Here is a 60,948-nt window from a genome sequence, read left to right as displayed (position 1 = left end):
TTTAAATTTAAATTTTAAATTGCATGTTTGGGTAGTTTAGGGTTTAGTTTTCTAGAAAATATTTTGAAAGGAATTGAAAAGTTATGTATAAAAAATAATAGTCATACATTTATTAAAAGCATGAATGTAATTTCTTTGAGGCGTGCGATTGTAAACGCAATCGGTAATAGATTCGATTCCCACTCGAGGAAATAAAGTTTTTAATATTTATATTTCCTCGCTTGGGTGACTCCCCTCAGAATTCAGCAGAAAGTGAGGAACGGAGTGTTTTAACACTATGACCCCAGGTTCCCATTACCTACCCTGCTATGTGCGAGATACAGCGTGTAGCTAAAATATAAGAAAAAATCTTATTAATTAATTTAATTGGCTGTAAGATTTCTTTAGGATGTCTATTGCTAATCCGTTGTACTTGAATATAATATACTATTTTCGGTGAAAGTACAAAACAAATATATGCGAAGATGAAATATTAGAAAATCTCCAACATAATTAATTTAAAAATAAACACTTCTCTATTATACAACACTAATTTAGTTACACGAACTGTCTCTTTTTCTGCTGTAATAATGTAATAGTTTTGCCATGGAACAACGGACAAGTTCCCATCTTTGTTTTTAGTTAAGGCATGTACATATTTTTCACCTCTTGTATCGATATAGCAGAAATATCTTAATGTGAAGATAATTTGTTTACGGCTTCCCGTTTATCCATAATCTCATGGACCTTTAATTAAAAGTTGAAAATCTTTTTTACCGCTTCACGCTGTATCCCGCATGCAGAATATCTACCATTCTACATTCTAAAGGGAGCGTAGTGTTAAGACACTTCGCTTTCCCACTTTTCACTGAATTTAGGAGGCGTGTTGAGTAAGAGCTGAACTCAATAAATATTTATTATACTCATTTTGAAAAATATAGATTAAATTTCAAGTATTTTATAGGTAATTCAGGTAACTCATAAGTTTTGTTAAATTAAGTTATAAAAAAATATTTTTTTATTATATTAGATTGTGCTATCCCTTAATATTTATTCAACTTATGCCGTCATCCGAAAGTAAATTTTTAATGACTTCAGTATTTGTCGGTATGTTTCATGCAAATTCGTTTTATGCAAATTAAATTAATTACTAACTTAAAATAAAAAAAATAGCGTATACGCTAGCCCTAATGTTAAGTTGGGACGCCTGAATAGCGGGACTTTTTACGTGACGTGACGTAGATTGACTGATTGAAACGCATTTCTACCATTTGTGGACCTTTGATCTGGTTTGCACCAGAATTATATAGCAAAAATACGTTTTTGAGCATTTTCTTTCAAATTATAACAATATTTGATAAGAATATATAATTTTTCTGTACTCAATGATTGTATGTTAAAAATTCAAAGAGGTCAGTTTCGAATCTGTGACCTTCATGCCAGGTTACATTTACTTTGTTATTGAGCAAAACACATAAGGTTACTTACACATATTTTACAGCATTTGTACAGCATATTTAATTTAGTCCATGTGTTAAGTATTTTCACAAATTACCTCATTGAAATTCACTTCAAATTGATATTTTTCAGTTTCCCGCTGTTTCCCGCATGAAGCAGGGTTGGTAGAGGTAGTTTAGTGATAAGACCGCTTTTCGCCGAATTCTGGAGCTCGACAACGGAGCGAAGAAATGAAAGTATTAAATATTTCATTTCCTCGAGTTTCAATCGAACCCACTACCTGTCGCGCTTACACGCTTGAGCCGCTGCGCCACGAGTGCCCTCAAATTAACTTCACATGGTTTCATGTAATATTTGTTACATAAAGGAAAAATGGATGATAAACCTGTTATATGGGATAATGTTGCGAAAATTTAAGACATTATTTTCACATTACGCCGTCTCGATAAATCGGGGATTACCCAACAAGTGTCAAAGTAATGCTTTTTATTATACTAACAGTAGATATGTTTTCACAGCTGTATTTTTTTATAATTTTTGTAGGTACATGGAGAGAATTGTGTTAAAAGTTTCATTCTTTCATTCTTATGACCATCAGGTAATTGATATCGGTAGAGTACTATAGTTATTTGGATTTGTTCGGTTTTTTTTTAATGTTTATTCATTTTTTTTTAAACTGCAAAGTTGAACGCCGTTGTTAAACCAGATGGAAGAAAGAAAAATAATATGAATATAGACATTTTCTTGATTGAAAGGCGTATCTGGTTCTGCAACCATTTAATGAATCAATAAATAAAAAAATGCATAGATATTAATAACAACTTGTAGTTTAGTTTTGTGTCGATTATTACATTTAAAAGAATTAAGTATAATGTATATCAACATTGGGGGCCTTACGCCATTATGGCGCAGGGGCACAAGCGTGTGACTGTAACGCGATGGTTGTGGGTTCAATTCCCACTCGGGGGGATGAATTATTATTTACTGATATTTTCATTTCTTACCAAGCCAAACAACTCGACGTGGACTTCTTCCGCTACTCTTGAAAATTCGGCAGAAAGTGTCTTAACACTAGGTTTCCTCTGCCTACCCTGCTATATGCGGAATATACAGCGTGATATAAAAAAAAAACATATATGCAATATGTGTGTTACTCATGACTAAACACCAATTTTTTTTTCATAATATTATGTTACATTTAGTTACGTGCATGTTCAATACACCTACTTTGTTGATTAAGGAAGATAATGTAACTTTAATTCATTTATGCGTTAACCGAGGGCACTGAATGCGGGTAATTGCGACCCTAATTATTGCTCGTACATAACCATATTATATATAAAATCAACTTCACGCTGTATCCCGCACATAGCAGGGTAGGCAGAGGGAACCTAGTGTTAAAACACTTCCGTTCTCCACATATCTTCTTATGTATTTAAGGGGGGTAACTAGACTTTTTATATTTCTCAGGATTTTTTAAAAAGCAATACGCGTCGTTCGTTCGTTATTTATGTTTATACAATTATATGTTATTAAAAAACCGGTTAAGGACGAGGCTTCCGTATTAATCTCAGGATTGTAGGTCAACGGGAAGTGCAACTTATAGAAATAGACAAAATTAACATATGCACTCATTATGTATGAAGTAGAAATAGTTTTAAGTTTGCAATGATTTTTTTATGAAATATCTATAAATTTGCCCATTTTACATTTTTTCGTTTATGTGTATTGTAAGTTGTCACTTCTTGCCAAATTTCATAACTGTAGGTCCACGTGAAGTACCCTAAAGGTTTCGAAAGCGTGGCGAATTTCGTACAAAATATGGCAAAATCGATCCATAAATGCTCGTATCTTTTGATAGCGTTGACTTAGAGCTTGATTTTTCCTATACTTCAATAGGCTATAGACTTTAATATTTGGAAATTATTTCAGCTTAATAACTCCATGTGATGTCGTGGCCACGGTCTTGACAGACCTACAAATGGACAACAGGAAAAGTGATCCTATAAGGATACCGTTTTTCACTTTGAGATACGGAACCCTAAAAACATTGATAATTTTGCAGGTAATTAGAATATGAAATGTGATGAAAATTTTAGAATACTTATTTGTCTTGTATTCAAACAAGTACAGACAACAGTTGGTCCAACTCTACTTATATGCAAATAACTCGAAAGCGCCACTGGCCGTCTTCTAAAGTTCATTCAATAAATATAGGTGCGAGTTTTCTTATTTTAATTTATTTTAACATATGTTTTTGTTTAAGAGTTTTTTTTGGCCAATCTGTATCAAATTCATGATCGTCGAAGGTATATCCAAATTTATTATAATAAAATTAATTACTAAAACATATAAGAACATTTCTATATAAAATAAGTATAATAATTAAAACCTACGTGTCTTTAATAACTAATATAATAATTATAAGCTTATAACAGCGTCATTTGTCCACATTTACCATGGTCACAGGATGTTCAAGTGAAAGTACGCAAGCTAGTCTACCGTACGTACCATAACGCCGCGTGCTTTCGGACAGAGCCTGAGCGCATCTCGAACTCTTCCGAGGTATAAAAGAACGTAACATAGTGATTCACAGACCCATTGCTTTGCACGTACTCGACCACTGGAACACAAGAACAGGTACAGTCCACCAAATGTATAGAAAAACATATTATATTTATATATGCTGTACAATTTTTGCGTTTATATCGAGAAGGTTAAGTAATATATTCGTTTGTCTATTTTTTTTTAAGATATGTGGAGTAGTTAGTGTTTTCATTTTAGTGAAGTGTTAGTGTTGTGATGTGATTGATATGGGATTTTTTTTTCTTTTGACAGAAAGTGATTTGGCGATATCAACGGAAAACACTACAATGCGGTGGCTAGCTTTGGTAAATATTATTAATATTACAGTTATTTTTTAAGTTACTTCTTAAAGTATATTATAAGCTTATTTTATTTATACATCAGTCTTATATTGTTTTTTTTTTATCAGCAATTATAAGTTTTTGTCAATTATTATTAATCAAGTGATAATTATATTTTTATAATACGATAGTGACAGATTAAATAATTTATACGTACATATATAAATTAATTGATTAAGGCCTATAGTGGCGCAGTGTTTCGTAGTAAACGCGATGGGCTTGGGTTCAATTCCCACTCGGAAGAATTGAGGAAATTTTCTTTTCCCCCACTTTGACAGATAAAGATAGTTGCTAATGAAGTGTCTTAGCACTAAGTTCCCTTCGCCTACCCTAAGAGATATTTAAGAGGACTCCCAAATAACAAACACAATCTCTTGTCGATAACGGTATGGAACCTTTCGAGTTCGTGTCCGACTCGCACTTGGTCGATTTTTTGTATAAATCCAACGTGAGCTAAATATACGTGACCACTATTTTCAAATCATATTCTGTAAAAGTTTAATATTTGTATTATGTAAGATGAGACAAATGTCTCTAATGCAATTTTGAATTATCTATAGTGTATAAGATATTTTTTCAACAAGGTATCTATAACTTACATACCTGTACGGTACTGTATTGAAATATTCCTGGACTGTCTTGAAATATTCTTAAAAAATCATGAGACCACTTTTACTGCTTTCAAGATCTCTTGTTTACTTGGAATTATTTAATTTGAACGAAGTATCGTCACTCTAGGTTCCCAGATTCCCTCTGCTTACCCTGCTATGTGCGGAATACACGTTAAAGCAAAGAAAATAACTTGAATATTGCAGATATGATTACATATACTTATTTTTGTTGCTAAAAGTATATAGTTATATATTAGATGCGCACTTGTAGAGACTTACAGGCATTACACACTTTTAAGCGACATTCTAATGAATTGCATTATTTGCTCGAGATCTTTGAACTTTTAAGTTATATACAGACTTAGACTTGAGTCTAACATATTAAATGACGTAACTGTTTTCACTGTATATCTTATTTTGAAACTTATCAGCCCGTCTTGGCGCAGTGGCACAAGGGTGTGACTGTAACGCGACGGTTGTGGGTTCGATCCCCACTCGAGGAAGTTAAATATTTGTTTACGTTTATATTTCTATTTCTTCGCTCTGGTGTCGAGACAAAGCGCGGCGTTGAGTTCTGCCACTCAACACGCAATGCCTCCAGATTTCGGTAGAAAATGGGGAATGGAGTGTCTTAACACCAGGTTCCTAGGTAAAGCTGATAAAAAAAGATAATTCAGGGTACAAAACATATTAAATATATTAACTAAGTATTCGAATTATAATAATAACAAAGAAAATATCACTCGATACTTGATATTTGATACTTTACTAGTTAACATCGAACATCGGTTTCAGCATTGAAAATATTTTATTACTTACTAGTGGACCCGAACGCGGCTACGCCCGCTTGAACTATACGAATATTTATTAAATATATTTATGAAATTATTTTCAGTTTTCAATAGAGAGATGCGTTAAGCAAGCTCATTTTGGGTGACGTTTTCTAACAACAAACTTTGCAAATCGTTGCTTAGCAACGGTCGCTTAGCGACGGCTGTTATTAACATGGCAGAATAAATTGCATGTCAAATTAATAAGTATTTTAATACATTGGTATATATCGATAATATTACAAATATGAGAAAAAAAGTATCCTATGTTCATCCCGGTACCCTCAAGTATCTCTATATCAGTATTTTATCACAATTAAATTAGCGGTTTGGCCCTGATTGCGTAAAAGACAGACAGACAGACAGACAGACAGACAGAGTTACTTTCGAATTTATAATATAGGTATGGATTACAACATAAGCAGATTATAGACGTTGTCTGCTGCCGGGAAATGAACCTGTTATCGAAAGTATCCCAACCACGGAATCAACTTGGATCTTTTTAAAATATATCCAACGTTAATTCACTGTTTATTATGATTTTGAAGTTAAAATTATTATTCGGCATATTTTGTTTGAATAAAACATAAGCAACATGACTACATATTACTTTCTATTTACAAAGGTTACACAACTAAATGGCGAAATTGAAAAAAACACACGATTTCCAGTGAAATTTTATTCGGAAATTTAATTTACAATAGAAGGCAATAAATATTTGTTACGTTAAACACTGTATGAATAATTAAATTTATCTCAGACTAGAAAATAGTAAAGCTTAGTTAATGCTAGTTTTATAATTGCATTTTTTTATGAAGAAAGACATTGTAGACATGTGATATTTTTATCAATGTGAAAAAATCTAATAAAATATCAGCTTCACGCTGTATCCCGCTCGCAGCAGGGTAAGCAGAGGGAACTTAGTGTTAACACACTCCGTTCCCCACTTTATTAATGTGCTTAGGTTATTTTATATACATGATACGTTTTTTATGTTTTTTATTCTCGTAGTTCCAATTGAGATAGAGTGTAATAATACTAAGTTATTGTAAGTGGATAGTGCTGAACGCCGTGTCTTGCCTCGACACCAGAGCGAAGAAATAAAAATATTGAATATTTCATTTCCTCGAGTGGGAATCGAACACATAACCTGTCGCGTCCACCTGGCTGGTATAACTAGCCTAGCCTCTAATATAATAATGTTAATGAATGTAAATAAACACGCATATGTATATTTTCACCACTAATGCGAGAAGTATTTATTGATTTTTTTCGTAACTACAACCGAAATTTGCAGCCATAGAAACGACCTCAACCTAGAATATAAAAATTAGCATAATATCGTCTGTGCGTAAAATTTCTAATTATGTAATATATTTTTTATTTTATTAATACATGAATATTAATTATTTCTAAATAGGCATATTAATAACTGACTGCATGAATACAAATAGTAGAAGATATTGTGAATTAAATAAGTATTGTGACCATATTTTTACATGTGGATTAAATTTATGGATTTTTCTGTCATATATATGGAAATGAATAAAAGGAGTATTTATTATATGATTTTTAAAACAAAGAAATAATATGAAAAAAATTGTTTAGTATAACCTATAAAATTTTCTCGTGACGAGACCTAATTTCTTTTTGTTAAGTGAAGATATAATTATAGCCATAACCGTAATTCATTGGTTAATCTCACAAAATATGTAAATAATGTTTAGTATTGTCATGATGAAGAAATTAGTCAAAAACACGAAAGGAATAAATAATAGTCTCAATCCATGACGAGTTACTGACATGACAAGCTTGAGATAGTTACGCTTTTAATGATTTATTAATATTGAAACGTTGTCATTAATTATAATTTAATGATTAGTTAACATTTATTAATGAATAGTATGATAATATGACTAGCTTTCCTGTAATTTCGAATGATTATATTTTTTAATATTATGTTTTTATATATATATATATATATATATTAATTTTAATAATTTCAAAGAGAAGACGAGAAATAAACGATATTTAAAACAAAATTAGCATTTAGATGTCGATATTTAAACAATACGTGGAGAGCAAATAGAATGACAATGCCCGAGAGAATTGGCCATATAACGCATACTAAAATGTAGGTAACTCACGGTCACAATCAATTGCAAAGCACCGTTACCATTCCGTTACGTCCTTATTATAGATAAAATTATTGAAACACTAATAAATAAATCTTATTTAAGATAACACCACGGCGGTGGCTATAACAACACACTGATAGTGGTTATAGGTTCTATTTACAATCAGAAGTAATTTAATATACAAAAGTATGTTTTTTATTTGAAAGTGGAGAAGTATCTATTACGAAATATACATATTATGTTTTTTTTTCAAAAAAAGATGTGTACACTTTTAAAATATGCAATATAAATTCATAAACATAAATGTAAATTAAAATTATAATGATTCTCATTAATTATACAATTATATTTAATGACATATGAATAGATGTAATCATCTACGGGCGTAAAAGCATGGTAGCTAAAAGTCAAATTAAATTTTAACTTTTAATTTTTAATAATTGTGTTTGGACTAAGTATTCATTTTATATAACAGTCTTAATAAGGCATTTAACGAGCGACCTGTAAAATCTTAGATAGCATGACGGTTACATCTGTCTTTATTAAAATTTATGAACGTTGCGTAATACAAATTTCACTGATGATTATAATCATAATTAACTTTAGATAAAACAACGAAACTCAACCTTATGGCCACCCTTCTTATGTCAAACTATTTCAAGCGTATAATTTTATCTTGGCATATTTCTAATTTGTGTATGAAAATCCACGTCATTATTATATTTATTTTGTTTTTGGCAATTTATGTAAATATTAGGTACCTTATTAAATTTTCTTAACTATTTGTTAATTATATAACTAACGTAATTTATTTATTTATGAAAAATTACAACGAAATTTGTTTATCGACTTAACGAAAAAAAACAATATATCTATGCAGATACATTCTTTCGTTACCGAGTGACTGAGAGACAAGAAGACTGAGTGAATAAGAAATAGGGCTTAGTCGAAATGACCGGGTCTATAAAATTGGGCATGTAGGTTCTTTAGGGCGATGCTTTCTTTAGGATGATTTCCGGAAATTTCTATGGAAAAAAGATAAAGCAGGATTTCAGATTTATAGTATTTTCAATTAAAATTGTGGCCCACATACTCTTTGTAACTCTTAAAATAAGTATATAAAATATGTCTTTAAAAAAAAAAATCGTTCGTTTTCTTAAGAAAATATAGATTTTTTTAAGAAAAATTTTGCCCTAGTCTGCATTTCACAATAAAAGATTTAACAAACTGAGTACTATTTTGTTGGAATATGATATAAATGAATTAAATAATATTTTACAAATTTTATTTTAATTTTGCAGTAACACAGCAGTATAGGTAAAAACTTAATGTTCTAAGACATTCTGTTAACGTTTTTTAAATTTTATTTTTTCTAGTTTGTATATTAGTACGTTCACTTCTTTTGGCTGTGGAGCAGAAAAAAAAAATATAATATTGAAATTAACTTTGGGTCTTATCTGTGTAAGTAGAACCCACAATTATAGCGAGTACGGCCTAATACTGTTCTACTAAGATGGTTTAGGTTTAGGTTTTTCAACCGTACAGATATTGAAGATTTCTTATAAATATTATTTATAAAGGTTTTATACATATCAATCAGTTAATTTATTACACCATAAAAATGACAGCATCTTCTATTTAATATTAGTCAATTTCCTAATTTCGTAACTCTTAAAAGTTCTCGTAGAAGTGCGAAATAATCTTTAATATCGATGTTAGTATGCAGTAATATCATTATTTGACCTAGATACGTATACTTCTTTGCGAGTCATCGTGATTGCGCACATTCGTTTAATAACAGGTCATTTGATATTCACTGCGTTTTGACTTGTAATTGTTAAATATAATGGAGTATTGTTTTTGAAGTCATTTTATTATAGCATTTAGCCTTTTACTTGTGAAATGTAAATTATTAATATTAGTGGTCAAAGGTGTAAACTGTAGATTATGTAGAAATTGCGATCTTTGACTTGTGTCAAAGGGTGGAGAGTAGACAAACTTATGTACTTGTAAAGCAAGATATTTTATGCGCTCTTCCTATTCCTATGTATTATATAGATTTGACTTTGAATATCGTGTGAACCTAGTGTTAAGACACTCCGTTCCCCACTTTCCGCTAAAATCTGGAGGGATTGCGTGTTGAAATGCGGAGCTCAACGCCGCGCTTTGCCTCGACACCAAGTAAATATAAATAAATATTTAATTTCCTCAACTGGGGATCGAACTCACAACCAGTCGTTACAGTCACACTTTGTGCTCTGCCTGGCCTCTACCTTACAATTGTATTGACAATTGAATAATTGAAATATTATATCTGGGCACTATAGTTTCTCAGGATGGTGGAATAGGAAGTTTTAACATATTTGCAATGTGTTGAAACTCCCGCTGGATGCTGTTTGACTTTCTCTTTATATTATGTCGATTTAAATCGTTGAATTTCGCTTTCTTCTCGCATTACTACAGCGACACGTAATGTGCTTCATCTTTGCATGCGTGCAGTCTTATTATAACAAATTGTTCTCATTGTGGCGAAAGCTTGTTAGTGATATTGTGTCATGTATTCTATTTGGATATTAAATCATTTTATAATTAATTATATGTTTTTAGATTGCTATGAAATTGTAAATTATGAAAGAAAAAATAATAGTTAAAAACAATGTATTTATAGTAAGTTAGTAATATTTATTCATATATATTTTTTAAATTTTTCAGATATTTTTGCTTGGAGTGTTGTCAACAGCTATAGCAGAACCAGATCCAAAGAAATATAAGAACGAATCTTTAAAGAAAAACAAGAAGTCCGAAGCTCTAACAGTGGATGAAAAGAAATTTCTAAGGGAAGTTGAGGAAAAATTTGGCGTTAAATCGGAAGTATCAACTGATATCAAGCAGGAAGAAAGTAAAGCCAACTCGGAAAACGATAGTCAAGATGTCTCAAAAAGACAAAAACCTGCATTTCCAGCTGTTATTGCAATAGAAATTGTCAATGATACAGATACAAAGGGAAAAGGCAAGCGAACGATAGATGCTAATCTTGGTTATGGATATAGAACAAATAATGGATACTCATATACATACTTTGGAAAATCTAATCAGGATAAAGGAAAGTTTATGATCTATCCTTATTCACAAGAAGATATTCCAGCAAGAAATAACCATCATGGGTCACAGTACAGTTCCTTATCAAATAATAAATATTCAAATTCTCATGCTTCTAGCGTTGAAATACAACCATCACAGGCCTATGAGCTAGTGCCTGTAAAGAATGAACAGCCTTCATATACTTACGATAAACCTTCAGTTGAGTTTAAAACAGGTTACGATAAAGCCATCGAGACATCTAATCCCTCATATTCCAGTGAAAAAGCTGCACAAACATTATATACTACATATAATGGTCAAGAGTTTTCAGGCTTAAGTGGACAATTTCCTTCAGTGATGCCTAATTATTTTGTAGATGCATCGCAACTTCTTAAAAATCCTCAATATCAAAACGCAGGCCTGACACAAGATCATTTGCGCGCCCAAAACTCTTATCTGAACCAAAATCAAAGAATAGTACCGGTATTAGTTCTTAGAGTGCCAAGTTCTTATTTGAAAAATCCCACAGCTGAACTCTATCCTGATTTACCGAAAAATTATCCACTATCTCAACATTTGAACAGTGTTAATCTTCAAGAATTAGTTAACCAATATTTTAAGAAGAATGGATATCCTTATGCTCCCAAAATAATGTCATATCAGAACTCTAATGTCCAATCTGAATCAGTGTCTCACCAATACTCCAATCCATACGTAAAACCTACCTATGCCCATGCTGATCATTCTGGAGTACATTATTCCGCTGTTAAGCCCGTTATGGCCAGATACCCAGTAACCTACAATCAACAAAAATATTTGGTACCTCAGCCCCAGTCTTTGTATCAACGTCCTGCAGAGCAACAGTACGAGTACGAATACAAATATGTTCCACAAACTGAGGTGAACATGCAAGCGTATTATATTCAACCACAATATCAACATGACGCTCAAGTAAGTTCAGTAGCGAGTGCATACCCAAGTGAACAATCTGTGGTGGAACATCAGTTGAGTTCTGAAGATGCATCATCAAATTCAGAGTACGCAGCACCCCAATATTCCAGCGGGCAACAATCTCAAGAAGTAGAATACGAATCACAAAGTGCACCTCAAGCAACAGCCCAGCCAGATGTATCTCAATACGTCTCTGCTAACCCTGAAGCTTATGATGTGAACAAAGAAAATGCAGATTATTCAAAACAAGCGATCTCATCTCAATATGAATCAGCATCACCTACATATAATCCACAATCCTCTGAATACTATTCATCAAACAGTCAAAGCGCACCAGCCCAGGGTAACACAGTTTCTGTAGTCCCATCTAATTTAATACATAGCGAGCAATATCAAGAAACAATCGCTTCTAATGTACCTCAAAGCTATGTATACCAAAATAGAGGAAAGGAAGATTCAAGCAAATCGTATGTACTATCTGAAAATTATCCCAGTAAAGATCATACTATTGCTACTGTGTTGCCATATTCTTATAATTCTCCCAAAAAACAGCCACAATCTAGTGTACAAACTGTCAGCTACGTTACACCCGTGCCCTCCGCGAAATACCAGTCTCAATATAGAATAATGGTACCACAGACAGTACTAAGGCATCCATCAAGTGATAAAGTGTCTTACGTCAATTCTCAGCCGATGCACTATACTCAAGTTGGCCATTACGCCGCCTATAACTCTGAAGATGATTACGCAGCAAGTCAACGCGTAGTCCCAGTTGCTAGTAAGCCTTCTTATCCAAGAAACTATCATTCGCATCCAAAGAGGATGGTAAAACAGGATAGCAGGTCTGAAGCTTCTTCAATTAAAATTACAGCAAGAAAACAAAATGACAGAAGTGAAAAGAAGAAGTCAGCTTAATTATTTGTAGTATCTAGTTGTTAAAGAAAAATTTTCTTTAGTTTTAAAATGACGTAACAACTTGGAAGTGTAAATGTGTTGAATTGGTGAGATACATCAGTAATGCCATACATACAGAATGCAGTAAATAAATAAAAATTTGAGCATTTATTGTATGAACAGACGTGTTTATTTGCAATATTTGTTTATGATTACCATATTATAAAAAAAACTGAAAATTTTTAAAATTGATATTGCAATGGAAATTTTTAAACACTTATGAAAAATTAAGTTTAGTATTAAATTTTAATATATCTACTGTGGTATTTTGTGTTATCAGCTTATTAGCTGGTCAGCCAATTGGCTGTTATGAAGTGCAATATTTGTAAATAATTAAGAAAGTAAATTTAAATCCTTTTTTTGTTACCTATTTTTCTTGTTAATCTACGGAATTCTATTATAAGGACAAAATATTTAATTATGTTGTTAAATAAATTGTTTAATAAGGTGTATTGTTGTAATTTATCTCATCTTTATTTCTGTTTAAGATGTACCTATAGTTCTTACATATGTATGTAAATATATTACTCAGGCAGATCAGACATACGCCGTCATGGCACAGTGGCACAAGCGTGTAACTGTAAACAAGACGATTATGGGTTCAATTCCCACTTGAGGAAATTAATTAATAATGAAATTTATTAATATTTTCATTCTTTCGCTCTGGTAACGCGCGACGTTCAGTTCCGCTACTCAACCATGGAAAATGAGGAGCGGATTTCCTTAATACTAGCTTTATTCTAGCTTCTTACTGCAGCCTCGTACGCGTGGTCAAATGAAAATAACTTTAAATAAAATGTATATGATACCTACTAAATGCCCAAAGAACCTCAGACTTCACATCCAGTGGGGTACATGATTTTTAAATTTAATATGATAATATAGTAAAATAAGCTTTCTCTGTAAATAGACTATTCAAACAAAAAGATTTTCAAAGTAATCTGTTGTTCTTGGGATTTGCGCCCTCAACCATACAAACTCTTCGACTTTAAAATATTAGTATAGCAATATAGAATTGCATACGTCTTGTATAGTTAGTTTTTTGATAATTTAATTTTAATAATATAAAAGATAAATCATAATATAAATTATATTGAAAGTAAATATTTTGGCATGTCTAATGTGGTTAGAATATTTGTGCAAAATTGATATATTGACGCTTTGATGAAGATTTGATTGGATTGAAAAATAATGCTTAAACATAAATTATTTATTTATATCAGATAAGACGTATATATAAAAGAAAATAGGTGAATCTATTCTAGACAGGGAAAAATAAAATCAAATACAATTAATTAATAACCAGTCGTGGCGCAGGCGCACAAAGTGGGGCTGTAGACGCAATTGCTTGTGGGTTCGATCCCCACTCGAGGAAATGAAGCATGTCATTAAATTTATATTTTCATTTCTTCGCTCTGGTATCGACCGTTGAGCTCCGCCACTCAACACGCAATGCCTCTAGTATTCGGCAGAAAGTGGGGAACGGAGTGTCTTAACACTAGTTTCCCTCTGCCTCCCCTGCTGTGTGCGGGATACTACGTGAAATTGGTTTAATTTGATTTTATATAATACACCAAACAAAAAAAACTATACACAGGCCACCGTGGCGCAGTTGGACGGCGTTGTCTTCCGCCACTCTACACCCTAGAATTCGGCAAAAAATTGGGAACGAGAAGTGTTTTAATGAGAACAGAGTGTCCTAACACTAAGTTTCTACTGCTTACCCTGCCTTGTGCGAGATAAAACAAATAATAATATATATTTAATAAAAGTTAACTTCTTCCTTATAAAATTTCTAGATTTAGCAAATTTAAGTGCTTAATGAGCGAAGTATATTTATCTCCTGATATGCCTAATAAAGAAATTATGGGACCACATCACAGTTCCTGTAATGATGATGTAACAAATTGAGTTCTAACACTTCCGAGTTTAAGATACACACGTACAAAACGAATAGCGCCTACAACTTTATAGTTACATATTGAACTTTATACGTTAAAAATATTTTGTTATTTTATTTCCATAAGTTTTTTTATATTTAATATTTTATTTAGTATATTAAATATTTAAGTTATTTTTAAAGTTAATATGAATATATTGTTTTTAAGACTTATTTCCTCTGCCTCCAGAATTTGGGGGAAAGTAGGGAACGCAGTATCTCAACACTAGGTTCCCTACCCTACTTTGTGTGGCGTGAAGCTGATTTTCTCTTTATTATAAAATGTAATATAATTTTAGATTATTTTAACAAAAAATAGCTATTCTTTTATTTTAAATTTAATAATAAAAATTAATTGATTATCAGAACTGTGTATCTCAGGCCATCGCACAGGCGACCGGACAAGCAAGGGTCGCGCCTTTTCCTGATTCCTAATAGCTGATATGGAAGAAAATGCGGAAAACAACGAAAGTGAAATCTGCCCTACCTTAAGGCTTGCTGTTTTATGTATGTCAGCTTTAGCTCAATTAATGAGATGTTTTGTAACCATTATTATAAAGCTTATTATTTTTTTTCATTCTATTAAAATTTAATTTTTTATTACTTTTGTATGTTTCGAAAAAGGTATAATTATATATTTATTATTAAACCAGGAGAAGTAGGTTTCCCTTTTTTATTTTATGTAGGTATATATTTTTTTTGCTTATTAATCAATAAGCAAATATTATGTAAATTACTAAGTAGGCCTCATCCTAATTTCTACGATGACTTGACTTCTTCAACGCAATTTTTAAACAAATATTTTCGTACTAGATGTATTACGGCATATTTACATCATTTCAAAATTGTAATGTTTTCTTTTTTTTTAATTTACGCTGTATCCCGCACATAGCACAGTAGGCACAGGGAACCTGGGAACCTTGTATTAAGGACATAGTGTTATACATATAGCATTAATACACTTCCAGTTAACATGGTTGATAGTGTTTTAGATGGATATCTCCCACTCTACATACGAAGTACAGCCTTTTGGGCGAGTCAGTCAAGTTCGCCATAGTGTTCGCCATACTGAAATCTTTTCAAATAAAATACTATATAAAAAGTTTAAGAACAACTCCAATCATTCAAAACTTGTTGAAAATTTACATTATGTTCAAATATCTCCACGATATTATGACTGAACTGTCGCCATTAAGAATCCTAATCTCTCCCAATTAATCTAACACTAGTTGTTAGATATTTTGCTACAAGTTATCTTTATTGCAGCATATTTACAATATCATTTATTAAGGTCTATGGGAATGCCGATTTCCAATGCCATTCATCTCTCAGTATGACGCCCCAGGAGTATCTAAAACCGTCGAACTCATAAACAAAATGCAGGTGTTTCCTTCCTGAGGCGTTTAAAATTTATGTTCTAGTGCTGGTACAACGCTGTAATTTTTATTATATAAAATCGATATCGCTTGTTACCGTCTAACGGTAACGATATCTCGATTATGTCGATTTCTTGGATCGATATGGAACTAGGAAGTGGAGAGGTCGTCAATCAATTTTATCTCGATATAGCTTGTGATTTTGTTATAGCTTTAGGGAAATATTGAAAATAGTGCCTTTGTGGAATATATTTCTTAGATATCATTTTATTAAAATTAACAAATTTACAGTATTGATAGGGTGATTGTTTTCCTATTATGTGTCGACTAAGGTTGTATTCATAGTTATTAATTGAGTTTAAATACTAAATAATACGATAGGATTTTTCTAGTTTCTAGTGGGTTTAATTACAAATAATTATTCAAATTTTCAAAAAATAAGAATTGTTGTTATTTTTCTGTTTAGCTAAGATAAAGGTTTTGCCACTAGTTTAGTTTCATGCAATAAATTGAAGTTTACCGGCAGGCAGAGAATAGATTATACAATAGCTATATTCTTTTTGCCCCACCGGTTTATATGGAATAACGCGTTATACTTACGTAGATTATATTTATACAATTATACACATATAAACAATAACCTAAATATTAAACTATTTAAGAATAAATGAATTAGATGTTTAGTAATATTTCTTTAATAACGTTATTTTAAACACTTGGCAAACACACGAATTTTATAGTTATTGTCTAAATTAAGCAAAAAGAAACGCAATTTATCAACCTATATACAATAATCCTAAAAAAACCTATAAAATTTATCTAGGTTTTACAAAATCTGCCTTTCCAATACTAAGTTATATAACAGAGACTAAAACTACAGGTACTAAAAACAAATGTTTTCACAGTTAACATTAGAAGTGCCCGTTGCATATGTGTGCATAGAACTGCATTCGTGCATGCACCCACCGAGTCCCACACACACTACCACGGTCCGCTACCCCCCTATATAAACCTAACATTGGCTATCCTTGAACTTCATTTCACCATCATCCAAGTAAGAAAATACACCCTTAGGCCCACGAGGAATTATATTGGATTTTTGTGTTTGTGTAAAATGTTGTGATTTTAGCAGAAGTAGTGTTTTTTTAGTGTCGCTATTTTAAAACGTCATAATGACTAAACAAATGGTAAGTTCATCAACATGAAATATTACTGTAACTGAATATATTAAAAAGAAAGTGGGGAACGGAGTGTTAGGTTCCCTCTGCCTACCCTACTATTGAAAAGATCTTGAATACCCGACCGATATTGAAAAGATCTACACAGAAATTTTGATCGCAAATGAACAGACGCTTTTATTTTTAAAACATTCATTTATATTTAACCCATCAATTATTTTAATTCGCTATTTAGTCTATCTAAGACCTATATTTTTTCATTAAGTAGAAACCTGCCAAAATCTAGATTAATTTTTAATTAAAATTATGTCTTAATAAACATAGATTCGTGACATAAGTAAGCTATTATAATTAACAAAATATTTGCGTACGATATTTAATACGACAACTCATTCTAAGTCACGTTAAGAATATGGTTAGTATGTTAATAATGTATTAAATATTCAATTACTTTCTATTACTTTTATGTAATATTACAGATTGATTCGGAGAGAATTATTTACAGTGACATAATTATAGAGAGATTATTTATATTCGTCAGGCGAGTTCATTAATTGCATTAGTAGCCTACCTTGTGATGGTATGAAATTTTGTTTTAAATAAATCTTATCTTATGAATAAAATCAAAGATAAATCAACTGATTTAGCGTGAAACTTCACGCTGTATCCCGCACACAGCAGAGTAAGCAGAGTCCGTTCTCCACTAATTCCATTCCCCACTTTTCGCCGATTTTTTTGAGACGTTGTGGCGGAACTAAACGCCGGGCTTTTTGGCCTGGTGCCAAAAACAACAAATGAAAATATTAAGAAATCATAATTCATTTCTTCGCGTGGGGATTGAATCCACAAACGTCGCGACTGTAACACAGTACATATACTAGTGCCGCTCCGCCACGATGGCCTCTTTTCTTACCCCGTTATACCCAAAATTTTAATTGCACTACATGGTATAAGGTTAATGAAGGTAGCATCATTATTATATAGTGGATAAAGATATAGATATAGAAACGTTTTTTGAATTGTATTTAAATTGAAAAGATGGGAGGATGAAATAAAAACCACTATGGGTTCGTTATGGCTTTTATCTTAGAACCTTTCTGTAGAACCGTCAAGGACAGAAAAAAATGGGAAAAATTAGAAAAGGCACTTGTTAAAATAGGGCTAACTAACTAATATAGTAAATTAATTTGGATAAAAATAAAGGTGTTTATTTTAATTATTTATTAAAATTTCATTATATACTCGTACAAAAGAAGAAAATATTTTAATGATCGTTTCGTTTTCTATACGTTTTATATCTACAAAAAAACTCGAGATCGAAAGTTCTCACAGTTTTAAGACTGTATACATATATTCAAGCGGAACTAAATATTGATTGCAATATTCGTTTTTGCTAAGTCGTAAATTATAAACGTTTATTCTTCTAGTGTTCAATTCATTAACAATAAATACCATATAAAATTTATATTTATTTGTTTTGGATTTAGATAGGATTTAGTTCATAGAATAATAATTTATAATGCTCAATTTTTTAATGATAAAATTAAATACTTAGGTTATCGTGGCGTAGTGGACTAATGTGAGAATGATTGTTGTAACTTCAATTCTCACTCTGGGCAATGATCGGACCATATAAAAATAAAATATTTATTATTTAGAAGTAAGCGCATGTTTTTTTTAACGTCACCTGTATCTTCTATATAACAGGGTAAGCACAGGGAACCTGAGAACCTATTGTTAAGTCAGTCCGTTCCCGTACACATATAGATTGCTCACTTCCCGCCGCGTCGTTGGGATTGTGTATTCAATGGCGGAATTCAACGCCGTGTTTTGCCTCGTAGAACGAGGAAATGTAAATATAAAATATTTCATTCCCCCGATGGGGAATCGAACCCATAACTGTCGCGTTTACGGTCGGACGCTAGACAACCTCAATTTCTTTAAATTAGAGGGGGAAATATTTGTACAATGGACGGATGTTAACATTAGCTGTTTGTCTATCTATATAATTATAATTTGTGTTTTCCTTGTAATGCTTACTTTTTATTTCACTATAAATTATTATATTATTAAATGCTAAAAGCATTTCAGTTCTTAAAAATATAAAAATATCGATTTAAGTATTTAATCTTTAATGTCTAAAAACTGATTATTTTTTACGCAAAGTATGCTCGTACTTTTAATGAAATCTTAGAATAGGTACTTTAAGCAAAAAACATACTGTGTATTCTTATATTTGTTAAGTAATAAGTTAAGTAAGGCAAGAGATTTAGCATTAATAATGCCTTACTTGACTATTTTTCTTTTCCTGAAGTTCAAATGAACCTGTTTTTTGGTAAAGGTTTACGTTGGGACACAGGTCTAACATATAGAGGCCTCTTAAAGATGATGATGACGATCAAATGATGTTATGAACTGTACATAAGAATAATAATTTATTTCAAAAAAATAAATGTTTACATACCTAAGTCTCCGCTTGAGTGGGAATCGAACCTCAATCATGTGCCAAGTCAAATAATTACTAAACAACTGTACAAAGATAGTGGTGATTGAAAATTACAATTTTAGTCGGCTAATACTGCTTAGCGTATTATTTGGCATTTATGTTTGCATTCCGCAAAGATTTTGTATGAATCTCTAACCAGATATTAATACAATAAATAAATAAGAAATGAAAAACGTAATATTTTAATTTATACTACAATGGTTGCTGTGACTAGTTTCTAATTTACTAATTATGTTGATTAATTTATATAATAAGAAATAATATATCCTAAGTAGAAATCTAGATAGAGACGGCTTTCGAAAATAAAAATTATATAAAAACATTATTTTAGATACGTTATTTCATTTAGAAAAATATAATGTTTTATAAAAAAAATGCTTATATTTCTTGCATCATTTAGTATTTATAAAACCGGCAGCTAACCTAAATATATTAATATCAATTCATAAGGTTCTCTTTGACTACCGAGCTAAATTAGACGCGGTAGGATGAAAAATGGAAAACATGAATTACCTCTATACCAACATTTTTATGTCACATTTAAATTATTAATATAGTCATTTACTCTATAGTAAATAATACTACACTAAGCTATTTCTCTATAGACGAATGGCCATAAAAAGTTTTTTTTCTGTTTTACGATTTGTTCCTAGCCAGAAAGGACGAAGTGCTACGATCCCAGCCATACCACTCTCTCATATATCTTTTTTGTCATTGTTTTACGACTAAGGCCAGTCGTGGCGCAGGGGCACAATCTGTATAACCGACTGGTTGTGGGTTCGATCTTCACTCGAGATGATATATTTAAATTTATATTTCCATTTCTTCTCTCTGGTATCGAAGTACAACGCGGCGTCGAGTTCTGCCCGTCAGTGTATTCAGAATTTGACAGAAAGTGGGGAACGAAGTGTCTTAACACTCGGTTACCTCTGTCTACCCTGCTGCGTGCGGGATATAGCGTGATTACATTGAAAACGTGTTTCATGGTTTATTAGAATTCATCACATTCACTAAAAATAATTTCATAAATATTCGTCCAGCTCTAGCGAACGAAGCCGCAGGAAGTCAGCTAGTTGAAATTTAAAAAAAATTAAGATATTATTTATCACCATAAAAATTACGTTTGTACCGTCTTAGTTGCTCTATTTTCTATTTAGGTAACTCGAGTGTAAATATATAAAACTGGTTTATTATGTTGAAAACAAGATGTCAATAAATATTTGAACTTTGTGTCTTGAGTAGAAAAATAATGCAATAACTTTCTCTATGTTATATGACCATATTATATAAGACTTAAACCAGATTAACTATAAATTTGCGTCCCACTTAAGTACAAAAACCAGAAATCTTATTAGTTTGTGTTATACTGTAAAGTGTCCCTTTCTTCAGCTTCATCGCCTACCCTGTAGGTAGAGGGAACCTAGTGTTACAACACTCTGTTCCCTACATTCTGTCAATTTTTGAGGCATTACCTGTTGAGAGGAACTCGACGCCGCGCTTTGCCTTGTTTCCATAGTGAAGATATGAAAATATTATTTAAATATTTTTCATTTCTCTGAGTGGGATTGAACCCACTATCGTTTTCATGTAATAGAATCTACATCTATTATCCTCGAACATATTTGAGAAATTGGTGTTTTTCTAACTATAAAAGTTTTTTAGTATAAATATTTATATGATGATTTCATTGGTTTTAGATGCTATAAATCGATGCTATAAGTCGAAGTTTATATTGAAATCGATGTGAAAAGTATGCTAATAGGCATACTAAGAGATCCTTCATGATATTTAATGTTATTAACATATTCGAACCGTTGCGTTGTAGGCTTTCTATGGAATACTTACAAATTACAATAAATTATTTGCGAATGCCATTACAATAATAATATAAATTAAATAAATACCAACAATATATTTTTTTTGTTTTCAGTTAGTAGTTTATATTGGATAGTATAATAAAAGAAAATCTGTTTGTAACAAATTAGCTAAAACTCTTACGTAGTAGTATTTGTATGAAAAATCATATAAAATATATATTATTATTAATATTATATATGTCTATTGAATAAACAGCATATATGAAACAACGCAAGCCCCAACTCGTTAATAAACACTTTCCCCGCATCCTTGTCGTGACTCCTAAAGGGCAGAGAAATTGCATTGAAGATTCAGTTGTCGCGATGACCTCTGCCTTTAGCCTTTGTTGAATAGTGATCTGTCAAGTATAGCTTCTTAGATGAGAAATTATTGTCGTTTTAAATTGAATCACCTGTAAGTTTCGTTGTATTTGACAGTTATTTTTTTATATATTGTTGGCTTAGAGTGTAATAGCTAACAGCCTATCAAATAAATTAATTATCAGAAGAGAAAAATGTCTTTAAAAAATTATAAGTATAAAGTATCATCAGAAAAAATTTTACAATTTCTAAAATAAAGGTATTTTTTTACACTTTGGAATGGTACAAAAATGTACATAACGAAAAAACAAAACAAACTGATTTAGCGAGATTAACTTCTGAGCCGACGACATCTCTTTTTATTTGGTGGAGAGAATTTGTCGTCGGTCACTCTGTTTTCCCACTTTATATACATTAAAAACATGGCGTATTCAGTAAGGGAAGTCACTCACCAATTTGGGGAAATTTTCGAATCAATGAATATTATAGTTATAAAAATGTCCGCCTATTTGATATCTGTAACGACAATGACATGAGAGTGTCGTTTACTAAAGTTAATATTTCTAATTACTTATTGTATTTCAATATTTAATATACAAATACAATTAAATAAAGTGAAAGTTAATTCCTACCTACCTACATGCCTTTAAATTCCCACGGTGTCTAGACTCGTCGATTATAACTATTTATAGGCCGCACCGTCCGTTTTAGTCATGCTATCCTCTTAGGTTAAGGTTGCCTTTTGCCCTTCGCCCTTTCTAGATATACTGTAACTAATGTTGTTAAAGGAAACCGACAACGCCGTGTAGCATCCCATATAAATATACTGCCAGATAAATATATTAGAAATTGATTTAATCATTTAAATTTTACGCTGCTAACATAATATGGTATGGTGAAATGTAATGGATTATAGAGATTCATATTGTATTCTGCATACAGCGTGGTAGGCAGAGGGAACTTAAGACACTCCGTTTCCCACTTTCCGTCGAGTAGCGGAGCTCTACGCCGTGCTTTTGCCTTGGTGCCAGAGCGAAGCAATGAAAATATTAATAAATAATAATTAATTCCCTCAAGTGGGGATCGAACCCACAACCGTCGCGTTACAGTCACACCCTTGTGCCGCTGCACTACGATCACCTTATGTATTATAGATGTTGATAAAATTATAATAATATTTATTGTATTAATTTAAGTTTCAAAACTCAACAACCTCTCCAAAATTGGACGGAAAGCTATTAACGGGGTGGCTTAATTCTATATTGCCTCTGTCTACCCTGCTATATGGAAAATACACCGCGAGAAACTATAAAAAATAAACATAAATAAAATAAAAACTTAGCCATTTTCAATGTCAATGTTACCTGGCAAATAAAAACTTTTCTAAAGAGTTTTTAAATTGCAATACTTCTCAATCAATAGTAGTTTGCTGCTAATATATTTGCTTAGTTATTATGTTATTAAAATAAAAAAGTTACTTAAGATTTTACATTACTAATATTAAGATTCTTTTGATATTAATAAAATTTTACGTTGTTTCAGATACGGATATTAGTCGCCATTTTTATCATCAAAATAGCTGGCTGTCAAGATGGTTTTAGTAATGAAGATTTCCTCCGATTGCAGCAGTATTCCATTAACGATGGAGCAACTGAAACAAACCATGGTCCCTCAATGAGTTCAGTAAATGCTCAATACCATTTGGCTGACAACAATAATGGTGATTATATTCGAAGCAGAAGTAAAAAAGTTTATCGTATTAAAAATCCATTTCAACACCAGCAAGAAGATGACAAAATATCTCAAGAAAATTATGTTCCACTTGATAGTAGCACAGGAGCAAGTAATCAGTATGCAGCAATGCAATATTCTTTACCTCCTGAAGATTTTTTGCAAAAAATTAAATCTGAAAACCCATATTACCAGCAGCAACAACTATCGACCCAAATGACTGCGTTACCTTACACAGCTACTCCACAACCGCAGTATCAATACTCAACTGTACCAGCTTCTAATTATGATCAACAGTTGAATCAAATATCAACGACAGAACCAAAATCATATACTCCAACCTACCAAAGTAATTCGAATCCATATCAGTATAATCCCTATATGTACAATGTTGAAGCAACACAAAGTACACCGATTCCTCCTTACTTAACTTCGCCTATACCAAATCCTCAATATACAGGTACACCTGTTAATACATACGTTTCAAGCTCTTCTCCGATATATCTTTCTAGTCCACAAAATTTCCAGCAATATGTTTCCTCTCCAATCCCAAACAGTCAGTCTGGAAACGTTGAATATAATAACAGAATAAATACTATAGGAAATAACTATGAAAGATCCAACGACTTCAGTAAATCAATGCAAATAGATCATTATGACAACTCGGCAAGTGGAATAAGATATCCATTGCATATTCAAAACCAATATCAAACAGATTTTATTTCATCAACTATGTCACCTAATACATCTATATATCCTGAACATTTGCTTAACCATTGGCAAACTCCCGTAAGTGCTGCTCTAAATGCGTTGCCAAAATCTGAAATGTACGCCCAAAAGAATTATCAAATTTTTAAATATAACAACAATCAGCAAAGTAATCACCAAGATACAATTACAGATGTGTCTAACAGTGACACACATCGAAATGGAAATATCCCTGCTGCCAATAATTTATATTTTAACTACGTGCAACCAGATTACCAAGTATATACCAACGTAAGAAATCAAGGTAGAGATTTAGAACAAGACGCGAGTCAACCTGATGTTTATTCTAATGGTGATTATGGATGGAAATTGTCAGAAAAGAAGTCTTCACTTGAACCGGAAATATCAACAAAGAACAATTATTTTAAATATCAAATTCATAGCCTACAACCTGAGACTGGAGCAATTAGCCAAGTAAATTTCCAGATGGACTCTAGCAAGAGATATGGTTATGACCAAAATATAAAACCAGTAACAGAAAAATTAGAGCCAGAGGAATTTGTGAAAGCTGCTGCAAAGGCGCATGAAAATTATAAACATCAATTAGAAGCTAATAAATATTTTTCAACGAATTATAATAGTAATTCATTTTATAATAATGACATTGATAAACAACAGAATAAACAATACAGTGATATAACTGAGGCAGTTACGGCTAACCCTCTTATATACAGTCAAAGAGAAATTTTAGATAATAGGCAAAAACTGCCATTTGACCATGAGAAGGCACTAAAAAATATAGTACCAATAGACGTTTCTAACGTCTTACAAAGTTCTGAATCGTCAAGTAAACTGTCTTCTGATGTTGATTCAAGTAATAAATATAGTAATTATGCATACTATAAGGAACTTGCTGAGCAAGCACATGCTCAAAAACAATTTTTAAGGCATGCCATGGATCCCTATTACAAAGATAAAAATACATTATATTCAACTAAATCAAAACCTGAAGATTTATCAGATAAAATTAAACAATTTGAGCATAGTTTCCTGAAAAATCAAGCGCCATTATATAGTCAAGGCTCTGAATCAGGAGACAAGCGTTTTGTTGACGATTTATCTCAGTCTTTCAATTATGCCGGCCAATTAGCGAACAATCCCTATGAAAATATTCAGTCACCAGCAAATACGCATCAACAAGGGATGACACGTTCACAAAATTCTGATATAGCAAACTTATTAAAATTCAATGACATACCTTACCGTCTAACTCAGAGTCACAATTCTGAACTACAGCGAAACCGAAATATTAATTACGAACAAAGTAATATTCCAACACCCTTACCTCCTCGTGTGAATCAAAATGTACAGAACCACAATATTGATATAGCAGCGGAGATACTTAATAAATTAATGACTCATAAACAACTTGGTCCAAGCGTCAATCGACCTGAAATTGATTCAGCGTCTAGTAGCTTATTACCAACAATTAATGGCTTTAAAGTAGCTAATCCTTTTAATGTTGATCTTAAATTAGTAGAAGATATGTTGAAGGGTAAACCAGCGGTTGACGACAGTCGGATGACTTCGTTACGAAGTGAAATACATAAGCCTTCGTCAATGAAATTTGACGTCTCACAGTTACAACAACTTTTTCAATTAAAAAACGACAATAATGGTGTGGCTCTAAATAGCGGACTTTATAATCCATTTACAAATTCCTTTTATGACATCTATAATGGTGGGCGCTTTCCTTATCAAGGAGTAAAATATTCACGAAGTGAAGAAGAACCGGAAAACATTCCCATTGCAGATTCATCAAATAATCATCCCATTGGGGCAGTTGTAGAAGAAGATGAGGGAAATACAGATTTATCAGATATAGCAGAAACAAACGAAGAATTGAATTTAAGCGACGATAGATACAAAAATATTTATAATTCGAGTCATAGGTCGATAAATGACAGACATAAACAACCAAGTATTACATACAGTAATAGGTACTCTTATAAGAGAAAATATCCTAAATCAGAATACGATGAACCTTATCCATTGCTGAAGCCTCCACCTCTTCACAATTCACGCCATAGAGCAGTCCACAAAGGAGATAAAATAGTACACAGACGTCGTGTAATTAAGCCTAAAATGTTGCGATTTTACAAGACTGAACCTTTATTTGAAGCTGGTGCTTCTTTAAATGACGGCATGGGTCCAATTAAGCGATCTCTTTCTGTTACAGAAGAAGAAATAGATAACAAAGATGAGAAATCTGTTTAAAATTTTAACGTTATGGGTGAATCTGTACAAAATTAGTATACTCAAAATTTAATATTTAGATACTAATAGCATTTGTTTTGCTCGCTCCTTGTGTATTTTGAATAATTGTTAAATAACGTTAAGTTAAAGATATGAAAAACATTGCTTTTTATGAAAGCGCAGCTTTAATAATTTTATTTTAAATTATATTTGTTATGTATAATAATTTAATTACTCTTAATAAAATTCTTTTTAAGTATTACGATTACTGCAAAAAGAGCACATTGAAAAACATTTCTGTTAGCAACCATACCATAGACGTAATTAACCTATAAAATATAAAATTTTCAATTTTTGTTGGTTACTAATTTTCTTTTTGGCTAGGTACATAAATAAGTATAGTGTATATTAAAATTTTTATGAATATCGCATTTATCAGAATTGTTTGTTTTGTAAATAATAACGTAGTGTTAAGATCATTATGTATTAATTTAATATCATGTAAATATTTTTTTATTGTGATAAGCTAATATATTACTTGTTGTTTTGTTGTTTTTTTAATGTTTATATAATTACATATATAAAAACATTTCAATTGTGTTGTTTCATTCATTTATTTTCAATAAATAAATAGAAGTAAGTATTTTCTTATTACCTTCATAAATGAAATGTGATTTAAAATTAATGTTGTAAAAGTATTTTTTGTATGCATTATCAGCTTGTAGTTAATTGGTCCTGTCGGGTTTGATGACCAGATGAAGAATTATTGCACGTTTTTCATGATCTGGTATTTAATAGGGATAATATATTTATAGAAAAGAACTGACGGAAAAGCAAAGACTGATTTTTTAAAAATAATCTTCTTTTACAAGCTGTGAACTCACTTAAATTAAACAATTACGCGAAGACATAAATCAATTTCCCCAATTTAGATTTCACTGGCGTTTATACAATTATAAAAATATACCCTCGGGTTGAATCAGATAGAAATATAGTACATAAAATATAATAAAATAATTAGATATTAAAATATAAATAATTAGGTATTTGATAGGGGAGTTTAAGTATGGAATACATATTAAAGTAATAAATAAGTACATTGATTTTGTTTATTTCCACACTGTATCCCGCAATATCGATGTCATACAGCGTGACATTGACAATAACCAAATATATAATTATTTATACCATTTAAATAAAATATTAAATTAAAATTATTTATTTAATTTTTTTTATTGCAAAAATGTAACACAAATTCGGAGCTTTTAAAGTTTATAAAAGCTTAGTAAAATCTAAAATCTAACATATTACCTATATGACAACGAAACTATTAGACAAAATAATTGAATAGGATTTTGTTTGTAATATAATTTCATTAGAACATTTTCACTAATTATTTGAACATTTCTAATTCAATTCAATTAAGTGTCAAGGAACACAGAAGATATGGCGAGAAGACGAATGCGTGTGCGCATGTCTCGCTTTCTAAACGCATCACCCTGCCCAGAGCATTGTCCACTAAAAAAATTCGCAAAATATTTAATAGTATAAAGATATATACGTAGCGTGATATGAATGATAACAATTGACTACTGCCTAATTGGCTACATTTGATCTTATCTTAAAACTAGCGACCCTCTTGCGGCTTCGCCCGCTTTAACTACTGGATTATTCATGTAATGTATGTTTGCAAAGCACTTAAGATAATGTGAAAATTAATTAAACCCTAATGCAACCCGCATTTTCGTAGTTTCAATAACAATTTTCCAATTGTTTTACACAGCAAGGATTTTTTAGTAGGTACCGTAATTTTAAATCTGTGCTACTAATCTTTTCAAGTACTTATTAAAATATATTTAAATTACTATTTTTAGATAGTTAAATGATCATTTTTAAACGGAAGAAATTATAAACAAAAACCTACCTACTAATAACTACTACAAAAAATGTGAAACCAAATATATCGCGCTTAAATAATACATTCAACTCCAATTATCCAATACGTGCAGACGCATCTAACTAAATCTTCGTTGCTATAGAGGCAGCCGGGTTTTTTTTTCGAGCTTGTGGTTAATGCTGAAGGGGGTAATCTGTCCCTGATGAAAAGCAAGCACGACGTGGCTGACTGTGAGGAAAATTGAATAGAATGCATGGGCCGGGAATCGAACCCGGGCCGCCCGCGTGGCAGGCGAGCATTCTACCACTGAACCACCGATGCGTGTAAGGCAGGCGGGCACGGCGGACGCATGGCGAGCCGTTTCGCAGCAAGGATTTTTTTGATATTGTAACAACTTCTAAAGTACTTATTAAAATGAAAAACAGTAAAAGACAGTTTTGGTCTACATTAAATAGCCAACGTAACTAATGTACTTATTTATATGCTGAGAGTAAGGGATAAGTGAAACTTGAGTAACATACAGCTGATGTGTCAACGGCGGGATGTGTCAACAATTAAATGCGTTTTTCTGTAAAACTATTGGCAATTTCGAAATATTGTAAAAAGCAAATTTTATCTTCGTTTAACGTAGAAAATTAATAAAGTATTTTAAAGGATAAGGATTAATACCATTATAGAAAAATATCCCTCACAATAAAAAATATATTGAAATTATTATTTTTAGACAGAAAAATGATCACTACGCGTTATTCTTAAAAGATACGAATATGCCGTCGCGGACTTTTTTGTAGATCTTATTAAAAGGAACAATACTCCACTACATTATTTTCATGTAGTACTTACCATTAAAGCAGCGCATGCGCGAAAGTGTCTCAACGGGTAGGACTTTATACACATTTATCGTATTTATGTTAATTTACATAAGAATGTATAAATAATAAACTATATATAAACCTTCTATGAAAAATACTCGACCTAATGGTGAAAACCGCATCAAAATCCGTTGGGTGGTTTAGAAGAAGAAGAGTTAGAAACAACAGACAGACACGAAAAGCGACTTTGTTTTATAAGATATAGGATAGGATAGGACATAGCAGTAAGTAAGTAGTGTACCTACTTACTAATTTACACTATAAAGAATATTGGACAGTGGCTCCTTTTAGCTTTTTCAGTTTTTTTTGTCACAAGAGAAAATAAAATTTCTCAGTTATTTTAGCTTTGTAATGTTTTTTTGTATATACACATCGAATCTTCTTCAAATATATGTTCTTTTAAATTTTTATGTTATAAATCAACAATCAAAAAAATTAAGAACGTAATTAATTATTGAAATTTACAAAAATAATTAATAAATTCAAAAGTTAAGAACAATATAGAAATTACTATATAAGAACTACGATACATATGATAAAATTTTTAAAACAGAATAAAAATATCGAGATGGCAAACAATTTCTAAGCGACTAGGCATTTAAATTATGAATATAATTTACATAAATACGAGCTTTTCTCAATGTGTCACTTGTTAGGCAACCAAATAACATTAGAGATGCGCCTATACTTTTTAGTAGGACATATATTAAGTAATCGGCAGTGGAATTAATTCAGATGAATAATATATCCGTTAGAAAAGGAAAGGTGTATCTTAAACCAGTTTTTTCTTGATATCGGTGTCGCTCTACACTGTATAAACGAAGCAGCTATATAAATATGACAGAAATCACCAAAATACACACATACAAGCTCAGCTTGTTAAAGAACAGACAGCTTTACTTGAGTGGCCAGCGGTTAGCTAGACACCATGGCTACACTTGTAAGTAACATACGATGAAAGATATTAATGGTTACTACAGAACTTAAAACAAAATTAAAATTTCTTGTTTATTTTGTTTACAGACAAAATTGACTACGTTAGCCATCCTACTAAGTAGCAGCTATGCCGGGATATTACATGGACACAGTCATCATGAGGAATTAGGTCATGGTTTATCTGGTTCCTCACTTGGTAGCCTGTCCCCACCTAGTATATCATCAAGTTTTTCTCCGAGCTCTTTCCCTGCAGGATCGCTTCCATCTGCTAAATTTTCTAACGACGGATTTATTGGTGGCGGATTTTCTAGCGGTAGTGCTAATGTCGGTCTAGGTCCCTCTGGTCTGGCAGACGTATCTTTTGGTTCAAGTGGTCTATCTGGAAATGGATTCAGTGGGGCACTTGTTGCACCACCGGTTAGTGCTAGCGCGGCGCTACCTGGAGTGGGCTTCTCAGGACCTAGTGCTAGTTTCTCAGCACCTGGAGGAGCTGCTCTATCAGGACCATCAAGTGTTCTAGCAGGGTCTGGTGGAGCTTTATCTGGTCCAGGATTTGCTTTACAAGGTCCCAGTGTAGGTTTCGGTGGATTAGGACTTGCTGGAGGAGAGGGTCTTCCTCCAGGACCTAAAGCACCAGTTATCACGGAAATTCATGGACTTGCAAATAATAACGGAGCTCCTACACAGTATCGCGTACGTGACGAGACATACCAGGTCGTCCGTGAAGTTACACACAGAGTGCCCCAGCCTGTACCCGTACCAGTTCCTCAGACCGTTCAAATTCCTGTACCACAACCCTATCCCGTTCAAGTTCCAGTGGTAAGAAAAATACCTGTGCCTGTAGTTAAGATCCAACATGTGAAAATTGACAAACCAGTGCCTTATCCAGTGGAGAAAATAGTCAAAGTGCCAGTTGAAAAGGTTGTTCAAGTGGCAGTAGACCATCCCGTGCCAGTTGAAAAAATCGTTAAAGTTCCAGTTGTAAAAATAGTCAAAATTCCTGTTCATGTCGTCAAATCTTACCCAGTACCTGTTGTGAAGACTGTTCACCACAAGGCTCATAGCCACTCCAGCCATGATCACGGGCATAGCCATGGTCATGGCTGGAGTGGCTCCAGCCACGGGCATGGTTGGTCCCAATGGTAAAGCGAATCAAAATATTTATACTATTTCATTCCCAATGCAACCTAGTTTGGTTTTGTAAATATATTTCATGTCGATAGCTCATCTAGAGGCTGCAAAGTAGGGTGATAACTAAGTCATTAATTTAGGTAAACGAATTGTATATAAGAAATTTATTGTTCGTTTTGTAAATACCTAGTAATATAAGTTTCATTTCTTAATAAAATAATAATCCAAAGATATATTAGTGTTATTTAAAACCTTTAACATTTAAGCCAATAATTTCAAAGAGTGTGTATAGTAAAAAGAAATATAAACGTAAACTGCACTTCATTTAGTTTAAATAAAAATATATATATTTTTTTTAATATATTTTTCTTGTTTATGATAAACAAAACTGACAATATAAACATAAATAGAGAATTCTTTCCATATCGTAAGTAATAAAAGAAAGTTGACCTCGAACGTTAATCATCTTTATTAAAACAGTCAATATAACCGTTAACAGAATTAGTATTTTTATTTTTTTATCTAGCTAATATATTATCAGATTTAAGTTTTTTAATATTCGATTTGGGTATTTTTTGTAATATGCAATCATTCCAGTTATTTTACAAAGAATATTATAAATCCTTACCTAAATCAATAACATTACATTTAAGGCTGTCTCTGCACAAATAAAATAGATGATTCATTGACATCAACACATATTACTGTCAGTCAATTGATCATTAAATGAATAATCATGTAGTTCAAGCGGGCGAAGCCGCTGGCAGGCCGCTAGTATAGTTAATATTTATTCGTGAGTTATGTGTGTAGTATCATGTGTCCTCACAAATATTATTATTTTTTTTAATGTAATTTACAATTAGAAATATTATGCCATATGTACAAAACACTCTACCTATTTCTTTGTGCGCAAAGAAATAGGTACAGATAGAGAGAAAATACTATCGAGACACTCCGTTCTCTATTTCCTGAGTTAGAGACTAGGCCAATTGATTAGTGTTCAATTGTCACGTTCGGAACGCCATAATAAAAACACAGAACATCATAGAAATTCTTGTCAGAACGAGGTAGTGAAAATAATTTATGATAAATAAAAATAAAAATATAGATATTTTTGAATGATTTGTTTCCCGAGCGAAGATAGAACTCACAAGTTTTTTACATGGGGTTATAAAAAAGTTTATATTATCTAATTATTCAAGATTTCAATCTTAAACTGAATAAGTCTAATTTAAAAGGACATAAAAGTCGCCGATGTATTGTATTTTTAACTGACTTCTGTAAGAAAAGGAGGTTATTTTAATACAAGATGATGTATACGAAAATTGTGTGTACTTTAGCCTCCTTCTACTACTTTTAATCACCTATGTCTGTGAACACTTTTTGTTGCGAAACAAAAATACAATACAAAAGTACAATATAAATACTGAAAAATTTTATATAAACGAGAACTCTTATCCTTATAAAATTTAAATAGATGAAGATAATAAATTCTGACGCCAATATCACCGGTGGTATTAGCGTTACCAGATTTTGTCTCAAGTAAAAGTGGGATTTTTATCTTTAGAAATGCTAGTAACTTATTAAAAAAATCTAGTAATTAAATAATAAATTTAAAAATTGTAAATTTTAAGGTTACAAAAAGAGAGGTCTGTCTTTCTGTCGCTTGGAGCATCAAAATCAAATTGAGCTAAAAATGGGAAAGTCTCGCCAAAATAGGGATGTCTGGCAACGGCAAAATAGGGATGTCTGGGAATCATCACAGTGTATAATTTATATTTTCTAATGCTAGAATTTCTACTCTAAAATTAAAGGATAATAGAGAAGTTTCTACTTTTAACTTTCACTTTTATTGTATTTTCGAAAAAAATCAATTTAAAGTATGTAAATAATATTTCACTAAAATAAGAATTTCCTATTGAGTAATATTAAGCAAACTATGATATAAAAATTATATCATAGCAAGAAAGTTTTTAATGATTTATATTTATTTACATACATGCATGTGCACGAGGTCATTTTATTCCAAATTAAACTTCTAATTTACATGGGCAAGTGAATGTGAAGAAATATTTAAAAATGTAATACAGATATTTATTATGCAATTATATGAAAAATATCGTAGTTGACGTTTTTTATATTATTAATTACAGATTGACAAAAAAGATAACAATAATACTTTTATACATTACAACTAAAAAACTTCCATAATTTCTAGTGTATTTCTCAGATATGTTATGCCAAGATGTTAAAAGCATTAGAAAATATTTAAAAAAAAAATCTTATCGCCAAGTTGTTCAAACACGGCCGAACCGTAATACAAAGAGTGAAAATTGAGATCAAATCTGCAATAACTCGGAACTGGTTAATCACGCCCGTTCTTTCGAAATAATATCTTAGGCCGATGTCTAAAACATAATATATTTACCTTATAATTATATAAGAGCAGTGACACAGAACGGCACCGGAAGTAGAAAAAAATCGGTCAGAAGATTCTTTATTACTCATTTACATATTAAATCCCATGAACCAGGTGAAAATGAAAACGCAACGAGTTTACATAAAAACCATAAGTTTAATCTAATTTCAAGTTACGTCATATGAAAGATGTTTTTTTTTCTTTCAGGTTGTTTTATATGGGTCATGATAATTTTACATTGTGACTATAGAATAATAACGTAAAAGCTTATAATTATAGAATTATAAATATTACATTTTTTAAAAGTTTTTTTGCTTTAAGGTGGGTACCCAGTGTAACCTAGAGCCTAGTTTTCCCGATAGAAAGTGTTCCCGCCGAACGATCAAGATATTGTGTGGCGGAACTCAACGCTGCGTTTTGCACTCTATACTAGCGAGAAGAAATGAAAACACTAAATATTTAATTCTCTCGAGTGGGAATCGAACCCACATCCATCGGGCTTACAATCGCACGCTTGTGCCTGCTACACAACAAGCTATTACATACATAACTAATTAAATTAGTAATAAATTCCCAACACGAATTTTGCACCTGCACTTAAGAAAGTATATATTTAATGATATAAACTGGTCACACTTTATTACACTTTTATTATTTTTTTAAAATACAAAACAAAAAATAATTACATTCAAATATTTTTGAACAAATTAGAAAATCATTGGCGAATATTTTCATATGTTCCTTATTATATAAATATTTATTGATTTTATATTAGTGATTTATTTAAAGTGCTAAAAATTCTGGTGATATTTCTCTTAAGACGACATCCGTCCAAATAATTTATTCGTGTGTGTATCAAACGAGTGACGTCTTGGGCCATGTGTGTATAAATATGTGCGTCTGGTGTGTTGTCGAACCAGAAACCTCCGAAACTCGGAACACAGAACAACAAATTATTTTAGTTGGCTTTGAGCGTTTAGCTAATAGCCATGGCCTTTATAGTAAGTTGATGATATTCCATCACTTTTATAGTAAAATATGCAATATAAAATTAAAAGATTTAATATTAACTTAAATCTATTATTGTTTCAGATTAGGGCAGTATTTTTGTCAGCCCTTGCTTATAATGCTGCTGCAGGTATATTGGCTAGTAACAGTCACGGTCATGATTCTTATGTTAACTCAGCGCTGAGTGCGCCATCTGCGTCGTACGGTCCACCTTCATCACTATATGGGCCTCCAGGTCTCTCAGGGTCCTCATCATTAGATCTAAGTGGAGGTTCGTCCTTGGGCAGTGGATCCGTTATTGGTAACACATTACTTGGAGATAGCTCTGGTAGCTTAAGTGGAGCGCTTGGTGGCGCTCTTATTGGCAGTTCGGCACCAGGCTTGTCACTTGGAGATTCGGGTCTTGCTGGCGCAGCTTTAGGTGGATCTGGGTTCGGTGGAAGCTTGATTGGTGATGCTGGAATAGGAAGTGCTGGGCTTGGAGATAGTGGGCTCGCGGGTGGATCACTTGGAGGAGCTGGATTAGATGACCCAGGACTAGATGGGCCTGGACTCAGTGGTCCCGGATTAGGTGGACCTGGACTCAGTGGTCCCGGATTTGGTGGACCTGGACTCGGTGGCCCAGGATTAGATGGTCCTGGACTCATTGGTCCAGGGCTAGGTGGACCTGGACTTAGCGGTCCAGGGTTGAGTGGACCTGGACTCAGTGGCCCAGGGCTAGGTGGACCGGGACTTAGTGGTCCAGGGTTAGGTGGAGCTGGACTCGGAGGCGTTGACGTCATAAACGGAGTTAGCGTCATTCCAGGTGCTTCTATCACCTTAGCTGGACCTCCCAAAGTAATTGGAACATCTGTTACCGTCGGCCGCCCAGTCGCCCAAGCATCAAGATACGAACTTCAATCAGTTGTGCAGAATGTAATCCGCCGCATACCTATTGAGGTAATTCGCCATGTTCAGGTAGCGGTACCTCAAGCAGTACCTGTACCAGTGCGTCAGGAGGTCAAAGTACCAGTTCCACAGCCATACCCCGTCCACGTCGATGTTGTAAAGAAGGTCCCTTACCCTGTGTACAAAACTGAGCACGTCGAAGTTGAAAGGCCTGTCCCTGTCGAAGTTGTTAAGCATGTGCCTGTTGAAGTAATCAAGAAAGTGCATGTGCCTGTAGACAGACCTGTGGAAGTAATTAAGAAAGTTCACGTGCCAGTCGAGAAAACTGTCGAGGTTCCCGTGGCTGTATGGAAACCATATCCAATTCATATCATCAAACACGTTACTCATTACAAGAAAAAGAATTGCTGCTGGTAAATTAGTCTTTAACTCATGATCGTGCCAAATAGTCAATATAATTGTAAATAATTTAGTCATTAGTTGTATATAGTTTATGTAAAAAATAGTTAAAATAAAATTATTACCTCTTTATATGTATTTCATTTGTATATAAAAAAACATCTTTATAAATTAAAACGGAAAAATTACATAATAATTCTTCGTTCTTTTTCTTCACTTTTCATTCGTTCTTCTTCACTTAAATAGATACTATATTCATATTTCTTAACTTGGAAAAAGCTTAACACTAAAATAAACATTATATTAATATGTGCCCAAAAGTTTCTAGAATTTAAATTGCTTACAAATTATGTTAAATTTCTTTTCGATAATGTTATATAATATAACATCTGGGTTAAATATAAGGAATTTAGTTTAAAAATTTCTAAAGCAAGTGGCACACAGGCTTCTAAGATTATTGAAAGCTCTTACGTAATACCGGAGAGAAAATTATGTATATTAATTTAGTGGCCTACTCATCAAATATCTAAAAAAAATTACGTGAAAAGTTTTTTACAAAATATTAATTATTTAGCACATAGTAGGCTAGGGTAGAAAACTAGTGTTAAGACACTCCGTCCCTCCGAAGAAATAAAAATATTTAACATTTCATTTCCTCAAATGATTTTTTATAAGTTGGCTTTCATTTTTAGTATTTACCGATTCCCTATAGATCAAAAGTAACTTTGACTATAAACATTATCGTTATGTATAAGCCCGTACCTACAAAAAATAATGAAAATTCCTCCGTAGTTTAAACATAGGATTAGATTTTTATCCGTATGTATTATTATTTATATTGTTTGAAAAAATCACTTTTTCATTTTTGGCAAGAGTTCTTTTGTAGCGAAGTGAAAACTGTGCTTTCATTGATAGTGATAAAGATAAAACACTCTGTATATTATATTTTTTATAGTAGTAATAGGTTCACGTTTGTATCCTGCACGTATTGTAGGGTAGGGAACCTTAGAGCCTCGACTAGGTGAGACACTTCCTTTCCCACTTTTCCACTGAATTCCACTGAATTTTTCCCACTGGAAAAAAAAAACTCGACTGTGTAAAACTAAAAAGGAATAAACAAAAACAAATTATTATACATTAGAATTAACAGTCGGAACTCGTACAACACGCAAAGTCTCCAGAAATCGACGGAACACAGGGGATGGAAACGTCTTGATGAGAACGAAGTATCTTAACATTAGGATCTCAGGTTCCTTCTGCCTACCCTGTTATGAGCAGGATACATCATGAAGATAAAAATAATATCGTGAGGATTTGACCCCACTGCCTGTCACAGACCTGATTGCCGAACAGTAGATTATAACTGGTACTATCTGATGTACCTACTAAATACAGACTAACAGATTAACTAAATACCAGATATAAATTTAAAAATAAGCAAGAACGGTTGTTGATACAATTTTAAATCGTTATATATCCAACATAGTTTGACGACTGTTATTTATTTTGGCAATCTACTTCTGGATGTCACTTTTTTATTATTGTCGCGTCTTTAACAATGTCCGAGATTAAAACGAATCGATTGTGAATCATCAAATCGATTAAAACGATTGTCAATCGATTTCATCAAAACCGGTCACTTCGTTTAATGTCTACCAACGCCACATAGAAACAAATACATAAGTAGGCTGATAAACACATTGCTATTCTTTGCGTTGCGCAGTAAGGTAAATTATGAACACACGGGTCAAAGTAGTAAAAATAAAATTTTTCGTTTCGTTTTTTTAATAGTTTGTCAACCTTAGCCCAGTCAGTATTGCAGTGACGGTGACAAAAAAACTTTTTGATGGAATGATATAAATTTAAAGTTATTTAAGACCGAAATATCAATTGCTTATGGGTTTTTTTTCGTCGTTTTTTATTTAAACGTGGTAAGTTATAGCTAAAATTCATTGGGACAAAACTTGTAGATCAAAATTGTCTTCATACTTTTACATCTAATAATCTTTTTCTGAAACACTAGATTATCTTTGCTTACCTTCTGTAAGATTTAATGATAACAATTAAAGAGGCATCAGCTAGCTTATCTAAATATCAGGTGTGAATTTAAGTTGCACTTAACTCCAGCTGTTGGCTGCTGTTTGGACAGTGACACAATTAAAACAATAATATAAATGTATCTTCAAGTTGTTTTAATTACTTTATACAACTAATTACTCAATAAGAAATAAATGACGTAATCTATATATATAAAATCGAAAGGTCACTCACTCATCACGAAATCTCAGAAACTACAAGTGCTAGGAATCTCAAATTTTGCATAGGAGTTACTTATAGGACGTAGGTGCTCGCTAAGACGGGAATTTGTAATATTCGACTTCTAAGGGGTTGTTTTTGGGGTTGAAAGTTTGTATGAAACTTCGTTACTAATGACATTTGTCTTTGTCATTCGTTACTAAATGCTAGGAGTCTCAAATTTTGCATAGACGTCACTAGGACGTAGTCATGGAGACAGAAATTATTAATAACATAGTTCACGCGGGTGTAACCGCGAGCGGGCCGCTAGTTATGTATAAATAATATTTATTAATTAGAAAGAGTTATTTTTCGATAATTTAAAAACTCCTTCCGTAAATTGTGAAAATCAAAATTGAATATGCTAATATAAAATTTTGAACGAAAAAGTTTTAATTTGCATATACGGTCAGTGCTAGTTCATTCATAAGCTAACTATGTCATATCACAATTCAAAATTAATTGGTTATATATATACTAGTTGTGGAAGATTCGTTTGGTATATAAAATTGGAGATATTCTTTAATTATCGACAGACGTTCATCGGCGCGGAACAGGGGTGCTCACTACTACAATGGACCTTTCTGTATGTATAAACAACAATCCAAACTATTTTATAATATTATTTTTAATAGATATGTATATAGCTTAAATAATTATTGTCCTGATGGCAAGAAAAAAATTAAACATAATCATTTATTTACAGATATTCTTAATAGCGGTGCTCTTAGCATTATCAGAAATTCAAGCAAAAGTATTGAAATCGGGTCCAGAAGCAATTAAGGAATCATCGAACTCTTCAGCAGTTTCGTCACAAAACACGCAAAAACGATATGTAACGAGGGAAATTATTTTATATCTTACACCTAGCCAAATAGAAGCCGTGAAAGCGGGAAAGGGCTTAGTGAGTCCTCAGTTTTTACCTAAAGTTTCGGAGCAACAGCAGCTACGGGATCAATTGAGTTTTCGTGAACATGATGAACTTATTCGTCAACAGTTTGAGAATATAAAGGCCGCAAGGATAGCTTCGTCTGAGAAATCTCAATACTTTAATGTGGAATCTGGTTCACAATTACTTCCTCTTATTGAGAATGATTCCATTTTTAATAAAAATAAACAAAATAACCAAGAACTTGTTAGTGTTTGGAGTCAAAATCTGCCCAAATTTGAAGAAAAACAAATCTTTCAATATCTTTATCCCAACCAGAAGGAAATAAAACAAGGTGAAAATCAAGAAAAAGGACAACATATAGACGGGTGGTTTCCAATAACTTCAGTTGCAGAAAAAAAAGCTGAAGATGAACGTTTAATAAACGAACGACTTCAAAAACAATGGAAATCTTTGTTAGATCAAAATAAAATTCAATTGAAGGCTTTATCTGCTCTATCACCAAAAGAGAATTCTGATGAACAAGCATATCAAGTTCCAAACGAAAAACCTTTGTTACAATTACAGTATGCTCCAAGACACAATGACCAGAAAAACGCTATTGAAATCGAAAAACTTATACGACAACGTCATCGTCAGGAGTTAGAAAAGCAAAGTGCACTTGCACAAGCAGAAACCATAGCAAACTCACCACCAATATTAGTTCATCACGAGGTTAAGATTACTAAGCATCGCCCAGTTCCCGTGGTCAAACAAGTGAAAATAGAAGTGCCAACTCCTGTATTTGTTCCTGTTCCCGAACCATATGAAGTGAAAGTTCCCCATCCTTATCCTGTACCTTTAAAAGTCATCAAACCAATCCCTGTACCAGTTATACAAAAAGAAAAGGAATTAGAAAATTCAGCGCCTGTTGAAATAGAAAAACGTATTCCAGCATCCCTTGCCAAACAGTTTTTTGTAAATGTAGATCGACCATATCTTGTTCATAGTATTGTTCCATTAGAAATTAATAAAGCAGTACCTATTGAGATATCAGTAGATAAAGCTGAAAAATCTTCAATCTTGCAGCAGATATGGAATTCCTAAATTATCCAATTTTATAAGATACGAGTATTTTTAATTATATTTCAACTATTATCATAGACTGCTATTCTTAGTTTTGTTATATTATTGTAATAAAAAATTTCACTTAATTTACTGCTTTATTTAACTAGCCTAACCTATTAATATTTTTTTATATATTATATTAAAAGCACTCAGCATACATTCGGTATATATATCATATAATGTGACTATAAATTTAAATTATTAATAAATATATTTAAATGCCTCATTATAAGAAATAGCAATTTTTTGAATTCGAGGACTTGCACTTCTTTTTGTAAAATAGTTCCACGCTGCATACCGCATATAGCATTGTAGGGGGTGTTGAGTTCCCCCACTCAACACGCAATATTCGGAGGAAAATGGGAAACGGGAGTGGCTTAATGAGGACGGAGTGTCTTAACACTAGGTTCCCAGGGTCCCTCTGCCTATTCTGATATGAGCGGAATACAGCTTGAAGCTGAAAACAATTAGTAGAGTATTTTAATGAAATTGGAACGACACATTGTGATTCTGTTACTAAAATTTTTAATATTATACCTATCGATTTTATAGCGCAATAAAATTCTTGACTTTGTAAATCAATGCACTCTAACGAGGCAATTACATATTTTTTTATTTATAACGTACAAATTTGCAATAAAAAATTATTTTACATATACCGAGATGGCAAAGAGACGGATTTGTTTTTTATTTTTATGTTTCTTTGATTTCTCAATGTGTGGCTACCAACCGGTAAAGTATTTAGAAGTGGTTTTTAAATAGAATTATAGACTTATATTAAACTGCATTTAAGAATTATGTAATTTTCTTAAAATGTTTATATTTAAGATATTTTCAATGTAGACAGAAAATCTATATAAAGGCCACGCTCTTCATTATGAGAGTGAGAATCGCTTAGAAAAACAATATAATAATCATTTATTTAAGAATTAATTAAAATTCTTCTAATTTTATGCTTCCTTCCTCTTATTTTAGTCCACTGTTATATGGGAGCAAGTTATAGAGATGAACCTTATTAACCCTGATAACAAGACAAATCGCGACGTTGAGTTTCAACACTCAACATGTAATATCCTGAAAATTGGGGGGAAATTGGTAAAACGTAGTGTTTTAGCACTGGGCTTCTTCTGCTTCCTCTTATAAGCGGGATGCGTAATCTTTCATAGAATATTTTATTATGAATTTACATCCTACCTGAAATACGCCAATATATATGAAACAATAAAGCTATAATTAATAAAACGAAAACTTTAGGAATCATTATATTATATTAAAATTATGTTTTTATATGTTGTAATATATTATACAAGTATTAAGACAATAGCAAAATAATTATAGACAGGAGAAGAAGTTCAACCGGGCAGCGTATTGTTACCAGCGACTCGGCGCGGTCGTTACCTAGCTAACATTGTGAGAAGACAGGCTGTCGTAAGTTATCCTAATATAATGTTTTTAATTTAGATATGATATAAATATTAATAACTAGCAGCCCGCGGCTTCGCCTGCGTGAGCTACAATATTATTAATTTCTGTCTCCATGAGTACCTACGTCCTATAAGTGACGTCCATGCAAAATTTGAGACTCCTAGCATTTGTAGTAACGTAGTTTCATACAAATTTTTAACCCCAAAAACAACCCCTTAGAAGTCGAATTTTGCAAATTCCCGTCTTAGCGAGCACCTACGTCCTATAAATAACTCCTATGCAAAATTTGAGATTCCTAGCACTTGTAGTTTCTGAGATTTCGTGATGAGTGAGTGAGTGACCTTTCGATTTTATATATATAGATTTCGCAATGCTGCTTATTGTGGGATATTACATAAACAATATTTTCTTTTGCGTGTTGCTGTATCTCACACAGCAGGCAGAGGGAAACTAGTGTTAAGACACTCTATTTCCCATTTTCTGCTAAGCTATGGAGGCATTGAATGTTGAGAGGCGGAACTTAAAGCCGCGCTTTGCCTCGACACCAGAGTGAACAAAATAGAAATACACCACGACTGACCTCATAATTACTTATTAATAATAGCATTTTTGTTGTCAGACTAATATACAATGGTGTAACATTTTTCTAGGATGGAACGGGTATAAAATTTAATAAGGACGCTGACAGGGTAAGCTTTATTATCGCAACTTCACTTATATGCAAAGTTTGAATTTCAAACTCTACTAAAAATATTAGATAATCGGCTTAGAGTATAAATCTACTATATTAAGGAAATTCTTAGGAACGGAAAACTAAGAGTATACGTATATTACAAGAAGATTTTTATAATTTCAAAAAATATTTTTATGAAATTTGTATGAAATAAAATAAGGTCGTTTTTTTTACACCTTCGAATGGCATAAAAATATAAAGTATATAACGACTTTAAACGAATAACCTATAAGCGTATAATATATTACTATGTAATTAAAAAAAAATAGATTAATATTATCGTTTTATATAAAATGAAAATGATAATAGATGAACGCAGAAGCCAAGAAAAAGGTAGATGTTTTATCAGAAGAACTCCTCCCATATATAATAGCAGAACAAGAGAGACGCACCACACTTTACAAAAGAATAATGACGGCTATACAAAATGGTGAAAAAGGCATCACAATCGCTGAAATAAGAAACAAACCACCTCTTATGATAAGAAAAGGTATTATTATAATAATAATAATAATAAAGCCTTTTATTTACCGTTGCCACAGTTACAAACTTAATGCTAATTGACATTTTAATTGTAGTTTACTTTCTAATATATTTATTTTATCTACAAGTTACTAACAATATTTAAGTATATGTTATAAGGAGATATTTTTTACTTATTCTAATTATATATTAGCGCTGATTAATTGTTTCTTTTACTAATTACTTTATAATACATACTCTACTACAGATCACACTAATTACTTGTTACTATTCATTTACTTAATTTTTTTTTTTTTGTTAACTTTTATTCTAATTTTATTTATAAATTATTTTATTTTCTTATTTAAAATTTTCTAAATTATTTATTATATATAACTAATTTAGTAATATACTATCAGGCAAGGTCCCCAGACTGGGTATAGGCCTCCTCCAAAGAAATCCACTTTTGTCTATGCAGTGCTGTTTGCTTACAATCGGTAACATTATTCTGTTGCTATATCTAATCTAAGTATAATAATCTAATATATAATAATCTAAGTCTTTTTATTTATTTATTTTTTCTTTTTACAGCTTTTTTATTCTTTGGAGGGTTTTGGTCGTACTCTTCCGCGGTGACCAGCCGAGTTGGAAGATCTTTTGTTTTAATTTTGTTTTGTTTTTTTTTTTTTTTTCCTTTTCTTATTAGTTTAACTATGGAGGAGTTGCTTGATTGCTATGCTTGTTTGTTTTATTATTATTCTTATTTGTAGGATTAATTACAAAATTTAGTTTTCCTTGTTTTATAACTCCTTCTGAAAGACTGTTTGATGTTTTAGCTGGTACATCCTTTTGTTGTATTTTGTTCTTTTTATTTATTTGTATATTTTTCTGTATATTGGTTGTAGTGGCATTTTCAGGTGAAGTAGGTAATTTACGCTTAGAATTATTTTTCCATACAATAAGTCGATCATATTTGATTACAGCTATGTTTCCTTTATCTCTTTCCAATTGTAGTTGTTGTTGTAATTCTCTTCTTTTTTCCAGTATCTGTTTTGGATAATCTTCTTTGATGTAATAATGCGTACCTTTTAACTCCCTCTTTTGTTTCATTATTTTTATTTTTGTTCCTAGGGTTGAGAGAGTAACTACTATCGGACGTGTTCTTTCATCTTTCTTTCCTATTCTTTTGACTTCTCGAATGTCGGCATAATTTAGTTTTACAGAGAGATATTGCTCCAACCAGTTGATTACGTTTCTTTCTAGGCTCTCGTATGTTTCTTCGTTGTTTTCTATACCGAAAATAACTAAATTATTTTTTCTTGCCTGTCTTTCTAAGGCTTGAATCTTTTTTTCTTGATTTTCCATTCTATCTTTCAGATTTTCGTAGTGTTTTTCTATTAATGAAAATTTCTCTTCAAACATTCTACTCATACTGAGAGTTACTTGTTCAGTAATATTTCTTCCCGTTTCTCTGATTTCTTGTTTTTGATCGTTCAATTCTATCGTAATTTTTTTAAGAGCGTTTAAGATTTCTTCCATGATTCTAAAGTGTAATTGTTTTGTCTTAATACAGGTAGTGGCCTCTGTTGTCGTCTTTTAGCAGATAACTTTAATATTTATTGTATTTTTTTTTTTTTTTATAAGCCCTGCCCTCTCGTGGTGAGTGGAAGAAGCACTGATTGATTTTCTTTAAAAGATCTATGTATTTACGCCTGTTATCCGCTAGATGGTATCTTTCGGTCGTGTCGCAGTTCCCTTTCGAAATGACTTGCTTTTTTTTTTTTTAATAATAAGCTCCTAGATTAATCGTTCTTACAATTTGTAGCAAAATGGAACAATAAATCTGTCCAAGAACTGCGTTCACTTCACAATCAATTGTTAGTGTCTAAGTTATGACAAACATAACCGTCAACCGTTACACTGTCACCGGTACTTTGTCACTGTTTTTGCACTTATATGTTCTTAATTGCCGACACTTTACACTTTTCACGTTCTTTTATAGTCCATGGATATATTCCAACACTATTTATTGCAATTTTTACGGTAATTAAATAAATAACCAAAATTATTCACAGAGCTGATGTTGACCGTGGCACAGCAGCGCCCCTCCGCATTATAATATGTATTATATATTATTATATACATAACAATGATATCGTTATCATGCGATCAATTAATTTATAACTAAGGTTTCTGGGTATTAAGATTATGAAAGTATCAAGTAAAGGAAAATTATAAACTATTACATAAAAACAATATGGATAAAAAAGGATATTTAATAATTCTTTTCTACCATCTTAGGTATGCTCTACCGTTGTCCTGCAAACAGAGCCCCCAAAGAGCCAGATGGTTCTGGCATGCTGATGTGCGAAGAAGAGATAGAGCCTACTCAAATTATGTATGACTCTTGCCTCAGTGCCGAGGACAAAGAACTCTATGTTGCTGAAAATAAATACTTCTTTTGCAATAGTAAGTAAAATAGATAAGACAGAAAAAACTAGCGACATGTTTTTTTCCTAAAACACTCCCTATCCTACAAAACATTTTATACTTAAATATTAAACTTTGTTTTTTTTTAAATATTTTTTAAGTACAGTCCGCGAGGCATACGCTGAGCTTCGCATTTGTGTAAGTGTGCATAGATAGCTTAGGTGTGACGACGGCCTTATAAGACGCATCAATTGTTTGGTTTAAACTGTTTAATAATGGTTTCTATCTACCATCTAATGCACATCCCTTATTTGGTGTAATTACACCTCTTTTACTGGTAGCAATGTAAAGGTTTAAATTTTAATATTTATAAGAAAGTAAAAGAGAAAAATAGCACGATTGTAAAAGAATGAAAAAGGAAACATTAAGAGGATGCAAGTCCGACGTAAAAGAATTTATGTATTTTTAGTTTTTTTTTTGTTGATGACTAATAGATTTTATTTTTAAAAATTTTTTTAGCTCTTCATTTGATGCTCACACAAATATAAAGCTTAGCTTACGCCTCGCGGACTATACTTTCGGTTTCAAATATGAATAATTTTCCAGAGTAGTTTAGTCTAGTACAATGTTGTAATTTAGTGTGCCTACGCATATAATTTACGCCTACAGTGTTATTTAAGCGATATTGCTGTTTCTGAATATATGAAAGTATAAATAATAATAGTGTTGGGATGTTTATATAAAACCTGTTTTAAATTAGTTTGCTGTAGGTACTTGTTAATATCTTTTCTTAGCAAAAACATCTGTAGAACATTTAATATATCTATACTGATATTACAAAAGAAAGAAGAAATGTTTAGTTAGACGCGCTAATAAATTATATTTAATGACGCTATGGCCAACATGAGCGAACATGAGAAACAACGAATTACAGACAAAATCTATTTTAATACAAACCTTACATAAAAGTACTGTATAATTATACTAACTCTAATAAATCCCATACTAACGTGTTAAACATGGATTTAATTTAAGGCTTACCGGTATTTGAACGTTGTTTTATAAATATTAATATTGTATTTTACAGGACATAAAATCGAAGGTCCTGACCTACCCCGGAACGGAACCACTGTCATTGGCTGTGCACCAATCGAGAGGACTTCTCTCAATTACACTACTAGTAAATGTGCTTTAGAAGACACTGATGATGTCGTGGTTCATTACCGATACTACCCTGATAGAGTATGAACACTTTAGAAATCTCAATTTTCGAAAAATATATTTTTTATTTATTCTCTTTCTTTTTCTTCTTCCTCCTAGCATTAATCCCGGGTATTGCCAGGGTCTGCCTTCTTACTCAACCTAATCCACTTTGCACGGTCTTTTGCGTAAACTTGTCTAATTTTATTCTATTTTTGCAGACTTATAAATTTGTGACAGAATTAGATCCGGACAGAGAAGTATGTGATCATTGGAATCCATGTCAAATCGGATATATTTACAGTCTGCCTTCACCAGATCAGGCTTTACTAGCTAATGAATTATGGCGTGAGTATATTATAAGGATTTTAAAAAATTTTATAAATTTTTCTGTCATCTTTATATGTATCATTCTCAAATCTTCTGTATAACCCAAAATAGGCAGAGAAATTTTAAATAACCATGGTCATAGCTCATATCCTATACAACATTTAATTATGAGTTTTAAAAATATAATTTTAAAAAATATTTTATAAAAAACATAAATTACGCCAATTTCTAATAAGCAAGAAAAAGTTGTATTTTTTGTACATAACTTTTTTTTATTTACAGGTAACTATGGTAATTTTTATATTTTCAATAATTAATACAATTTATTTTTTACTTCTACGTGGCAATAGGCAGTAACATTTAATAACTTCATGTTACAGCTGAACGTAAGTAATATATTTAAGCACAACTGTTACCGTTATGAGATATCGTTATAAAAAAATATCAAAAAGTATATTAATTTTAATTGTAAAATTAATAAGCATATATGTTACTTAACTTAGGGTCCCCTAGCGGGGTAGCATAGTCACTTCCCTGTCATCAGTTCTCCATTTTCTGCCAAATTCTGAAGGCTTGCGTATCGAGTAGTGTAGAGTACCTGGCTTTGTCTGGATACCAGAGCGAAAAAAAGAAAATACTAAACATTTTCTTCGAGTGGGAAATGAATCCACATCTTGTAGCATTTACAGTAACAGGCTTGCGCCTCTGTGCCACGACTGGCCTGGAAATTTATATGTAGGAGTGCGGAAATTAATCTTTTCTTTTAAAATATATACTATAAATACTTTAGGTAAATTAATTGAACAAAAATTACATATCCTACTATGTAATTTTGAATAATTTTGTGTAATTTTTGTACTATATAAATATGATATTAAGCTTCGGAGCCATGATTTTTAATATTTTATATGATTTTTTGTAGGCAATGATGGTAAGTAAATTTTGCTTACATTTTTTAATTGTAAAATATACGTTTGAATTAATTCATTTTGACGTATTTTCGTAGAATACGAACGTAAGTAATAATTGTAATAGTTGTACAATATTCCATTATTTATTAAACTGTTTATAGTTTTTTTTATTAATATGATAATTGTTTTTTTATGATTTCTCTTATTTTAGGAGATGGTATGTTAATTTTTATATTTATGTAAATTTTTTAATTTAAAATTATACTTTGAAAATTATATTATTATTCATAAACGTTTATGGTTTTAGAAATTGTACCACGTAAGTATTTTTTTGTTACGAATGAAAGTTTTTTTAAAATATTTTATCTTTTTTTTGTGTAAATATAGATAAGAAAAAGATAACAATAGAGATTTAGTTTTAATTATTATTAGAGTTAAATTTTGGATTTTATTACATATTTACTTTAGAAATTCAAGTCGCACTAACTAACAAACTGTATTTTTATATTTGAAGCGATACCTGGTAAGTTATTATATTAAGGGGTTATAAGGTCAGTGTATTTAAACAAATATATAGTAACCTACAAAAGTGCTTGTAAGGTCAATCATGACGCAAGGTCCCAGGTGTGGTATTGTAAACGTAATAGGTTGTGAGTTCGATTCCCACTCTATGAAATGAAATATTCAATATTTTAGTCTCCTTCTTTCCTTGTTGAGTTCCTTCCCTTATAGCGTGAGCAAAAAAAAAGAAAATACTTATAAAAATAAATGATAAATATACTTTTAAGAATTTTCTAAGTATTAGTTATACCTTTCCAAGAGAAAACTCCAAGAAAATCTTGTTCGAAATATTACTCGTTTACTATATACTTTCATAGAACGTACGTTCTCGCGAGAATTGCTGGCACTAGTACAAAGAATATTTAAAAAAAAAAATCAACTTCCTACTGAATTCCACTTTCTACTGAATTCATTGAGCGTTGAGTGGCGGAACTGAACGCTGCGCTTTGCCTCGACACCAGAGCGAAGGAAGAATATGTAATAACATTTTTAAACTTCTAATAAAATTAAATTAATCAATATATAATTTCCATTTTAAGTTGACAGCCACATCGAATATGTTCCTCAAACTGCTAAAAACTATACAAGTAGCACAAGAAGAGTTGTTATACCCGAGGGTTATAAATTTGACTCAATTCAATTTCATCATATCGAATCTCATGTAAGATTTGCTCAAAATTTTATTCAAATATATTATTATTAATATTATGTAAGTTTTCAAATTATTAACAAATGTTATATGTTTTTAGGAGAAAACTATCAAAGGTACCGATTGGGTAAGTTTATACCGAATATTATATATGGTGGAGATTCTCAGAATATAATAAAAAAAATCAATTAAACTTAAAATATCGTTATAATTACAGTTAAAAATAATTTTCTCGTTGAAAGTTTTATCTTACTGAGATAAAATAAAATTACTTTCGTTAAAAAAATTGAATGCAAATAATACTTTTACGGAAACGACACTGCCGCTAAATTGGAATAATTTAGTTTTAGGAATCAAATTAAGATTATTTTTATGCCTTTTCCATGAAATTGAGAAACTGTAATCGAATGATATAATTATATATGTAGTATATGATATTAATGTAAATTTGTAACGCTACAAAAAAAATACGTTATTTTGTACTGTTACTTTTAATAGTTAAAAATTATAATTAACTATCGGCCCGCCCGCGGCTTCGCCTGCGAGAACAACGTTATTATTAATTTCTGTCTCCATGAGTACCTACGTCCTAAAAAGTACCACTGTGCAATATTTGAGACTCCTAGCATTTATAGTAACGAAGTTTCATACAAATTTTCCACCCCAAAAACAACCCCTTAGGAGTCGAATATGGCAAATTCCCGTCTTAGCGGGCATCTACGTCCTATAAATAACTCCTATGCAAAATTTCAGATTCCTAGCACATCGAGATTTCGTGATGAATGTGACCTTTCGATTTTATATATAGAGATTTATTAATAGTGGTCTATTAAACTGTTTATTCCAGACACCTTTGCAAGCTGAATTTTTTACAACGAAAATCAGTACTAATGGCAGGTTTCTGAAGGTCACCTACCATTTTCCTACCTGGGCGAAAAAACATTACGGTGCTTATCGAGTGAAAGCTACAAAGAAAGACGGATCGAATACAACATGGATTGATGAATTATATTTATGTTAGTATAATTCAAAAATATTTCAATGTAAAAAACTAGAAACTGAATATAAATATTTTTTTAGATTTTTTCAATAAATGTTTTCATTTTTTTAACATTTTTAAACTGTTATTCTACACTTAGAAAAGTTTTGATTTACATTTTTTATTACTTTTTTATGTTTTTTTATAAAAAAGTATATTTATTTATTCAATCTGGTATATATCAGATACAATGGGTTTGTGTCAATTAATATTAGTAATATACAAGGGGGTCATATTGACATCTATACTTATAACAACAAATAAATTAATATTTTACATTTTCCCAAGTCGTGGTCCTGGTTCCTCTAAGTAGAAAAGTACTAATAATAAAATATGAATTTATATTATACCACTAAAAAATTAAAAATATATTCCTCATAGATCCATCATCTGCTAGAATGGCAGGTCGGACTTTGGAGATTCTCCAGGGTCAGAGGCCCAACAGTACAGAGATTCCATATCGATGTGACTATTGTCGCTTACTCGGTATCATGGTGCGACCGGCTGATGGAAACATTTATAACCTGGATACCTCGAAATACAGAATTAGGGAATATACTGATAGGTGTGTGTTTAGTACTAAATACTTACAATACTAATGTTCCTATAACTGTCTTAGGTTTACGCTTTATCCCGAAAATAGCAGTGTGGACAGATATGACCTAATATCAAGACATTTCGCTGTCCACCATATCTGGTGAAATTCAAGTCTACCGACACTTCGTAATGGTGAAACTGGTTGAGGAAGTCTTTTTTTGTATCAGGCACTCGGCAATACACTAACATATAAATCTAATATCATCATCTTTTGAGAAATCGGGAATCTCTTCTGTTGGGATTCTTATGTTAATTTTAAAGATTTTTACTTTTTTGTTTTTTGAAATTAGTAGAAAAATATTTGTTTTTAAATATTATTTATTGTACATTTCATTTAATTGTGTTATATGTCCCTTTTTCAGGCAAGGAAGACGGTGAGTACATTGTATATATATAAATAATAATAAATTATATTATAGAAAGAAAAAAAGTCAGTTAAATATTATTTCATGCTATATCAATAGTACAACAAATAAACATTTTTTTTTTCAATGTTTTAAGACAACAATTAATAGAAATAGATGTAGAAGGAAACACTCATCTTGATTTTGGTGATTACTTTGCAATTCTACAAAACAAAGATGGTGGAGAAGAACGTTTAAGAGTTTTAACTGTGATATGTAAGTGCATAAATAACTTATCATTTATTAATATAAATTCTTAACATATAGAGAAGCTATATATTTATAGATTTTATACTTTTAGATTTTTTTACACTCGGTCCAAGAGCTAGTCTCAATTTATGGATCGTAGATTGAACGGAGTGTCTTAATATTTGGTTTTAAAAGAAAGAAATTTGGGGGAGAAAAGAATTAGAAAAGAATTAGAAATTTGGGGGAGAAATTATGATAAGTAAATTCACTAGATCTGACCGGGAAAGAAATAAAAGTTATAAAATCGCATTCTATTCTTTATTTACTTTGATACTGAACTTATCTATCTCTATATAGTTACAGTAGTATACTACTACAATGCACCATAGAAGTACTTTATTCTATATTTTAATTGTTTTCGTCTTTTCAGCTCCAGGTAAGACAAAATGTATTGTTAAATATAAAATATAATGATAAAACATGTAAATTTATAATTTCATGTACGATTTTATTCGTTTACAGAAAAAGGTAAATTTTTATTAATTTATTTACTTGCAAATATTATAGAAATGCTTTTGAAATTTTATAGAAATTACAGTATACGAGTACAAGCGAAATAAATTAATTTTTGTGTTATATTACAGATGCTAGTAAGTAATTATTAGAAATAATAAAAATGAATCCCTTTTTCTTTACAGCTTCTAAGCCACAAAAAAAAATTAACAATAAAAATAGGCAGAAAATAAAAAACTATGTCAGTTTAATCTGTCTACACAATAATATGATTTGAAGGTATCATAATAAAAACAATATTTCATACACCATTCGTTAAAAAAAAATTATAAAAATGTAATTTATATCCACAGCGAACGGTATGTTATTATTTTTCTTTTATATTTGGTTAATTACTGGTTTTATTTTACCATATTTCTTATTTCTTTTCTGATCTTTAATTATTAATTTACAAAAGTTATTAATGTTAATTAATTTGCAGCAATAAAAACTACTCGCCTTACAATTTCTAACGAAGTTGGCAAGCATTTTGAACAAAATCTCAATTATGACTGCGATGACTGCGTCATTACGGACGTGCTCTGTAACGGGGAGAGTTTGCTCACTAGTGGCAGAGTATCTATTATACCTATGGCTAAAACGATCAATTTTAATTTTCCTAGGTATTTTTTTTCTTTTTATGAAGTATAATATTAAGTTCTACGAATTTTTTTATTTCATTGTTTAATTTTAGTTAATTTAATGTATATGAGCAGTACCCTCTTAACGTTGATATATGTGAATATGTCCATACTAAGCTAGGCTATTTTTAGGGTTCTGTACCTAAGACTGAACCCTTATAAGACGACTTTGTTGTCCCCCCTCTATCAAGACTTATCTCGAGATAGCGTAGAGGTATCAAGCTGAAATTAATATCAAATATTCGGGTCTATAGATCTTTCAAGCACAGAAAGAATAACGAATGGACGCAAAGTGGTCCTATAAGAGTCTCATATTTACATTTAGGTTAAGGAACCTGAAAAAAGTACAAATAAATTAAAACAAAAATATAAAACGTTTTTACAGATTTGAAGACAATTTATCCTGTGTATATATGGGGTATTTCAATAAAAGTGGAACGTTATTTAGTAAAATTATAGCAGTTATTGACAGTGAGTTGAAAATATTGTTTAAAATAACTTTTTATAATTTTCAAATATATTCTTATATTTTATTATATGGTTTTTTATTTCTCCGTTTCAGACAATTGTAAGTGCTGGTACCTTTTTTTAAAGTTTTTTTTAAATAAGCATATTGTTATAAATATGTATGTCTTATTATTTTTTTATTTTATTTTAGCGCCTGGTAAATATAGTTTATTTAATTAAGTATAAATTTTATATATTTGGAAAAATACATTTTACTAAAAATATATCATATTTAGGAGTCACAATAAGAAATATGGATATTAAAGACGCTCCCAAGGAGGGCGAGCCGTTTGAACATGAAATTCAGTATGCATGTGAAACTTGTTCTGTAGAAAAAGTAAGCTTTTTATAAAACTATATTTATATATGCTAATTAAATATACTATGTTAAAATTACATAAAATAACGGAATAAGATATGAAATTGCTTCTAAAAGATAAAAATGTACCCTATAGAATTATTAATAATTTAAATTATTATAGACAAATGTCCATATGCTAAAAGCCTATAGATTATTTTTTTAGTATCTTACATGCATTATCAAATAGTCTTCAAATTATATTTTACAAGTATAAAAATATGTACTGATTTTTGGTATTATTATCATACTTCTTAAAAAGAGGCCTAGGTTCAAATCCAGTCATTTTATTTTTTTTTACGTTTCTTAAAATAGATATTTATCTGAACCTAACTTAAAAGTTCCTAATCTATAATATTAAATAAAAATATTTTTAAAATGTAGGTCTACGTGAATGGAGTACCATTAGAGACGTCGTATAGAAGAAGTAGTGTTGGGCCAATAGCGTTTTACGTCGTAAGTTATTTACGAATATAATATGATTACGTTATTTGCGAAAGTTATTTCCTTAAGGTACAGTAGGGATGATTCCGAGTATGCTTGGAGTTGTTAGTTTTAACAGGGGAAGATGAAAGGAACACCAAAAGTGGCGTTAATTTCAATTTAATTTTTCATTTCATATCAATATTAAAAATATATATTTGTTTAATTCATCCTTAATTTCCCTATTCTCACAAAAAGATATTATAGTAAAATGTTAAAATGAAAAAAACTGTATAATTAAAACAAATATTCGTATTATATACCTACATCTCATATATAACAATAACTTACGTTCAAAAGCTATATAATTATACTTTTGTAACAGATTCTATAGTTAATCTTTAAAGATTATTAATAAATAGTCTAAATTATTATTATCTAGACTATATAGAGATATATTTTACATAAAAATTACAGGTAACCCCATCTTCTATTCTAATCCGCATAACAGAATACATGCCGATATTTGAAGGGGTTTACCAAGCTGTTTTTACTACTGATGGCGAAACGATAACAAAAACTATTTTAGAAATACGGCAAGTATATTTCTGTTTTTATGTTGACTTCCTTAATAAATGAATCTGAATATTCAATTTCATACAGTAAATTCATTTTTTTTTAAATTTTATTTCATAAGAAGTAAACATAAGGATTTTCATTTTGTCTTTGCTCTTTAGGGAGAAGTCTAACGAAGTCGCACCAGATGATAGTAAAACAACTCCAGGTAGTGTATTTGTTAGAATAATATGAAATAATTCGTGTTCATATCTTTTGTATTATTAATTGGAGGTTTTATTGTTATTTCATCCAAGACGGCTCGTCATCATCATCAGCAGCACCGATTTCATCAATAGGCACAGATGATGGTATATAATATTTTTCACACTAAATATATTGCTTGTACAATACTTTTATGCGATATTTCAATTTTTATTCAAACGTATTTTTCGCAGAATTTCCCATTTTCCCATTTTTCGCAGAATTTTGGAGGCATTGAGTGTTGAGTTTCGAAATTCAACGCCACGGTTTGCCTCGATAACAGAGCGAAGAAAGGAAAATATTAAATATTTAATTTCCTCGATTGGGAATCGAACCCACGACCTGTCGCGTTTAATTTATGTCCCTGTATCACAACTGGCCTTGTTAATAATACATTTGTTATTTAGTTAAAATAATATTTTATTATATGATTTGATTTTATAAAGTAATATGAGTTTATACTGCAGGTACACTAATTTCAACAACCGTCGCAGAAGAAACTGCCAGTTCAGCTCCACCTGAGAGCAAAGTATAGGGAAGTTACTTTAAAGGAATAAAATATATGAGATATTGTATGTAAGCTTTTATTATCATGAGAAATGACCATATATACGTACAATTACATTCAGATCATATTGTTAATTAATATTTAACTATTATTAAATAGCCGTTTATTAAATATGTTTAAATTTTTACTTCTTCGCGTTCGTATCAAGGAAAAACGCAGCATTGAAAATGGAGAACGGAGTGTTAGCCCTCTACCAATTCTGCTGTGTACAGAATACAACGTAAAGCTGAAAAAAGAATGTAAATTTGCGTTTGATTATATTTGTTTAATATTTCATTATTTAATTTCATATTTCATTATTTAATTTCATATTTCATTATTTAAATTAATGATTCATTAAAATATTTTTATTTTAACTCATGACAATCACTCAATCAAAGGATAAAATATGTATGACATTGACATTAATTATTTATTAGCTAAATAATTTATTAGGCTATTTATAATCTATAAAAAGAAAAAGGATGTTTTCAGCAAATGTATTTTTTTATTCTTGCATTGTAAATTCGAAATACGTGTCTGATATTTTGAGTCTTGCGCAAGTATAAGAAATCGAAACATAATTAATTTATTCTAAATATTACTAATCGAAAGTAGTTGGGGCTCGTATGAAAAAATTTTGGGTATAAAAAAGTCGTGAAGTTTTTAATCTACAACAGATATCCTCCTGCACGCATCGAAGAGTGCCGTAAGCTTCAAAGATGCAGTGGTCTGTAAGTATCTATTAAATGAAGTTAGTAGTAGATATATTTGAAATATATTATTTTACATAATTCTCAGCGAAAATATTTATTTCATTCATAAATATAAGTAAACATATACTATATTTACACATGCCATGATAAACAAATATTTAATTTCAAATTTATTTTTTTGCAGATATATTTGATTTTAGCTTTAGTGGCTTTTGGTGCAGCAAAGCAATTAAATTTTGGACCTAAAGTTTCAAAAGAAGCATCCCAGTCTTCCGATTCATTTAAAAGCCCAGATAAAAGATATGCTACAAAAGAAATAATTATATATCTTACTCCAAGTGAAATGAAAGCTTTGCAAGCTGCGAAAAGTTCAGAAAGTAAGGAATCATCAGTCGAAAATAACAAAGAAGAGCAACAATTATCTCTTCAAGATTACAACGAAGAACAACAACAAAATGCTTGGTCACAGTATTTCAAAGCAGTACAAGCTGAGGAACCTAAGCAAGAGTGGCAAAATGCATATTATTCCAAAGATAAACCTGTTTTTGAAAATCAAGCTGACAATGTAGATGCATACAATTTTAACTTTGAGCAAAATTCAAAAGAACAACAACAAAATATTGATAAAAATCAAGAAGAACGAGAACGTCAAGAATCTGAGTGGATCTCAGTCAATAGTGCTGCAGCTAAAAAACAAGAAGAAGCACTTTTACATGACCAACTTCAACAGCACTGGAACCGAATTTTAAATCACAACCGTGCTCAATTAAGAGGTTTGTCTGCAATTAATAAAGAACAAATAAATTCTGAATCCTCTGATGATGATGAAAAACCAGCCAGACCAGAAAATTGGCCGCCCGCTCCCAAAAATCAAGAAGATATGAAATCTGATTTAGAAAAACAAATTGAGCTTATTTTAAAGGAAGCATCCGATTTTGAAAAACAGAGCAATAGGGACCAGGCTGGTCGTTTCCACCAAATACCACCAATAGTGATTCATAAAGAAGTGAGAGTTACCAAGCACCACCCAGTTCCTGTAGTCGAAAAAGTAAAAGTGCCAGTGCCTCGGCCAATTCTTGTACCAGTACCTGAACCTTATGAAGTTAAGGTTCCGCATCCGTACCCTGTGCCATTTGAAGTTATCAAGCATATTCCTGTGCCAGTTATTAGAAACATGTAAAATTTAAATAATTTGTTTAACTCATGTTTAAATCACTCAAAAGGCTGAAATATCTGTTCATAGTTATCAAATATTAGTAGTAAGTGTTGTTGAGTAGAAATTTTTAAATGTTTTGTGTTAATATAAAATTTTTACTCATTTAAATAAATTGATCTTTAAATTAAACTGAAGTATTTTATTGCTCTAATAATATCTATTTTTCTTTAATTAAGAGTATTATCACATATAGAATATTTTTTATTTCTTTAATCGGTATCGGTTCTATAATCGGTTTGTTCTTGTAAAATTTTGTTGTTTTCATAGTTCTGTACGTTTTATAATTGAAAAAAAAAAAATCTTTATAGGATTTCATCTTACGATCGCGTGAAGGTATCAAGCTCAAATTAAAATATTTAAGTCTACGGTGCATCGTTGTTGCTATATTTTGTATGTGATTCACCTCATAATCAAAACCTATAGGGCACTACCCGTAGACCTACAGTTATAAAATATTGGCGCGAAGCGCAAACTTATAATACAAAACAAGAAACGTATTTCAGGAAAAAACAAAAATTATAAGTATATTTCTAGTTCATTTCATACAAGTTTAAGTTTATTAATTTTATTGACTGCGTCATAAAAACCTATAGAATATAGAATATTTCCCGTAGATCTACATTTATGAAGCTTGGCAATTACAACATGCAGTACAAAAAAGGGAAAACTATATTAAAAATAAAAACGATTACAAACTTATAATTGTAGCTAATTTCATATAATTAGAGTGTATCCGCTCGCAAACTTGATTTGTCAACTTTTGTAAGTTGTACATCCCGTTAACCTCCAGTCCAGAAATTGGTACGGATTCCTGGATGATTTTTCATTTATGAATCAGTTTGACAAAAGTTAGAGGAATCGCTGAAGGCAGCCAGATTATCGTTACGTTGAATTTGAAACCTGAAAATTCGTATGATCAACACCGGTAAGTACTATTAGGAAATATGGAATTCCATATCATTAGTAAAAAAGGTGCAAAAAATAATACCCAACTTTTGTTAAATTATTAAGCTCATTTTTTATATATTCTTAGGAATAATAATAGAAATGACATTGTCCATTGCCAGGCACCAAATTCCTGATAAACTATACTCAGATAAGTTCCTATAAATATAATATAGCAAAGTTACTACCAGAAGCATTTTTTAATATTGATTAAGTGTGGTTGCGGGGTGTCCCTAAGAGAAACCCCGGGACATCCTGCAGAAGACGGCGGCCCGCAATACGCGGGTCTTCCACCGAAGCATCGTTGTAGTAGATGTAGATCTTACAGTGTCTCATATAGGTGGAGAGGATTTCCGCTGGGTTTTAGTGGGTACGATCGGATTCTCCGGTGAGTCCCACAGTATTGCCCAAATGTAAGGTACAATTTACCTTCCGCTGAGGCGGTCTGCGTAATTGTGATAAAAAAAGGTTAACATAATTTAAAATCAGCAATAACGTGAACGTCGACGACGACGCGACGTTTAAAAAAGAGAAGCAATTTCTTCAAGAACAACTTCAACACAAGGAATCATAATTCTGTTCAATTTAAAAGGTTTTATAACTAAAGGGGAGAAGAACAGTATATTACTCAAATTAATAGAATAAGAAATAAAACCGCAAGCTACTTTCAAAAAGTAAATTTGAATTTATATTAACGCAATAAGAAAAAAATCTATGGCTTAAATAATAAATTATTCAACTAAGTTTAAAAAACCATTCTTTATCTCAGTAGAAATAAATTAGATGTAATTATGATAATGTGTTAACCAGTATTTATAAAAAAAAAACTATTATATTAACGAAAGTGGTCAAATTGGCATGATACAAGTATTGAAACTGCTATTATTTAAAACCGATTGGATGGGTAGATATTTTAGTACCTAGAATGAATTTTCAAAATTATAAATGTAAATATTTATTTGAAGCCAGTCGTGTGTTCGTTTCCCACTCAAGGTATATAATAATATTAAATATATTTTCATTTTATTCGTTCTGGTGGAGGCAAAGCGCGGCGTTGAATTCCGCCACGCAACATGCAATGCCTCCAGAATTCAGTGGTAAATGGAGAACGAAATGTCTTAACACTAGTTTCCTTGTAGCTACCATGTTGTGGTCGCGACGCCAAAAAAATATTTTATTAACTTAGATAAGTATTGTATAAGACTCCTTGTCTCGATCATTTAGATTTAACATTATTAGAAAAAGAAAATTAATATTAGTACGTGCGTAGATATATAATCGTAATGGTTATATAATCGTGCGTTTGATATGTAAATACGAGTATACTAAGTAATAATTCTAAATTTTAATTTACCTTAATAAAATTCGTAAATTGCCTGCCTTTAAAAATATTAGACAGTTCCGCTAGTTCTTAAAATTGAGAATGGCATAGTCTATATTTTGGTATTGCGTAAATACATATGGTTTTTAAATATTATACGATTTAAGTATAAAAAGAATGTATTTTAATTTCTTTTTTCAATTACTGGCTGTGTCTCGAAGTAGCCACAGCATTAGAAATGGTGCTCTTGTCATCAGTAAGTAAAAATAGTTAATAAACTGTGCTTGTAAAAGTAAGCACAAGTTTACTTTTAAAATATTCTTTTTGATTTGATTTTTTATATTAAAATTATTTTATTATTATAGATTTTACTGACTTTGCTTGTATACACTGAGGGAATTCAAATAAAACTTGGACCAGAAACACTATCCGCATCATCCGATCAATCAGCTCAACTACAGGATTTAATATCAATTTTAAAATTATATCTAAAGGCCAGAGAAAACAACAATAATGGAGAAAGTCAGAATATAAGTGATGACAATTCTAGTAGATCTAAGGAAATGTATGTCAATGAATATAAATATGGTCACTTTCAAAATAATGGACAGCAACAAATTAATAATGTAAACCTTTATAGAAAGCCATACATAGCTAGTTTTCCCGTCAAGGATCATGAATTAATATCTCAAAACTTTTTACATAACAATGAAAATTCATATATGAAGAATAACTATGAAGTTTTCAACGAATTTAGTGATCGTGAGAAATTTATTGAAAATATTAAAGAACCATTTACTATTTCGAAATTTCAAAATATAAGGGAAAATCTACCATATTTTACTACTGGTGATAAAAATATTAATTCTAATAATTTCTATACACGAGTAAATTCAGTAGAAGATTTAATTTCTATTGAAAACAGTTCCTTAGCATATTTTCCAGGTAACGGTGACCGAGGTTATGAAAATACCTATAGCCATGATAATGAGCTCAGGTATTCAAGTTTTCAAGATGTCCATAATCAGGAAAGACTCAAACAAAAATACCCATTTATTTGGAACCCTCACAATTCTGAAGAAGGTATACAGCAGCCTAATATAAGAAATGAGAGGCCTGCTAAATTATCCAACGATAATAAAAAACAATCTTTTTATCCAGAACTTGTAAAAACTTTACCTACCTACAGAAAGACCCTTAAAATTCAACAAGAAGATAATTTTAGAAAACAGTTTGAAAATGTACCAAATAATCCCATAACCATCAAATACCATCAGAAAAACGACCACACACAACAATATCCATTTATACATCGAAGTCGTTCTCATTTAG

At 31.3% G+C, this 60,948-nt stretch overlaps 7 protein-coding genes across 7 annotated transcripts; all 7 read left to right on the top strand.

Annotated features, from left to right (window-relative positions):
• Nucleotides 1-2,824: 2,824 nt before the first annotated feature.
• Nucleotides 2,825-13,377, top strand: LOC146530965 (uncharacterized). Its single transcript, XM_085199241.1, has 4 exons — nt 2,825-3,502; nt 3,907-4,077; nt 4,276-4,328; nt 10,656-13,377. Exons 3-4 carry the CDS (start codon nt 4,311-4,313, stop codon nt 12,888-12,890), a joined length of 2,253 nt encoding a protein of 750 aa, XP_085055367.1. The 5' UTR covers nt 2,825-3,502; nt 3,907-4,077; nt 4,276-4,310; the 3' UTR covers nt 12,891-13,377.
• Nucleotides 13,378-17,281: 3,904 nt separating this feature from the next.
• LOC146530964 (uncharacterized) lies at nt 17,282-27,395 on the top strand. The gene is made up of 2 exons (XM_085199243.1): nt 17,282-17,431; nt 23,648-27,395. Exons 1-2 carry the CDS (start codon nt 17,417-17,419, stop codon nt 26,819-26,821), a joined length of 3,189 nt encoding a protein of 1,062 aa, XP_085055369.1. The 5' UTR covers nt 17,282-17,416; the 3' UTR covers nt 26,822-27,395.
• A 3,028-nt stretch (nt 27,396-30,423) lies between these two features.
• On the top strand, nt 30,424-31,867 carry LOC146530963 (uncharacterized). Its single transcript, XM_085199300.1, has 2 exons — nt 30,424-30,509; nt 30,593-31,867. The coding sequence occupies exons 1-2, from the start codon at nt 30,498-30,500 to the stop codon at nt 31,649-31,651; spliced, it is 1,071 nt and encodes a 356-aa protein (XP_085055426.1). The 5' UTR covers nt 30,424-30,497; the 3' UTR covers nt 31,652-31,867.
• Nucleotides 31,868-34,981: 3,114 nt separating this feature from the next.
• Nucleotides 34,982-36,480, top strand: LOC146530962 (uncharacterized). Its single transcript, XM_085199242.1, has 2 exons — nt 34,982-35,056; nt 35,148-36,480. The coding sequence occupies exons 1-2, from the start codon at nt 35,045-35,047 to the stop codon at nt 36,366-36,368; spliced, it is 1,233 nt and encodes a 410-aa protein (XP_085055368.1). The 5' UTR covers nt 34,982-35,044; the 3' UTR covers nt 36,369-36,480.
• A 2,739-nt stretch (nt 36,481-39,219) lies between these two features.
• Nucleotides 39,220-40,620, top strand: LOC146530961 (uncharacterized). Its single transcript, XM_085199531.1, has 2 exons — nt 39,220-39,231; nt 39,352-40,620. The coding sequence occupies exons 1-2, from the start codon at nt 39,220-39,222 to the stop codon at nt 40,618-40,620; spliced, it is 1,281 nt and encodes a 426-aa protein (XP_085055657.1).
• Nucleotides 40,621-41,304: 684 nt separating this feature from the next.
• Nucleotides 41,305-55,406, top strand: LOC146530960 (uncharacterized). Its single transcript, XM_085199529.1, has 24 exons — nt 41,305-41,373; nt 41,980-42,069; nt 42,717-42,755; nt 43,109-43,289; nt 45,563-45,730; nt 46,779-46,933; nt 47,113-47,243; nt 47,647-47,651; nt 49,233-49,354; nt 49,443-49,469; nt 50,190-50,358; nt 50,763-50,946; nt 51,341-51,352; nt 51,480-51,598; nt 52,002-52,007; nt 52,094-52,099; nt 52,216-52,221; nt 52,566-52,746; nt 53,150-53,235; nt 53,484-53,608; nt 54,014-54,085; nt 54,530-54,648; nt 54,790-54,836; nt 55,339-55,406. The coding sequence occupies exons 1-24, from the start codon at nt 41,305-41,307 to the stop codon at nt 55,404-55,406; spliced, it is 2,187 nt and encodes a 728-aa protein (XP_085055655.1).
• A 734-nt stretch (nt 55,407-56,140) lies between these two features.
• LOC146530959 (uncharacterized) lies at nt 56,141-57,314 on the top strand. The gene is made up of 2 exons (XM_085199528.1): nt 56,141-56,152; nt 56,319-57,314. Exons 1-2 carry the CDS (start codon nt 56,141-56,143, stop codon nt 57,312-57,314), a joined length of 1,008 nt encoding a protein of 335 aa, XP_085055654.1.
• Nucleotides 57,315-60,948: the final 3,634 nt, after the last annotated feature.

This window comes from Heliconius melpomene, chromosome 16 (genome assembly GCF_056956725.1).
Source record: "Heliconius melpomene rosina isolate 202511_hmr_F chromosome 16, ASM5695672v1, whole genome shotgun sequence".
NCBI classification, from domain to species: domain Eukaryota; kingdom Metazoa; phylum Arthropoda; class Insecta; order Lepidoptera; family Nymphalidae; genus Heliconius; species Heliconius melpomene.
The sequence above is the reverse complement of the archived record's forward strand: the minus strand, read 5'-3'. Positions and strand labels throughout refer to the sequence as shown.

Bases quoted from the DNA above. Each gene is read 5' to 3' on its own strand.
- LOC146530960 (XM_085199529.1), top strand. From the start codon at position 41,305: ATGGCAAAGAGACGGATTTGTTTTTTATTTTTATGTTTCTTTGATTTC. The intron at 41,374-41,979 runs GTAAAGTATTTA...AAATAATTATAG, and splicing joins CAATGTGTGGCTACCAACCG to ACAGGAGAAGAAGTTCAACC. The intron at 53,609-54,013 runs GTAAGCTTTTTA...TTTAAAATGTAG, and splicing joins AAACTTGTTCTGTAGAAAAA to GTCTACGTGAATGGAGTACC.